The sequence below is a fragment of the Mesoplodon bidens genome, assembly GCF_964165515.1.
Source record: "Mesoplodon bidens genome assembly, chromosome: X".
In the NCBI taxonomy this organism is placed as follows: domain Eukaryota; kingdom Metazoa; phylum Chordata; class Mammalia; order Artiodactyla; family Ziphiidae; genus Mesoplodon; species Mesoplodon bidens.
The window spans coordinates 2,303,732-2,374,139 of record NC_138163.1 but is presented as its reverse complement, the minus strand read 5'-3'; the positions used below and the strand labels follow the sequence as shown (position 1 = coordinate 2,374,139).

The window sequence follows — 70,408 nt, the reverse complement described above, 5'->3', positions numbered from 1 at the left end:
CAAATTTTAGTGACTCTACCATCAGAATTGACCCAGAATCTGCCTACCTCTCACCACCTCCACTGCATCACCATTGTCTCTCACCTGGATTATTTCAATAGTCCCTAAATAGTCTCCCTGCTTCTGTACCTGTCTGTTCACCTCACTCGAACAGTCCAAGTCATTACAAAGGCTTTAAGGCCCTGCATGATCGTTCACCACCCCCGTCGTGGCCTCTCTGGCTTCATCCCCTACGATCTTCCTCTCTCACTTGCCCCACTTCAGCACATGGGCCTCTTGGTTGACACTAGGACATGCAAAAGCCATGGCATCAGGGCGGAGAGCGTTTACATGCAGTGGGCAGGGAAGACCCCACAGAGAAGATGGCATTTGAGCCAAGACCCTTCTCTATTTCATTTTTATCATCACCCAACATCCTGTATCTTTGACTTCTTTGCTGTTCTGTCTAACCTCCATGAGGGTAGGAATTGTTTGTTTTGTCAGCTTCTGTAATCCCAGGTCCTAGAAGAGTACCTGGCACATAGTAGCACTGTGTAAATACCTGATGTCTTGGTGTGCTGTGGCTGCCACAACAGAGTCCCACAGGCTGGGTGGCTTAAAGAAGAGACATTTATTTTCTCACAGATCTGAAGGCCGGAAGTCTGAGATCAAGGTGTCATCAGGGTTGCTTTATTCAGAGGCCTCACTTCTTGGCTTGTCGATGGCCGCCTTCTCCCTGTGTCCTCACATGGTCTCCCTCTGTGTATGTCCATGTCCTAATCATCTCTTCTTATAAGGACACCAGTCAGATTGGAGTAGGATCCACACTAATGACATCACTTTACGTTAATTACCTCTGCAAGGTTCCTGTCTCCAAATATGGACACATTCTGTGTGGATTAGAACTTCAACATATGAGTTTAGGGGGATGCAATTCAGTCCAGAATACTTGCTTGATTTGTTGATCAGTGTACAGAGATGGATTAAGACTCTTCTGGAGTAAGGACCAGTGTTTAGACTCAGGAATGGGGCGAAGGTCAGTGAGGACATAAGAGGATGGGGGTCAACAGGGCTTATAGGAGGGTTCAATCCTGGGCTGGATGACGGTAGGGTAGAGAGTGAGGTGCCAGGATTGAATGAGGCTGGAAGAGGGTACTTCTCTCAGTCAAAGGGAGAGGCCATGTGGAGGAATTTGATGGAGTCAGTGCACTCGAGGGGTGAGGAAAGGAGAGACAGGCCAATGTTGGCAGAAAGGAGGAGGGGAGGAGTCAAACAGTGGTGGGGTGGTTGAGACCCTGGGATGGGACCATCAAGGATGTTGAGAATGTCCTCGAAGGGCAGGGTCAACTATATACTTTGAGGGGCCCAGTGAAAAATGAAAATGCAGGTCTCTTGCTCAAAAAAGTATTAATAATTTCAAGATGGTGACAGCAGAGCCTTGAACCAAGCATAGGGAACCCTTCTAGGCATCGAACTGTGTCCAACTCCATAGGTCCAACAGTCATGAAGCTGGTCCTGCCAGATGGGATCTGGATCGAAGATGGAGACAGGTTAGAAGCTCGGATCAGGTTGGGGTGGAAGGTCTATCCTCTTGCACTGTATTGGGAATTTCTGTTGAAATATGATCTGCCTTTTGCCATCTTTTTGTCTTATTAGCAACTGTACCATATACTGTTTTTCGGAGCTAGGTCTTCCCACGATGTGCTCTACACATGTGAATTTGATGTGCGCTAAGGTGTGTTTGTTGCGATCGTCAATGTAGTGAGTAAAGAGAGGCTGCACGTTGGATGTAATGAAGATGGAGGAGAGGGAGTGAAGGTTCACAGGAAGACCAGAACATCTCTCTAGGATTCAGATTATGAAGATCTGAACTGTGCAAGTAGCCTGGGGGAGATTATAAAGGAATTGTGATTTGATTGGAAAAAGAAAACGCCTCGAAGTGCACCAAACTGCCCAGTGCCTGGCCAAGGTAGAGAAACCAGTGGCCAAGCCCTTCCCATCCTGGTGCAGAGGGGGCTGTTCAGACCACAATCTAAAAGCAGAGGCGGAGGTGGGGGAAGGTTGCAGCCTTCCCCAGCCTGTCCTTGGGAGTGCCTGTAGCCATCTTGAGGGGTGGCAGGAAACCCTCTAAGGGTGCCAAAATCTGGAGGAAGCCAAGGCTCAGGCTCCCCACAGGGAGGATTCAGGGGCCAGAGCTGCTGGTGGTGTTGGGGACAATATCTTGGTGGTAAGTTGAAGGCTGACCCCCACTCCAGCTTCTCAAAGCAGCCCAGCCTCTCCTGCCTCAGCTCTGCAAGCGCCTACTAAGCCTGCTGTGGATGAGGCTCCCTGTTGGATGCTAGGGACACTCGAAGAGGCAAGGTCCCTGGCCTCGAGATAGAAGAGGCAAGTGTGCAACACAAGTGAGCAACCAAATGAACACAACGCAGCTGGATGCAGGCAAAAACCAGCACGCATCACACTCATACTTAAGCACCAGGAACCCTTGACATGACTATCCCATTTGCCCTCTTCCTCACCGTTTGAGGCAGGTACTATTATCATCACTCCTATTTGACAGATGAGGAAACTGAGATGCAGACAGGTTAAGTCACTTGCTGAGTATCAGAGAGCTGAGCTGGGGTACCGCCAAGAGTTGAAGCAGGCAGTGTGCTTCAGAGGCACTGCTATGGTTCCTTCCTGCCCTTGGCATCCACAGAAGCCCGCACGTTTATAGTCTCTGCAGACAGAGAGCTGAGAATAGAACAGTCAACACAGGTGGGGGTGGAGAATCCCACAAGACCTCAAGAGTAGAGATGTCACCTGAGCTATCTGGGAAGAATGAATACAAGTGCACAGAGGCTGACGGTGAGAGGAAAGGCATCCTGGGCAGAGAGGGAACTAGAATTAGACTGGCTTTGCTGGAGCCAGAAGCTTAGCTGGGGATGCCAGAAGGCGGTGGAAGCCATGGACCCTCACCTCACCCTGAAAGCTACATAAAGTCATCTGTGAACGCAGTGGATGTTAAGATCAGGATGGGACATGTTGGTGGACTAGGAGACCCACGAAGTCAGTTCCTGAAGAGCCTCAGATCAATTTCCCTCACCAGTCAGGGCCCAGGATCTCGCCCTCTGATCTGAGGGTGCTTTGAAAAGATACATAGCCCTTTGGGCCCCAAAGGAGCTCCATTCTCAATCCTAAGTGAACTTGATTTGTTCTGTGGAAGCCCACCCCACAGGCCAGGGAGCCGGGCCTGCTGCCTTCTTCATTGAGGAGAGGGTTCAGATGGTCTGTGCTGTGCAAAAAAGGCTCCTGCCGCCTTGGAAGAGCAAGCAAGCCAGGGGAGGACTCTGCGAACAGGAGGCAGGGATGGAGAGGAAAGCACCACTGGGAGTGGGGAAAGGGGAGGAAAATGGGGAGCTGGGCCCTGGCCAAGGCTGCCTTCTGCCAGCCCGGAGCTGAACTGGAAGCCGCTGGGGTGATGGAAGCTTTCCCTCCCTATTTTCACCAAACCGAGGGTGGTGAGCAAGTTGGTATTTCTCTGCCTGGAATGGGGGGCGGAGGTAGTTCGGGTGACGCCTTCCAGGCTCATTCTGCCCCAAAACACCAAATTGTGGGGGGGGGGCGTCAACTCCCCTGCTGGGCTGGGCTCCAGAAGCGCAGAGAACAAAAAGAGCCCCGAAAACCCAGCAGGCCGCACAGGGCCCCTGGTGGGAGGCTTTGGCAGACCCAGACCCTGAGCTCCCCTGGAACCGTCCTGCCCTCTCTTAGCAGTCCACCTCTTCCCGCGGTTCTCCCAGGACTAGTGTCATCCCTCTGCTACCAGCGTCTTGTCCTGTCACGCTGAGCCTCCCACAGCGCGGCCTCCTGAGGGCCCCACCCCCACCCAGCGCTCCCCTTGCAGGCCCAGAAGATTCCATCCTCTCCCATTTCTGCGCGTCAAGTTTCCCAAGCCCATTTCTTCCACTACTTCGCTGCAGCCCCGTGAGGGCGGCAGGATGCTCCCCATTTCCCAGATTTGACCAGAGAGAAGACTGCCGTCCTGGGACAGGGTCGGGGGGAGGTAAGTGACGAAGCCAAGGTCACCCAGTAATTGGCTGAACGCGGCCTCGACCTGGCCCTTCTTCTGCAGGCCCGCTGTCACCCTGACGAGGAAGGCCCGGGCTGCTCCGCCCCTCTTTTCTCGGCTGGTTGTCGGGGGCGGGCCCGCCGGAATGACAGGTGAGCCGGGGTGGGGGACAGTTGGGGGGTTGGGCTACGCGGGGACGCCTGGCGCGCGGGCTTTGGGTGCGGCTGCCCGAGCCCGCTGCGGCGCCGGGCTTCCGAGGGCCCGCGCCCGGGGGCACGGCGGTGCCCGCGCCTTCGGCCGAGGGTCCCGGGATCGCCCCGGGCCCGCCGGCCAGGCCCCGCCCCCCGGCGGCAAGGGCGGGGGCAGGGGCGGCGCTGGCGGAGTGGGGCGCGGGCGCGCGGTGCTCGGTGCGCGCCACCGCCCCTCCGGCCCAGCTCGCCGGCCCGCCCTCCCTACCCCCTCGGCCCGCTCTCGTCGCCCCCCACTCCTTCTCCTCTCCTCGGCCCGGCGGCCCGGCGCGCGGTGCGGCGCGACGATTGCGGCCTGGCGCCCGGGGCGCGGTGGTCGTGGCGCTCGAGGGTGGCGCGCAAGGCGCGGGGCGCGAGGCCAGACCTGGCGCGGCGGGGTGTGGGGGGCGGGCAGCGGCGGAGCCCCCAGAGGAGAGCAGGGCCAGGGGGTACCGAGGTATGGGTAGGGCCTGGGCGTCCGGCTGCGAGGGGCGGGAGCCCCAGGCGCATTTCGGCCCCGGCCGGGCTGAGCCACGGGGCGCCCCGGGGCGGTGGGAGGGCAGCGGGGCGGGGAGGGAGGGCGGGAGGAGACGGCTGGGCCGGGCCGGGGGGCTTGGCCGACGGGGAGCAGGTGGGCGGGGACAGGGGCCCTGCTGGAAGAGGCGCAGCAGCGAGGTGGCGGGCTGCGTGCGCAAACAGGGCTGCCGCCTCCTGGGCCTGGAGAACGGTGAGGCCGCTGGGGTCGGGCGCCCCAGCCCCGAGGGCACGGTGCCGCGTCCAGGGCCACTGAGCTGGGCGCTGGGCCCTGTTGGGGGAGGATCTGGAGGCCCGGTCGGGCCAGGGCGCTGGGGGTTCACCAGCAGACCCAGTTGCTGGGCCAGAAGCAGGAGTTCTTGGGCAGGGCTCTGGTGGCGGGCACTGGTGGCGGGCGACGGTGGGCGAGCACGGGCACTTTCAGGGCTGGCATGAGTGGAAGGGGGACGAGGAGGGCCCAGAGTTTGAGTTGGAGCGTAATTTGGGAGTTCCGTGTCATCGGGTGGGTTGATGAGTCATGAGATTTGGAGATCACAGAAGCCTTTCCTAGTGATCAGTTCTGAGTGAGGGAAGTGAAAAGGGCTGGGATTTGGAGAAACGTTTTTGAGGCCACGTCTTGGGACACTAGATGCTCAGATGGCTGCCAGTCCCCATGCGAGGGACTTTGGGAGTGATGTCCCAGAGTGGTGGGACGGGTCAGCTGCAGCCTGGCGGGGGTTGGGGGGGGCGGTTAAGGAAGGTCTTTGTGGTGGCCAGTCCCTGCCTTCCTTCCTTTCTAGGCCGTCAGGATTCAGCTGTGTTCCTGTGGGGAGTGGGTTAAAAATTCCTCCGGCCTCCACTCAGCCTTACAGTATCCACCAGGGGCAGGAGGGACATATACATGCGTGACTGCAGCAGTATTCCCTGTCGTGGAGCCCTCGCGTGCTTCCTCACTGTTGCCATAGTAACAGCCTATTGATGGTGTATTTATAGGGGAAGAAGCAGGCGCTAAATTTTGGGGAAGGAGGGGGAGGAGGCCTCAGGGCAGCAGCAGTAGTGAGGGTGGCCACAGAATTGTTAATGGAGGAGTTCCTGGCATGTCTGAAGCTTAAAAATGAGCTAATGACTTATGCAGGTGTCAGGATAACACAGTGTGGCCTATGATACGTGTGGGTGTGCATGCACCACAGTCGGGTGTGTTTGGGATAAGACATAGCTATATGGAAGCTGTTACGTAATTTCTCCACAGAAAAAATCTAAATGCAGTTCTCACTGATAAGCAGTGAAACATGTATTTTTCTGTCGTCACTTATTATTATTATTATTAAAGCCTTTGCTCATTCTTTTCAAACCCTGACACAACAGGTCCATTTTTCTTCAATCAAAAACCTTGCTGTTAGGCCTGCCACACCCACACCCTAGACACGTGACTGGCATTGGCCTTAGGGGAACCTCAGAGATCCATAATAGAAGCAGGATTTTGAGATAATATTACATCTTCTCTCCTATAATCAAACACTTGGGGTCAACTTTTCTCACAGTGGCAGGCTCATCTGTTGACAGATTCCCATGCTGATTGTTGTAGGGTGCAAAAGAGAAAGGCTCCCTTAACACAGTGTTTCCATAGATGGATGCTACATTTGCTATTTTTCCTTGAGTTTTAATTTTATTTATGATCAGTATTCTACCTGTTTGCCAAAAGGATTAGAGGGTATATTTTAAATATACATAAGGTTGAAAACATAAGTAGAAAAGTGGATACTATGTCACAGGGGAGAACACGTAAGTGTTTAACAGCTGGGCTTCCAGGGCGCCTGTCCTTCACGGTTAATGTTAATACTGAACTTCCTGGCAACCTAGGCAAAAAGGGTTACACCGTTCCTGTGTCTTACATCCAGTTAGTCATAAAACCAGAGCTTCTGCTTGGGAGGGGAGCAGTGGGGTGGTTGCTCCCAGATGTGGACAGCTTGGCCAGTGCTCCGGAATATGTGCATGAGTTGGATTGTACGTTGCGGGGGAGGGCAGTGTGCTGTGGCCATGGTTTACATACTGGCCGGATAACTCCTGAGCTTTCAGATGATAGTTCCCATCAGAGGCAACAGTCTTGTCTAGCTAGCGGCTCAGTTTTGAGCACGTCCGTTGATGTCTAGGTCCTCTGCTGCCATGTTATTTAATGCAAACAGAAGAGAGATGAGTCTGTTTCAGGAGATCCTTGCCACCCTGTCTGTGGAAGACGAACACAGCAGGTCATCCGGGCTTGGGCCATGACTTCGGAGATGGTTGTTGTAGCCCCTTGTCTCTGAGGTCTTTTCCAGCTCAAAAGTGCAGAGATTTATGGAGGACAGTGAGGAAGGCGGAACCTCAGCCTGTAGGAGTTTTTCTTTTTTGAAAGAAAACCCTCAACCCTTAGGTCTAGACTCTCTGAGTGTGTTCTTGGAAAAGGATGAGAGTGGCAGGGCTGTAAGTGGCTGCGCAGAGGATGATGTGCCCCATGGGGTGCTGCTTTGCCCTTTGACCTGGCCAGTGTGGGTGGGAGTCACATCCCAGGACCAAGAGGGTGCCCTGTAGGTTTCGGGGTGTGATTTCACCATGACTCTGCTTTTCTCCTTTGTCAGGGAAGTGAGACACTGGATCTGAGGGAGCGCCATGGCAGGTGAGTTTTTCCGGGCCCAGGCTGAGGGGGAGAAGAGCCATGCCTAGGGGCTCATGGGAAAGGGGCAAGTCTAACTATCAAGTCCTTTCCAGCTTTCCTCTCCCTGGGGGTTTTCCTGTGGCCCCTATCCAATTCGCTGGCTCACATCTTTACCCTCTCAACTCTTTGGCTCCCTTCTGGAGCGCGTGCTCCCTTGGATATGCGCAGCTCCCCAGGCCACTCTGAGAGAAACTAATATGGCAGGCCATGGGGTCTGGGGAGGGGTGCCTGCCTGGGCACCAAGAGGGGCTGCTTGACATGAGGACTAGGAAGTCCCACCTCAAGGGGAATACCAGGAGCAGATGTCACTTCTTTTATCCTCTAAAGTCTCAGCTCAGGCTTATGGGGGTGCCAATCGGCTCAGCTGGAGCTGGGGTTCCCCTTGAGAATAAGTAGATACGGTTCCCACTCCATGACATTTTTGATGGATGCATCTGTGCCCAGTCTCCAAAAGCCTAGATTCTCCATCTAGACCCTGCTACCCCGCTTCCCAGAGGCATTCTCTGGTTCATGCGCATCCAGTCTCCCGATCTACCGCAGCCTGGGTTTGTACCAGACTGTCTGGGGCAAGACTATCGATGCCAGGCCACCTGACGGCACAGGTGTCCATTCAGGTGGAGGGACACCACCCTGGCAGCGTCTTCTGGGGCTCTTTTGTGTTGCCTACAGCGTCAGCCTCAAAGGGGAATACATTCTTATGATAAGGGCCCTGATTTTCTCTTTTTGAGGCCAGACAGAAGATACTAGGTACTTTTTCACTGAAACACTCAAAATCTGTCATGTCCACGGTTCCCATGCAACATGGACTTCACTCTCAGAAGGGCCCCATTTTCCTCCAGAGTCTTGTCGGGTCCATGGTATTCTAGGCAGATGCACCGTGGCATCACAGAAAGTCAGCCCTTCCATCCCTTTTATGTGTCTGGGGTGGTGTCCCGCCTGCTGTCTCTGTCTTGCTTCCCTCCATAATGGTGCCTCTGTGCCTGGGCTGAGTCTGGTCGGCAGGAGGCTCTGGGCCCCTCCCCATTCCAGACCTCAGTGTGACTCTCTCCTCAGTGTTTCTGGAGGCCAAGAATGCCCATTCGGTCCTGAAACGGTTCCCTCGTGCCAATGAATTCCTGGAGGAGCTGCGCCAGGGGACCATCGAGCGGGAGTGCATGGAGGAGATCTGCAGCTATGAGGAGGTCAAGGAGGTGTTTGAGGACAAGGAGAAAACGGCATGTACCACCCTGGGGCTGGGCGCTGGGAGCACAGATAGCCTCAGGAATAAGCAGAGTGGGCCCTGGGGATCTCAGACGAATTGGAAGCAATGAAGGGAAGCCAGCCAAGTCCAGGCCAGGGCCACTGGGACTACAGAAGAACAGATCACCTGTCCTTAGAGTCCCATCTGCCTGACTCTGGGGGCCTCCTGACTTGTGAGTGTTGTCCTTTGTCCTCGGGGCACTCCACAGCCTCTCTGATGGCTCTCAGAGGCTAGTCAGACAGGGCAGGGCGGGGGCAGCCGCAGACCCCGCTGAACGTAAAACCAGACCCGCTGAAGGGCTCTGAGCTCCATCTGGGATACGAGAGCTTACGTGTAAGTGTCAGCCACCTTCCTCCTACTTTTGCAGATGGAGTTCTGGAAAGGGTACCCGAATGCAGTCTATTCAGTCCGAGACCCTGCGCAGAGCTCAGATGCCATGTACGTGGTGGTGCCCCTTCTGGGGGTGGCGTTGCTGATTGTCATCGCCTTGTTCATCATCTGGAGGTGCCAGCTGCAGAAGGCCACCCGTCATCACCCCTCATATGCTCAGAACCGGTACTTAGCGAGTCGCGCGGGGCACAGCCTGCCCCGGGTCATGGTCTACCGGGGCACCGTGCACAGCCAGGGGGAGGCCTCAGGGCACCGGGAGACAGGGAGCCCCGCGCAGGTGGTGCTCGGGCCTAGTCGCGGGGGTAGAACCACGGTCCGCCTCGAGAGCACCCTCTACCTTCCTGAGCTGTCTCTCTCCAGGCTGTCCAGTGCCACCCCTCCCCCGTCCTATGAGGAGGTGACTGCTCCCCAGGAAAGCAGCAGTGAGGAAGCGAGCGTCTCTTACAGTGACCCGCCCCCAAAGTATGAGGAGATAGTGGCCGCCAACCCTGACTCAGACAAGTAGTAGGACTCGTGTCCTGTCCAGCGTGAAAGCCTCGTTCAGGGGCCTCCTGTTTTCTTTTTAACTTTTTTAAGACTGTGCCACCACGAAACAGCCTTAGCCTCCTTGTTGCCAAATAATTTCCTCTCCGTGGATTTGTAGGAAGTCGGGTGTCAAAGACAGGCGGAGGGGGTAGGGATCGTGCATGCATCAACATCTCTGGGGAGAGCCACAGGCCAGAGAGCCGAGCTCTTCAAGAAGCCCTCACGCCCCTGCCATTCTGTCCTCCTGTCAGGGACTGGCTTCTCTTATGCCAAAGGAATCACCCCATTGAATTGATTGTGGTCAGAAGGTCCATAGGCTCGGGCCCGGGGGCCACGCAGCTGGTCGAAGACCTGTTTGTCTGAAGCCTCGCCACAGAGATGAGGGAGAGAAGCCAGCCCTTCAGCGCCCTTTTCCCTCGCTAGCCCTGTGCTTTCTGTCCTTGCTCCTTTGTCAAGGACAAGGACAGAAGAGAAACAAAAAGAGTAATAACACAACGAACACAATGAAACAAAACGATATCACTGGGGCCACTCATAGGGGTTCGAGGGAAATCAGTCACGCAGATCATGTGACACTCCCCTCCCCCGACACTCACCCCACACTCCCGACCAGGTTCAAAGGAATGTCTGGAGTCACCTGGAAGGAGGATGGGGTGTGTGAAGGATGAGGGGCAGGGCCTGGCCGACAGAGCTGCCTCCTTCAGACTGGTGGCGTTGCCATCTGGAGGGTAGCTCTGATCCTACTGTGCTTGGCCTCCCCTAGACCCTGGCTCTCCAGGCACGTGCACCAGCTGTGCTAAAGCCGCTACCCACTGGCACGAGCCCTAGCATAGCCTTGGGAAAACGGACGCTGCTGACCCTGCCTGTGGAGCCCATGGCCTTTGAACGGGCGGGGTCCAGGCTTGGGCAGAGAGCTGAAGTTTTCTCCTTGTGAGGTTGGCCCGTGGGATGATTAAACCCACAAACTGGGCTTCCTCAGCACTGTGCTCTCTGGCTGTGAACTTTTAGGCTACTGCCCTTTTCGTGAGTGGGTGTGTTGAGATGAACTTGAATTTCAGATGGCTGATTTCTTCTTAATGATGGTGCCCACCTGGGGAGAAGATCCACAAGTGTCCCTTTTTAGAAATTTCTCTGTGGGGGAGATGGGGAAGCTCGTGACCTGGGGTTAACGGCCCATCAATGATTTGCTCTCTCATAGCAGATGCTTGGTCCACTGTTAGTAGCCCCTTTCTGTGGCCCAGGAGCTGCCCACCTCTCCATTTCAGTGAGGCTTCAGGCCACAGCGGGGCAGAGGTGACCCGCCCTTTAACTGTCAGTGACCGCGCAAAAGACACTGTCAATACTGCCTCCCTACCCCTCCATCTTCATCCTCCTGGCCTCAGCACCAAACCATTTTTCCTCTGTGGTGCTTTAAAAAATGTAGCAAATTTTTGTGGGACCCCAAAGAGTGCACAGCCAGGGTCTATTGGCAACCACAGCAGTTTAAAACCCGCTGAGAAGACAAGCTTCTCTCTGTCTAAACAGCTCTCCAAGGCAGTCCTCAGGCCTCGTTCTTTGAATGTGGCCCTGCCTAGAGGCCACAGATGACTTCTGGAGGCTCCTCCAGTCCTGGGCACTCACCCAGGAACATGCTTCAAACGAGGAGGCTTTGTGTTCTTACCCCAGCGAGGCCACCAGCTTGGATAACACAACCCTGTGGCCGGGGTTTTCCATCCTTACCCCTACCTCACAGGCCTCCTGGAGGCTGACTGAGCTAATGCCTGTGTAGTGCTTGAGACACTGGGAAGCCAGTGCAGTTTGCCCTTAGGAAGATTCTTCTAGAAATATGTAGGTTACAAGGGACCAGTTCTAGCGGAGGCCTTTGTAGGACTCTGAAGTCGAGTCTCAACCTGGGGAGTCAGTCTCCTGCAAGTTGGACCGTTCTGCACCCCTGCTCCCTTTCCCGAGAGCTCCCTGAAGCCAGAGGTGCTGACCAGGTGGCATTCCACCTTTCTTTCCTTCCTCTTTTCCTCCCTCTGGGCCTCCAGCACTGCACTCCTGCCCTTTCTCGCAAAGGCATTTTGGGCCTAGAAAGCCCCTGCTTTGTCCATGAGGGATGCTGGGGTCCATCCTATTCAGCCATGTTGGAGGACCCGGGGCAGCCTGAGGCTCCGGGGCCGGTCCCTGCCATCCCAGCCTTTCCTCGGGGGCCGTGACTATGTGTGACCCGGGAGCACGGGAGAGAGCCAGGCATGGGCCCCACTCACCAGAGCCAGAGGGAGGCTGCCTGGGACTGCCTGCACCCTTTGGCCCCCGTCGAGCCCCTCTCTGCTGAGCTGCTTGCTGTTTGCAGCTGGCTGGAGGTGGGAGTGGGTGGGATGCAGGAGCCCGGCCCGTTGGAGGGCGGCCTGCATCCTGCAGGCGCCGAGCTCTCCGGTTCAGGTGCTTTGCAGCGTTCTTCCACGTGGGGTTGCCACCGTGGTCTCTGGGACATTTTTCGCAGTATATCATAGAAAAAAAGATTGTACAGTACACCATGGTCATAACTCCTCGCGGTGCACATTTGGCTTTTACGAATGCCCTGTACATATCTTTTCAAACTCTGTCTTTGTATGGATGTTGATTTGATACAACGCTTCATCTGCAGTAGCCACATTTTCATTGTTTTTGGACTTGTGTGTGTGTGTGTGTGTGTGTGTGTATACACGTGTGAACGTTGCCTTTTTTCACATGCTTATCTGAAACAGTAGCCGGTGTGTGGCTATATTTGTACCAGGAGGGTTCCGGTCTGAAGGGAGGAATGTCACCTCCTAGGGCTAGGCAGCCTGAGGACAGGACCCTGAGTCAGGAAAGCCGAGATTAGCTGTTGGAGCGAGCCCGCCAGAGTTGCCGCCTTCTGCCCTCCTTCACAAAACGTTTTGGATGAAGATGAAGCAGCTCTATCCTGTGGGCCTCCCCACTGTGGGACGCCCCCCTCACACGCCCTTTTGGAGCAGTGCCCCCAGCCTTGGCTCCTGTTCTGTGGGTATCAGCAGCTGAAGGAAATCTGAGCACTCCTGGGCCTTTTTGTTTTTTATTTTTATTTTTGATGGAAAGATGTGTGACTGTTGACTTTGGGAATGGCAGGGCTGGTTATTTAGATAATTTTCACTTGAAAGAAAATAGAAAAGGCTTTGGCAAATTCCTTGGAATGTGACTGTCACATGTCTTCAACCAAAATCTTTTAAAGACTTTTTTCAAACAAGCATCACAATCTTGTCCCTCCCCTGCTACTCCCCATCACTTGGGGGTTTTCAAAACAAAAGCACAACAGGGAGCGGAGTGCGCAGGTGCCCAGTGTGTGCAGCCCTGCACAGCTGTGACGCGCCCTGGCTGACGGACACACAACACTGCGCCGTCTGACCCGGAGGCCAGGGCCCTCCTCTTCTACTTGCGAATCCCACTGCCACTAGTCTGAATTCCGTAGGGTGCTTCGGAAAATAGGAATCTGCCCAATTTGTTGGACTTTGTGTTTTTGGTAGCTTGAAGATGACGGATCCGGGTCAGGAAAGCATCTTTTTGCTAAGGAGTTGGAGCCAGATGTTTCTTCTCTGGCTGGGGGTTGATCTTTTCACAACCAAATGGCATCCTACAAGAAGAACTGAAAACAACACTGCCTCTAGATTGTTCCTTTGTCAAAGAGAGAGAGAGAGAGAGAGAGAGAGAGAGGGCGGGGGGGAGGGAGAGAGGGATTAAGAGAAACTCTCTTACCTACACTCTCTGTTTCTAGGAGTGTGTGTGTGTGTGCTATGTGTCATGTGTGTGCCCTCACGTTCAAGGCTGAGATGGAGAGCTGGGCAGCCAAGCTGCTGTCTAGGCTGCTTTTCAGCTTGACAGGAACGCAGCTCCATCTCAGGATCGCACCGATTCAGAAACAAGCACATCCTCCCCGCTGAACTCTACTCATACTAATCAGTATAATTAGCTAATTTAAAAGTACTTTAATCAGGCTGCCTGCAACTATGGTAAAAGCCCATTAATTGGAAGCCCACTAATTCAAAACTTAGAGAAAATCACAACTTACGATAATTCATGGTATCTGCGCTTGTCACTCCGTAGAAATATTCAAGATATTCTTCCCTTCAGTTAGTTTTCAGGGTCATATGTGTAAGAAGGATCTAGTTTAAGATGAGTACCTTTTTCAAATAAAAGGCTCAAGATATTATGGATCCCTTCACCGTGCCTTCGGCAGTTCTCATTTGTCGGGCTCTTCGTGTACAGGACGATCTCGGGTTCTCTCTCTGTACTGTGGGGATGTTGGGTATGGCAGCTTTTCATTCTCCTCCTTTATTTGCTCTATGAATAAAATAGTTTGTGAACTAAACTGCAATTTAAAGTAATATAACTGTATATCTCGCTAAATAGTCTGTAAAGCAGATGTTTCACTATAAGACCGGCCACTCCCATCATTCGCCCCCAGATATTCGAATGTATCGAGCTTTTCCTTTCACAGGCTGTGGGCGGTGAGTCTCTCTGGAGCAAGAATTTTCCTGACAAAGATATCCTAACGGCGCAGCACACCCCCTCGGGCTCAGTGCCTCAACAGTTGTCCCACTGTCCTGAGCTATGTGACCGTTGCCCAGTGCCCGCCCTTCGCCCGCCCCCAGCCCAAGTATTAACACAGATATTCAAGATTGGGACAAATCCCACAGCTGCTTATGCCTCCGAATCTGTCTCCCCTTACGGATCCCACTTTCCCAGGCCTGAACACACCTGCTCCTTCACTCTGTGGTCGTGAATTTGTGACAGTGGAAACCCTGATATGTGCAACTGAGCTTATAGACAAGATTACTGTGAAATGGATTAATTTTGGTACCACTGTAAACTGTGCTCGTAATTCATGTGTTGACCCATGTCAGCTGGGAAGTCTGTACATTCAGGAATATGTCAGGATTTCACTGGAGCCTGGGGGCAACACACAAATGTACTTCTGATTTCTTTCTCTCTCTCTCTCCTTTTGTAATTGTTGGGTTTAGCTGTTACGTTTGTCTCTTTCTGTACCAGAAGATAATGAATAATAATAAATAATAATAAACAGCAAATGGTATTCATTTGTGTTCTGTCCTCACCCACCTTGGATCCCTGCTGACTCTCACACTTCCATGGGGCATGGATGGTTGTGGGCCACACTTGTTTTTCCAAAAGTCAGGCTGTAGATAAGGAAGCAGCCCAAACCAGTTTAGAAGCAGGAAGCAGAGATGTCCTGGGTCCTAAAGTTTGCCCCATACGTGTAAGATGATCTGCTGACCCGTCCCGCTGGGATGAGGTTAGTAAGGTCTGTCACAAATCACGTTAACAAGTTCCCTGTCACCTGATCTCTGGTTACTAATAGACGTGTCCTTTACTAGAAAAGATGTCCTGCTTGGTTTCAGCGCTGGGGGAGGGGTGGAAGGGAGAAATTTCTCTGTGCCCTACATAGGTGGGACATAGTACTCAGGTTTTGCCCTGGCTCAGCTTCCTGAATTCTGATGATGGCAGGAGTACAAGACCATTCAGAGGGCAATGATGCCTTAGCCTCCCCTTGGAGGAAGTGTGGTCTTAGCCCCGAGCACTCCCAGCTGTTGGTGTGGAGTGAGGTATGGCCATGGGAAGTTGCTGGTGAAAGTTGGGCCCACCCCCAGTAATGAAAGTAATCCACCCTTTAATAGGAAAAGTCATGGCAGTGATGAGACAATGGCAGTGAAATTCAGGGCCTCTTTCAAGGATTGAATGTGGAGGCTCAATGCCAAGAATGACAGCCAGAGGCCTTAGGTTCCATCCTTATCCCAAGCTGGCTTACTGAGTGATGCCAAGCTTCTGGAGATGCTGGAAAGTCAAATGAAGACTCTTCAAGCAGACTCCAGCGCACAGATGGGATCATGTTATGAACATAGGTTTTCAACTTCAGGCTCTTTTTGTTAGAAACTAGCACTCTAGGCAGCCACTTAGGGTCCCAGCCTAGTCCATGCAAGGAAGCTAATACGTGAGGTCCTGGGAAGGTAGGACCCCTCTTTTCACCCTTTCCCCAGACCCCATCCTGTACCATGGCCACACCCTTACAGCAGCTGGCTTGAGATCTGACAGAATGAAGGGACTGAAGGACAGTGGAGAGGAGCCATGAGCTGTGCTTGGAAATGATCAAAGCCAGCATTTATTGAGCACTTAGTGTATGCCAGGCCCTGTAGATGCATTAACTGAGATGATCCTCTCAATAAACCTGTGACATCTGAGGGGAGCAAGGCCCGAAAGGCGTGCCATTCGACTAAGGCCTCCCAGAGAAGAAGTATCGGCCTCATCATGTGAACCCCATTCTGTCCAGATTGTCCCCGCGCAGGCCACTCATATGGCATTGCTGCTCTGCTTTGGAGATCACTTTGCTTTTGTTTTCTTGTTGACTGTTCATCCTCCCAGCACACCCCCCGCCGCTTCCTGCCCAACTGTTAATTCCACAAGGGCAGGGACCATGTATAACTGTTCCTTTGTCACCACTTCCTCCCCAGAACTCAGCACAGTGCCTGGCTCACAGTCAGTGTTCAATTAAATAAAATGTGTTGACTGATTTTATTCTCCAGTCATAAACCAAGGTCCTTGTATTAGTTTGGTCGGGGTGCCATAACAAAGGCCTGCAGACTGGATGGCTTAAATGACAGAAATGTATTGTTTCCCATTTCTAGAGGCCAGAAGTCTGAGATCAAGGTGTCGGCAGGGTTGGTTTCTCCTGAGGCCTCTCTCCTTGGCTTGTAGACAGCCGTCTTCTCCCTGTGTCTTCATGTGGTCTTCCCTGTGTACATGTCTGTATCTTAATCTCCTCTTCTTATAAGGACACCAGTCATATTGGATCAGGGACCACCCTATTGACCTCATTTAACCTTAATTACCTCTTTAAAGACCCTACCTCTCAATATAGTTGCATTCTGAGGTACTGGAGGTCGGTATTTCAACGTATGAACTTGTGGAGGGGGGACACAGTTCAGCCCATAACATTCTATTCATGGCAGGGGAGTCTTTGTTGCCCCTTCTCCCAACCCCGAGCACATCATGCACCCTCTGGAAAAGCTTGGGGGTGGACATCATGACTTCTCTGAGATGCTGACAAAGACAGGGGCACCTTGCCATTCTCAAACCGTGCCCCAGAGCAGATTCTTCCTTGCCACAGATGGATGGGTCTGGGACAGCTGCTGAAGGTCCCCACAGGGCAGGTGGGGTTGGGAGAGGCGAAGTGGGCTTCAGAATGGTTTTCCCAGGGTCTCTCTGTGGAGAGTGATGGGAGAACCCAAAGTCTGAAGAACAGACAAACTATTTGTGCGCTCTCACATTTTTTTTAATAGACAAAACATGTCGTTTTCATGAATCACAAGCCTAGCAACTTCAGTAACAGTGGCTTTCAACAATTTCTCTGACAAGCTCAAACTGTGTGATGGATTCAGTTTTACTGGGCTTTATGTGCTGTAAAAATAGAGGCTACAGACGCTGGGTAACATTCATATCAGGCTGGTTACACTTAATCACAGAAACACAGTGGGTGGGCTGGTTGATGCCAGCACATCCCAGAGTCCTGGGCTGACCAGGCATGGAGGGAGGGGTGCTGGTAGATCACTGTGTCCGCCAACCTGGGTGTGTCCCTGCTTCCACCCAGGCCATGGGGCTCCGGAAGGGTCCTACCTGTTTGGAGCTCTGGGCCTAGCTTGGTCGGGGAGGCATGAGACAAGCCATAGCCACAGAGCATGTGGAAATCTCTGCTAGGTTGGAGTAGGGGGCTGCCAGAGATAGCCTTCCTGAAGAAGCCATATCCAATCTAAAGCTTGAAGGATGAGTAGAAATCAGTCAGGCAAAAAGAATAGAAGACAATTAAACCAGGCAGAGGGAGAAAATGTGAAGAGGCCTGGAGGCCAGCAAGGCCATCATGTTTTTAAGACAACAGAAGAAGCCAGGGTAGCAGAAGGGGAAAGTCTTGTGCAAGATGAGACTGGAAAAGGTAGAGGGAAGTCAGTCCATGTAGGGATCCCCAGGCCACACTCAGGATTGTAGTCTTTAATGATAGTGGGAGCTAGAGGCCATGACCACGCCTATTATACTGACAACGATCTCTCTGCCTGCTGTATGGAGAACGGGCTCAACAGAATCAAAGAGATAAGGTAGGAGGCTATGGCAGTCATCCAGGCAAGAGATGCTGATGGGATTGTCTAGGTTGGTGAGAGAGGAGACAGACAGAAGTAAACCATGGAGAAGATGTTTCCTCAAACACCGAATTACATGTTTAAGAGGTTGTATGAGGGTTCTCCAGACACAGAACCCATCTGAGATATATTGATAGATATTGAGATATAAATATATATCTCTATAGATATCTATCTCTATATAGATATAGAGATAGATATAGAAAGAGATTGATGTATTGTAAGGAATCGCCTCAGGCAACTGCAATTATGGAGCCTGGGAAGTCCCAAAATATGCCCTCTGCTAGCTGGAGTCCCAGGAAAGCCAGTGGTGTGAGTTCCAGTTCAAAGACAGGGGAAGATCAATGTACCAGCTGAGGTAGTCAGAGAGAGGGGCAGAAGAAGCAAATATCCCCTTCTTCTGCCTTTTGGTTCTATTCATAGCCCTTAATGGATTGTATGACGCCCACTTACATTGGGGAAGGCCATGTGCATTACTCAGTTCACCAATTCAGATGTTGATATCACCCGGAGCACCATCACAGACACATCCAGAAATCATGTTTAGCTAAATATCGGGGCACCCTGTAGTCCAGTCAAATTGACACAAAAGATTAACCATCAATCACAGAAGGAACAGAACCATGCATAGTCACTGACTGGGTTGGGAGGGGGTTGGGAGGAGTCCCACATGACTCTCAGCTTTGGGGGCTCAGACAGTGGGTTAGATGTTGGGACCATTCTCCACGAAGGTAGAATAGGTTCACTTCCCCTGGAGGAAGAGTAGGCTGCGGGGAGGATATTGAGTGTGTGGTGTGGAGTGTGTCTGAGGGGGAACTCAAGAGGGAGGATTAGGCTGAAGCAGCAGATAGCAGAGTCATTTGTGTTACCACAAAGATGCTAAATGAAGTCGGTATGGGCCCAATGGGCCACAAGAGACGTCAGACAGGCAGGGGGAACTCACTGGAGTATAAAGTCCTGGAAAGCGGGGGAGGAGAGGGTTTCTAGCAGAAGAGACAAGACAATGATATGAAGTGCATCCAGGAAATCAAGTAAGATGAGTGAGGCGGCTCCATTGGATCGAGATGCTAGGAGGTCATTGGTGACCTTGGCCTGGGGCACTTTCAGTTGAGTAGTAAGCCATATCGAATGAGGAGAGGAATATCTGGGAGGTAAAAGAGTGGAGACAGAGTCTGTGGTGGGGGCAACACTTTCCAGGAGTTGAGAAAGGACATTAGCATGAGTGAGACCAAACCCCATGGGAGGACAGTGGCGTGAGGTAGACCAAACACCATGGGAGGACAGTTGGGGTTTTTTATGTTTGTTAGTTTACCACTCAGGTAATTTTTATTCAACAATTGATGAGTTCCTACCACGAGTCAGGCAGTGCACTAAGTGCAGGGGCAACAGAGAGAGGTGAGCAAAGCCCACAAGGTCTCTGCCCTCATGGAACTGCTATCTTAGTGCTGAGAAAGATGTGGCAATGTTTCTGGGCTGAAGAGAGTCACCCTCGTGAGGGGAGTAGCTGAAGGCCCAGGAGGATGCAGAGATAGGTCACTGATAGAACTGAAGCCGGGGCCCAAGCTCGAGGGCCACCACCTCTGCCAGCAGCGGACAGTTCATCCTTTGAAACGAACAAGCAGGACGGTCTTGAGGACGGTGTGCATATCCCACAGCACCAGCTTCAAGCTCGAACTCTGCTAGGAGCTGAGTGCCTCACATTCCATGGCCCCTTCCCCAAGCCACATTGCCCAGGGCCACACAGCCAGTAAATGAGGAGCCATGGCGGGAGGGGTGGAGGAGAGCAGGCAGACTGCTGGCCCCGTCTTCCAAGAGTGAAGGTCAGGGCAGAGTGGGTCAGGGGCTAGAGGATGTTTGCTGGAACTCTCTTGAGCCATTTCCTCCCTCAGACCTCCTCCTGTTCCCACAGAGACCCTGGGTAGCCTGTCTGAAGACATGGGTTTGCATCTAAGCCCCGCCACTGAACTGGCTAAGTGAACTGGCTCACATCCCGGCCCTCCATGGGCTCCAAATTGTCTATCTGTAAAACGGGGGATACAGGGAAGAGGATCGGCTTCGTGGATGGGAGAGCTTGTCGCTACTTTACCGGGACTGTTTCTCGCTCACCCAGGGTTCTCCTCTCTGTGCCTTCCTCCAGATCAGAGGGGCTGCGGCTGCATGTGCTTTCGAGCAGCTCAGCATCTGCACCTTTACAGCACTTTTTCCACCTCTTCGTTATTGTTGGACATTTTCCTTTGGCCCCCGACCCTCTTGAATTTTACATACACGTCACATTTCAGTCATTGGTTATGGAGACAATTGAAAGCAGATGCAGTGCTCTATGAGGAATCACCTGGCAGGCAAAGCCGAGGACTCTGCAAGGCCAACTTATCCAATCCCACCCCTGGGGAATCAGGAGAGAGGTCCTTCCCCACCCACGACAAGGGTTCCCTGCACCAGACGCACAGTTGACCGACAGGCAAGTGCCTATGCCCTCCGGGTTTCAGAATCTACCGCCAGCTTTGTGTGGAAGGGATTCGTGGACCAACGGAGAGACAGGAAGGAAGAAGGAACAGCGGGGGCAGCAGCTGCTACACCGAGGTGGGGTGGGGTCTGGGGACAGAGGGCAGGTTTCCTGTCATCATGCTTCGCTCTTGGTCCTGCTCTTGCCCCACCTGTGGGGCAGTCCAAAGTTATCCCTCGGGCCATCAGCCAGCAACAATCACCCTAAACTAGGTGGTTGCAGCTCCCCCTGCCTTGTCCAGGCAGCTGCTCTTCACAGGGGGAACCTTTAATAGCGGATCTGAAGGGACCCAGAGCATCTATCTGAGCAGCACGGTTCTGCCGGTAGGCTTGTCAGCCAGATCTGGGGCTGTGTCAATGTCTTTAACTCACTTCTGCTGGAGCTGCTCCCTCCCAGACTGGACCAGAGTTCAGGAGGCGTGACCAGCATTTCCACTCAAAGCACGTAAGACTTTTCTATCAACCTGAGTCCCCTGGGAAGGCAAAGCTCTAGGGAGCACCCACCACACTCCCAGGGAAGCAGAATGTGGCAGGATTAAGGGTAGGACCGCCACAAAACAACCCCCTGCTACTGTCGCCACAGACCCATGGACTTCTGGCCCATCTGTTTCTATCTGCCCTCGAGAGCAGGAGCTCCACGAGGACGGGGACCTCGTCCCTAGCCCCAGTGCCTGGCACCCAGCAGTCTTGACTCAGGGCGGTCATTCTGGATGAGAGAAGCCCACATGTGGAAAGCGAGGAGCTTCCTGTAGCCTCCTGCTGATGGCCCTGTCCCCAAGGAGGGGTGGGTTCTAAGGGCTCCCCAGGTGGCCCTGCCACTTATTTCCCTCTCTCTGCTCATGAGGTGGCCCTCTTCCCCTAGGCCAGCTATAGTCCCTGACGTTTGCTTGCTGCCCTTCCTGTCTTTTTAAGGAATGGAAGGACAGCTGCCAGGCTCTGTGAGTCCCCCTTCCCTTTCCCCTCTGTCTTGGGGAGGGCCCTGGGGCTCCAGGGATGACCTCAGTACCAGCTGCTTCCAGAAGCAGGAAGCAGAATTGTTTACAGGTTCCTAAGTTTCATTAGCAAGTAGAGAGGAAGCTCCCAGATGCTTGGAAGATCTGGGTTTGCAGCCAAAATCAGGGTCACTTACTGGGGCTTGAGACTAGCTGCCTGAGACTGTGCTGTGAACAGAGCTGGGGGGCAGCAGACCATCGCACCCACTAGCTTTGAAAGGCCTCTTCCATAGAACCCCAACATAAGAAAGTGATAAAAACAGCACTGCAGTGGGTGAAGAGAGGCTGGAATAGCCCTAACACACTTCCCTGAAACCATGAAACAATTGGAAACTAGATTCTAGCCCAATCTTCCATGTGAGATGGGAAACAGCCTCAGAGCAGAGGAAGCAATTTGCCTAAGATGCCCCAGTGTCAGAGGTAGGAGACACTCCCAGGTGTACTGACCCCAGGTCTGGGTTCCCTCTACCTCCCTCTTCTGCTTGCAAGGGAAGTGGGAGCAGGTAGCAGACATGGCTATGAGACCTCAAGCCGGTCAGGAGACTGAATAGAGTACGTGGCTGTCTGAACAGCTGGGAGAGGCCAGTGGTTGGAAGGTATTGGTGGAGGCAAGTGGTCGGGCAGGCAGACAGGCAGACAGACACAAGACGAGGACAGACAGGCAGACAGGCAGGCAACAGCCCGAGGTGAATACTTGCTCTGTGGGGAGGAGGGGGCTGGATGCCCTCTAGATTTCAACACAAACTTGCATGCAATTAACTGGGTTTGTTTGGTCCCCAGTGAAGGCTCTAAGCTCACGATCACCTTTAGGGAAAAAGATGATATGTTTTCTTTGGAGACGCTTAGCTTGAAGGGAGGGAGAGCTTTCACCCACATCCCTTTCTGTTAATAAAACAGCTCCTATTTTAATAAAGATTGAAGCCCTCCAGCAGACAGTTCAGAGGAAAGAAATACAGAAGATCAATAAACATATGAAAAAATGCTCAGGTTTATTCATAATTAAAGCAATATAAATTAAAACAACATTGAGATAGAGATCATTTTTCACACAGCACAATGATGCTTTTTAGAAAGTTTCATAAAATATCTTCTGTTGACAAGTCTGTGAAGAAACCAGCACTTTCTTCCCCTTGGTGAGGTCCCCCTTGGTTCAGCCTCTTCAGAGGGGACATTGTCAATATTGGTCAAAATTGTCAGCACACGTACTCTAGAACCCCACAATTCCACCTCTAGGCACCAGCTCTACAAAAACATGTAGACACATGTGCAAAGAGGCATGTCCAGGAATGTTCCCCGCTACGTTGTTTATAAAAGCAAAAGGCTCTAGACACCCCAGATGTCCACGAGCATGTGCATAAACAGGGGTGCAGCCGTGCAGCAAAATACTGTACTGTGTTCAAATGACGTGAAGTAGATTTGTTCTGACAAGGGAGATCCCCAAGGCACATTGTTCACTTCAAAAAGTAAGTTTCAGAACAGCACGTACCTCAGATGTATGATCTCATTTATGTAAAACACTGCAAACATATACACACACACACCTAAGCCAGATGTTCTCTGCACCGCTCCACCCCACTCTCAGAGTCATCTGTCTAACCTCCATGTGGGGAAGATCTTCGGGTTCCCTGGCTCTCTTCTCCGGGAGCCTTCCACTGGGGTTTAGGTCTGTTCAGCCCACCACTCACACCTGGCCATGAACCAACCTCCTGGCCCCCGTAACACTTGCAAGATCACTCTGTACCCACGGTGCTCTAGCTTTTCGGGCCCCTGAGGTTGTCACACCAGACAGTGGGGGATTTGGGGAGTGTTTGTTTGGAGTAAAGGTTTGGGGCGATTCCAGAAGGAAATTATGCCATTGGGGAGAAAAGTTCAGCATGCTAGAGAGACATGGTAAGGGGCAAGTTCAAAGTCACACAGCAAATTTAATCTCCCACAGCCCAGCCATCCTTGGTGCCCAATTCAAGAGAGGCAGACAGGCCAAGGTGGTGAAATACCAGGGTTTCTGGGTGGCATTGGGGGCCCTAGGGATTGGGAAGGAAGTCTCCCCACCCTCTCTGCTTGGCTTTAGGTGGTGGGGTCCTTTGCCACCAGGGGTCAGTTCTTCTGCATACACCTGGACCCAGTGACCCAGGGCCCAGGAAGCCCCAGCTGGCCAAGGCCAGTTAGTAGTCAGAGGGGACTCTGATCTGAGGTCAATAGTGCAAGGTCATGCCCATACCTATCCAGCTGACTTGACTGCTCTCACAATCAGCCACCCTGTAGTGGGGGGACTATAAGTTCCATCCATCGTCCAATGGGGAGACTGAGGCCCAAAGACTTGCTCAAGGTAAGTTCAAATCTTGAACTCATGTGGAGGATGGGCAGGGCATAGGGTTGCCAGCTAAAATACAGGGCACCCAGTTAAATGTGAATGTCGGATAAACCATGGATAAATTTTTAGTGTATGTAAGTCCCAAATACTGCATACCTACACTAAAAAATTATTTGTTGTTTATTTGACATTGAAATTCAGTTGGCATCCTATAGTTTTACCTGTTCAGTCTGGCAGCCCTGGCCTGCCAGAGACCCACGGCTCCTGCTGCCCAGGCTCCCAGAGTCCCACAGAGCACACTTCTCTGCTCCTGAGGTGGCCCTCCAGAAAGCTCAGATTTCACTGCAGCTGCTCTCCTGGAGCTGGAGAGGGCTTCTCCCAGGGTCCTCAGGAATGCAGGCAGGGCCTTTGTCAGCTCAGCTCCGGACAGCTTGTTCCCAGAGCTGGACAGGTGGGGCCCCGGAGGGGGTCAGGCAGCCCACATCGTGCCACCCTCTCTAAGCGAGCCCGGCCCCTCCCCTTCCTCTCCTTTGCCCCTTTCCTTCCTCCCTTCCTCTTCCCCTCCCCCCTTTCCTCCTCTCCCTCCCACCTGGTCCCAGCTGTGCTTGCTTTCTTTTGCAAATAACCTCCTCTTCCCCAGGGGCTCTGGGGCTGTTCCCAAGAGCTGAGGGTTCACCTTTGGAGCTTGTATGAGTCGGGGTTCTCCAGAGAAATGGAACCAATAGGATGTATGTGTATGTATATAAATGTGCATATATATGTGCGTGTGTATAGAAAAATTTATTTTAAGAAATTGGCTCATACCACTGTGGGGCTAGCAAGGCCAAAATTTGCAGGGCAGTTCAGCAGGTTGGAATCTTAGGGAGGGGTTGATGTTGCAGTCTTGAGCAGAATTTCTTCTCTGGGAAACCGCAGTCTTTGCTCTTAATGCCTTCAACTGATTGGAAGAGGCCCACCCACATTATCAAGGATTCATAATGTCCTTTACTTAAAGTCCACCAATTGTAGATATTAACAACAGCTACAAAATGCCTTGATAACAACACCTAGACTAGTGCTTGATGGAATAACTGGGGGCCTTAGGCTAGCCAAGTGGACACATAAGACTGACCCTCACAGAGGTTTAATCAGTAGGGAAGCTGAGGGAGAATTTGAACTTAGACCAGGGCGGGCAGGGCTGGGGACACTTGGGGCTTCGGTGGCTGTAGGCAGGTCCTTCTTCTCCTGCCCGTCCCTACTTTGGTTCTCATGGCTCTTGTCCAGGCTGACCCAGGGCATGGAAAAGCCATGTCCCTTGTCTGGGAACTCTGGATTGGGGAAGGCGGGGGATGCCCTGCAGAGGGTGCTTTCTTAAGGGTGCTGTGGCCTGGATTATTAGCCAGAGCTGGGCTTGCAGAAGCCATGATGGGATCTAACCCTGCTTTGGCCACTGACTGACTCTGGAGTCCTGTGCTAGTCTGCCTCTATCTAGAAATGATGTCGGGTGGAGCCTACTTGCCCCCCAGTGGGGTCAAATCAGATGACCCGAGAGCCAGGGCAGTTCTCACAGGCAAAGGTTCTGAGCCTTGTCACTTCTCCTAAGTTGCTTACAGAGTAGCAGGGGAGAAGGCCTCGAACCCAGCCAGCAAGATACAGCGGGAACAGAAGGTGTTGGGTCCAAGGCTTAAGCCCAGAGAGGGAGTCTGGCTCCACCCCCATGTCCAGGTGTATCTTCCTTGAGCTCCTACCCCTCAAAGAGCTGATTTGCCAAGTGTATCCTCTGTGCCCTGCTCCCTGTGCATTCTTGGCCACAGCTTACAAGTGAACAACTGGTTATGATGGCAGGAGGACCCTCTAACATCAAAGAAGACATAGAAATGTCCATGGCTGAAGAACTGGTTCCTGGAAGCCAAGGGTATAACTAAGAGCACGTGATCCCAGCAGGTGAGGATCCCCTGTAATGTCCCTTTCCTTGGGTGTCTGCACCTGTGCATGTGTGTTGGAAAACGTGTGGGTGTGGCTAGGCAGACACTCATATATGCATGTGTGTGTGTTTGCATGTATGTGTGATACATGTGTGTGTGTGTGCCTTGGTGTGCCTACACGTATATTTGTGGTTTGAGTGACAGGCGAGTCGGGGGGAAAGGGATTGATGATGTGAGCATTTTGTAGCCTGTGATGGAGGAGGTTGTGACCAACATCCCCCCCCCCCAGCATCCAAGCTACCAGTGTGTCTATTGCAAAACATTCAGAAAGCTCAATTTATAAGATCAATCAAATCAACTCTCTCTCCTAACCCTCCAAAGCCTTCTTCTGCCCTTTAGAGTAAAATCCAAACTCCTTACGATGATCTACAAGATCCAAACAAGGTCATCTCCTCAATATACTTCCCGCTGTGGCATGCTGACCCACTCCACTGTGCCTTTATGCCTGTCCTTATAACACCCCAAGAGTGTTTCTTCTTCACAGCCTTTGTGCAATGTCTTCCCTCTGCCTGGCATGCTCTTTCCACAGATTTTCCATGGCTGGACTCCTTTTCAGGTCTCTGCCTCAATATTGTTTCTGACTTTTCTAGAAATAATCCCTTCCTTCTGTCTTGTTATCCTGTTTTTATCGTTTTGGCAGCATGTACGTCTTGATCTGAATCTACACTGGTGGACTATTTTCTGCCCCCCTCCCCCATTCTCTCTACACACAGAGATGGTCAGTTTCTTGATTGCTGCCATCTTGTCTCTTGGCCATTGCTGGCTTTTAAGTAACCTAGCCCAGATATTGACACTCAGTAAATATTTGCTACATTTTGAATAGACGAAGAAACTGAGACCTGGGATGAGCCAGTAGACATCAGTGAATGGGTGTCGAGTGATTCCTAAGAAGTTGGGAGACCCTATCCTTTTTCTGGTGTGTTCTGTGCCCATGAAGCCTTGGTATAGCCTCTATGGGTGTTCCTGGGTCCTCTGTTCTTCACCCTAGAAATGAAGGAGCATGGATCCCAGTCCCTGGGTGTTTCTCAGTGGCAACAGAAGTTGGATCTAAAGGCTGCTGGCTCTGCTGCGGTTTGGAATATGGCTGCAACCTGGTCCAAGAAAGTGTACTGTATGGGGCCCTTTAAACTTGGTGGCTGCGTTGGGTTTGGGAGTACCAGCTCTAGTCTGAAGATAGTGAGTCGAGCAGGGCCAGATGTTGACTTTGGGGGAAGGATGAAGCTCCTGTGTACTAGGCAGGCAAACGAGGACAGCAAGGTCCAGCAAGAGGTCAGGGCCATTATTTATTTGGCTGGCAGTTCAACCTAGAGCCCAGAATGCCTGAAGCACACATTGCTTGGGGAGTACATATATACTTTACTGTACAAAAGTCCAGGGTGTGTGAAATGACACTTTCTTTTATTAATAAATGAATAAATATATCTGTTTATATATGTACATCTATATATGTATATTTTCTCTATATATCTATATTTTATATCTATTTATATATATAATTATCTATTTCTACATAACATATATAAAAATAATTATATATAACTATATATAAATATGTAAATCTAGATATACATGTAAATATATCTGTATTTATATCTTAGGGCTTGGACAAGGGTAAGGCAAGCGAAATTCATATGCTCCCTGGTTATTAGGAAATCCAGTCAATTGAATCTGAGTATATTGTGGCCAATCCTTTAAGCTACATTCAATTTGAGTGAGGGAATGTTCCAGAAAAAATGGTGGCTATACTGTTGCAAAGGATACTGGGAAAAGGCAGCCATTTTGGAGAAGAGGAAGACCTGACTGTTCTAGAGAATCACACGAGCCCCTGAGTTCCGTCCTTCTGTAGCCTATCCTTTCAGCTACGTTCGATTTGGGTGAGGGAAAGTTGTAGAAACATGGTGGCTCTACTGTTGGAAAGGTTACCGGGGAAAGGCAACCGGGTTGGAAAGGAGGGAGAACTGATGTTCTAGAAAGTCACCTGACTTCCATTGTTCTGTAATGAATCTTTTAAGGTACACTCACCATCTGAAGGAATGTTCTAGAGAAAATGGTGGCCCCGTGGTTGCATCAAATACTGTGGAAAGGCAGGCATCTTGGGGAGGAGGGAGACATGACTGTTCTAGGAAACTACTTGAGTCTGGTAGTTCTGTGGCTGATTCTGTTAGCTACATTCACCTTGGATGAGGGCAAGTTGCAGAAACATGGTTGTTATACTGTGGCAAAGGTTACTGGGGAAAGGCAACCCCACCTGAGAGGAGGGAGAACTGACTGTTCTAGGGAGTGTTACAATAAATGGTGATATTATTCCACCCCCAATGAATAAAGAGAAAGAGAGCTCCCAGGTCACAGAGCTCCTGGGAATGAAAATAAGCCAGAAATATTGAACTGGATTCATGTGTCCTAAGGCTGAACTCAAATCTAGATGCTCCAGCAGGTCAGGTTCATGCCCTGACACTGACATGGGAGGTGGAGGTGCTAGGGGTATTTAATTAACCTCTGGATCAATTAAAGTTACCTCTTAGGACCACGGGAGTACACCTTTAAAAACTAGAGTCCTTAAATTGAATTTAGAAATTAAATTTAGACATTTAGAGTTAAGTTTCTCAATTCTACTTATTTACTCATTATTTATTTTTCAGTAAAAAAGTTAATGGAACTCTTACTGCCTCTGAGAGAACCACAACCTGAAAGAGCAAAAAATTCATAATACTGCTCTGTTCATTGGGGGTAAAAAATGTAGTGTGCCTTAAAAAGTGTATGAAGATAAAAATAACAGTTTTGGAAATAATTAACAGAGGGAAGCTGGGGCTTGCTGCAGTTCATAGATTTTCCTAATCTCCATCAAATGTAAATAAAAATCCAATGTTTTACAGTGTATATAATTCTAAGTAGAGGGTTTCTAACATTAAAAGCAAAAGAGTAAAAAGGCAACTCTTTTTGGACGGTTAGACCTGTCACCTGATGGATGGTCATAAGTTATCATTGAGCTTACAGATATTGTTAAATTAATTCTTATGATATTGATGTGTTAGATATGTTATCTCAAACAAACAAACGAACGAGCACACCCCAGTCACTGATCCTTATTTTGCCTTCAACTCTCTCAAAACACTTTTTCTCCTTCTGATCCCAAGATATAGGAAAATCAAGGGGATAGTGTGGAAATTGTTCTAGGAGGAAACTCTCCATCTAATTCCCTGTTATAGTCCTGGAGTCTTGTTGACATGCACTGTCCTTTTAATGCTATTTTTGAGGTATCTTAGGAAGAAGAAGAAGAAGAGGGAGAAGAAGGAGAAGGAGGAGGAGAAGAAAAAGAAGGAGGAGAAGAGGAGGGGGAAGAAGAAAATAAAATACTATGGCTGTGAAGTACTACTGTTCACACACACACACAAAATCACACCAATATCTGTGTGCACTTTTGAGAAAAAGAAATGTTGTCCTATCACAACAAATGGAGCGTGGTGGCAAAGTTCTTATGAGAATCCTTTAGACAGAAGATGTTCCACCTTGCACTTTAACATTTTCTAAGGAACAGAGGAGGGCTGCAGGTCTTTCTCAGGTGACAGGTAAGCCTTAGTTGTCTATTTCCTTCTAAGAATGAGGCAAATAGATGAGGCAGCCCAGAAGGCTGAGTCTGGGTGAGGCCTGTCAGATGGCAGGTTCTGCTTCGGCTGTCCTGCCCGGTATCCTTAAGCACTGAGATTCAGAGGGTCCTACTTTGAGGCACCATCACCTCCGCTTTCCCACTCATTTAGTTCAGGTTTGGGCTTCAGGGTAAGTCCCCGGCTGCCTACGAGATGGGATGAGAGCAGTGGGTGACTGTTCCATGTCCAGACCTTCAGTTAGTGCTCCTGTTTTCTACCTCAGTCCTCCTCCACCCTAGTGGTCCTGCAGACTCCAGGTCTGGGTCCTCTCGGAGGGCTGCCGGGAAGGGAGCTCCCTCTCAGCTGCTCCCCATTTGCTTCCAAGAGCCACGAGCCCAGCAGAGGCCTGCTTTGCTGGGTTTCTTTATCGGCACTTTCTGAATTCTACAATCCTGTTGAGCGCTTTCATTCTTCATTGCCTCTCCTGTTATCTTGTTTCTTATGGGTTTATACTATTTTCCTGTCTTTGCTGTCACGTTAATGGAGTCTTAGGTGGACGCAGTGTCAAAAAGGAGAGGCATGTTAGTGTCATGGTTAAGAGCACAACCTCTGGAGTGAAACGTCCTGGGTTCAATGACTGCTTTGCTACTTACCAGCTGTGTGACTTGGGCAAGTTATTTGCCCTCTGCGTCTCAGTTTTCCTCTCTCAAAATGAAGGGATAGTGATACCCCTTTCGAACGGTCTTGATGACGATTTAATGACTTGGTATTGGCAAGTGCTTAGAGGATGGTCCCTGGCATGTGGTGAGTGTGTGTTAAACAAGCAGCTGGTGAAATAGTTCCTCCTGCCCTGGAATCCTAGAGCTGAGATTTGAACCCAGGCAGGTCGGGCATATTCTGCTCCTCTGGCCCACACTGGCTCTTCAGGGCATGAGACCCCTCTGACCCCAGAGCTCTGGGCCAGAGACCCGCTCCCTCAGTCCCAGGAGTCATTAGCAGATGGATCAAAACGAAGGCTGAGGGAATGACTGGGCTCACCCTGGTTTCCCAGTAGCCAGGGTTCTCTCCTGAGCTCCGGTGCTTCCTGTGTGCCCTTGGGAACTGTGGTCACCTTGCTAGGCCTTAATTCCCTTGGTTCTGAAAGTGAGGGTTTCCTCTCCCCTTCAGTGCTTGCTCAGACTCAGCCAATGTCTGCATGTCACAGCGCTGGCAGAGGACCGCTACCCGGGAAGGGAAGGGCCGCAGGCCGACAGACTCACTGTCCAGAGAAGCTGGACGCTGTCCCCACCTTACCCGCCTGCCTTCATGGCCCTCCTGTGCATCCTGGCAGGCCCGGCCTGGGACCACCAGAAGCTCTGAGTCTCTGTCTTTTCTTCCTTCCCAGCATCTCGGAGGCAGATATGGTCGCTGAGATTGGCCTGGAAGAACTAAATGGACTGGAGGTGGAGGTCATGAGAAGACAGGCGAGTGTCCAGGACCCACTTGGAGGGTGGAGGCAGAATCATGGTGTCTTGGGGTGGCTGGGGCCACCCACCTTGAGGATGCGCAGCCTCTCCAATCATCTTACCCTCTAGCACTGGAGGTGAAGTCGGGCTCGCCTCCCCTTCCTCGCAGCCGTCTTGGCTCGTGTCCTATTTTGACGCCCGGCCTCAACCTTGTCTCTCTCCCTGAGATGCGGGAAGGGAGAAGGGGAGGAGAAAAGGAGGAGGAAGAGGGAACGTCAGAGGATAGGAGAAGTCTATGCAGAGAGAACAGGCCAAGAGGTCTGAGCGAGGGCTCGCCTTCATTCACACAAAGTCCAGGTCTCCTCAGGAAGAGTCCCCAGCAGGCATGGGTGTGGCCATGCAGGGGCATCTTCCCTGGTGGCCCTCTCTGGGCCCAGCGTGTCACCCCATCCTGGGGCCCTCCCTCTGGTGCTGCGGTCCCCACACCTTTCCCGGCTCTCCCCGGCACAGCTGGGACGGGCTGGCTTCTTCCGGACAACGGGAAGGACACCAAGGTCGGGGCAAGGCGGCCGGGCCTGAAAACACAGGCAGCCCAGCCCCCGGGTCCCTCTGGGCCCACCCCAAGCCCCTGGTCTCAGCTGCTCTGCTTTCTTCTTGCCCAGAGACACTTTGGCCTCCCAAAGGGCAGCAGAGGCCCTTCCTGTGCTAACGTCCTACTTTTCCCCCTACTGGTGTGCCGTGGGCCTCCCCAGAAGAGACCTGCCCACCAGCCGGCTCCGGTCTCTCTGCAGCTGCACATGATCACCGGGCATCTGCACGCTGTGGAGGACCAGGGTGCCACCTGGCGCCACAGGGAAGCCGTGTTCTTCACCATGCTGTTGTCTACCTGCATTTCCAACCTCTGGCTGTGGATGCGCCAGTGATGCCGACCCGCCGTGGAGCTGGAGCCCTTCCCTCCTCCCCTTCTTCTCTTCTCTCCCTCGGCCACCCCTGCCCATCCTCCTTCCAACTCTCAGCAGCCATCAGCAGCATGAGGGCCATTTCCCAACTCTGCCTGAGGGAAGCCCTAGCTGCTGGAAGGTGGAGGAAGTGTGGAATTCCAAAGGCCTGAATGGGCTGGCATGCAGCCCCTTTGGAGGGCGAGGAGGGTGGCTTCCTGTCCCCACAGTAACACCAGTGATAGGTAGTTCCTGCTTGCCTGTCAGGGCTCCATGGTGACCATCTTAGAGCTAGACCTTGCCTCTGGGCCCTCAGCGTCCCTTCTGTTCCATCCTCGGCATGGGCTTGGCTGTGTCTTCCCTGTTTTCTTCAATGTTGTGTGCAGGGCTTTGCGCAGAGAACGTTCTCAATAAAAGTTCAGTGATAGCAGCAAACACTGGTGGCTGAGCTTCTTGCATCCGGGACTCATGTGGGGACAGCCCCTCCAGACAATGACCTTGGTTCCCTCTTCCCAGCCCCCTCCTCCCTCCCCATCGCCAGACCAGTCGGGGGCCTCCTTAGGGGCAGGGTTTGGCAAGGTCCTTCCTGTGTGGCTTCCACCAGCGACAGCTTATGGGGAAGCGGTTCTGCAGCAGTAGCTTGTCCTGGTTGGGTGTTACAGGAACTCAGGCAGAGGAATCTCCTGGACAGGAACAGAGACTTTTCCATTTGTTCGGGAGGAAATTGAGTCCCAGAGAGGGGAAACATGGCCCCAGGGTCATCTAGCAAGACCGAGACAGGGTTGGGTCTAGGGTCTCCTGAACCCATCTAGGGTCTAGGGCTCAGCCTGCCTCCTACAGACTGGTCGGGGACCAGCCCCGACTCGGCTCTGGAGGCTGGATGGGAGGCCACACAGAGGGCCCTTGAACCCTTCTCCCCTGTGTCCACAGCCCTTTAACATTCACCTCATACAGGGCAGATTGCTGAGTAGGGCAGTGGGACTTGGCCTAAGAGGGCAGGAGTGTCACTGCTTGGGGCCTGGCCTCAGGGCAAATGTACTGGGCTGCAGGAGGCCTTCAGAAGAGCTGCGGCTCTTTCCCTGGGACCAAAGGATAAACACACATTTCTCAGGGGCAAGGACCTAGATCATTACATTGTCATTGGCTTTAGTGGCTAAACGGACCTTACCCAAGCCCCCAAGTGTCTGTCAAGGCTTCTCCACCTATATAGGTGAGAGAGAGTGTTAGTTACTAGATATAAAATAAACATGACCCTGTGTGTGTGTGTGTGTGTGTGTGTGTGTGAGAGAGAGAGAGAGAGAGAGAGAGAACACAAGTGAGGAGGGATGGTGAGAGGGAGAGAGACTTGAGCCCTTGAGCCTGCTCTGCCCCTGGCCCACCCCTCTCTGGCCCTCAGTGGGCTCCACACCATGAGGGAGGTCCTGAGCCTCCGGGGCCTGTGGTACTTCTGACAGCAGGGTGTGGGTCTCCTGTCAGCCCTGTGCCGTCCCGTGAACATGGCTGCTGGAGCTCGGGCTCTGCTGAGAGTAGAAGCAAGAACATTTGGTGAAGAAACAGTTGGAAGATTCCCTCTCTGGTCCCAGAGAAGAGAGGGTACTGGGGTGCCAGAGGAAGACACCTGCAGAGTGGGGAGAAGGCAGTGCCCAGATACAAGTGCTTCTAGTCAGGAGAGCCAAGAGGCCCAGGGAGGACCCCGCCAAGTGGGCCCTGGAGCCCCAGGAATCCCCTGAGGACCTGGAGGAAGGCCGGGCTGCCTCTTTGCAGGCCACCCGTCCAGCCCCCGGCCCTCAGGTGCCTCTCCTGAAGCTGCTCCTTTCTTCTGCTCCAACCCGGCCATGTGGGAGTGCTCAGAGGAAGGGAAGACTTCTGCGGGGCTGGGCAGGGTCTACCCTCTGGGCCGTGGGAGTGAGTGTGTGAGCGAACACAGACATGTGTGCAGAAAAGTCTGCTTGAAAATATGTTGTGAAACAAAGGTTCACCCTTGGGAGCACTTTAGCTGAGGTGCAGACAAACAGTGTGGAGGCTCCTGGAGAAACGCCTCCCGGGCTAAGTGAGCAAAGGGGGAGCCCTGGTCTGGGCCCTGGCTGCCCCTCCACCCCTGTGCTGTGACTGCTCGCTGCTCCTAGCCCTGTCTGCCCTCTCCATCCCCAGAGGCCTCCAGAGGGCGGAGCCAGAGCTGTTCCTTGCTGGCCCCTCCGCAGGGCTCCCTGGCTGGATGGCCTCTGCCCAGGGTCCCCAGCAGCAATTCTGGTCTAATTGACTCCTGAAGAGAGGGCTGGGTCTTCCCCCCTTTCCCTTCCCCAACCCTGACCCCTCTTGGAGGCCAAGTCCAGGGAACCCTGGAGGGGAAGGAATTGATTCCCCCCAACCCTGCCCCACCTCAGGTACCTCTTTTCTCTCCCAGGTTTCCCCTGTGGTTTGCCCTCTGGCCAGGGAGGTAGGCTGGGACTGTGAACAAGGCTGGAGACAGGTGCATGGGGGTGGTGAGCAGGTGACTCTGGGTCCCCAGACACAAAGTCCTGAGCAATATGTGCTCTACGTAAGGGAGGCCTCCTCGGGGAGCTTGGGAGGGGCTGGCTCTTGCGTCTGGGCAGACAAGCAGCTTCCACAGCCAGGCAGCCTGGCATCCAACCCTCACCTGCTGGCAGCCTGGGGTGTGCAGGGCCCACAGTGAGAAGGTCAGGCGTCCAGCCAGCGGGCAGTACAACTTCTCCAGTGGGCAAGTGCCACTCTGGGACTTGCCTCTCCACTTTGCCTCAGCTGTGGGCATGAGCTCCTCTGGGCCACTGCTGGCCTCGGGCATTGTGGGCAGCTCTTTGACTGAGAGCTGAGAAGCTGTGAGCTACTTCGGGGTTCGGGGACCCCACTGGCCTGGGGACAGGAGCACTGGGAGGTCTCTGCTGGCCGCAGGTGCTGATGAGTCCCCAAGGGCTCGTCTCTGATTGGAAGCTTCTCGGACGGACCAACAGATGCTGACTGTGGCCAAGACACCTTGCCTCTGAAGCCGTCTGACTGGTGAGGAAGGGCCGGTGGCCTCCACAGGGTCAGGGTTAGAGCCCGCGAACGTGTGTAGGTCCTAGAGCTGGGCTTGACATGGGCCTTCGTGTGCCTGGTCTGCCAGGGAGCTGAGCGAAAGTGGCTGTGTGGGGAGACTTTGTCCTTTGTCAAAGTACACGAATGCAGTCTTGGGGCCTTTAGGAGCACGGAGGCACTGAGTGTGATGCTAGGCTTGCCTCAAGGCAGCTGAGCCTTTGCTCCAAGCCTTTTCCAGCCACCCCTCCCTGCCACCCTCCTAGGGGACAACGGAGGGGCCAAGAGCCTGCCTGGCCAGGAGGGGTGGGGTGGGAGAGAGGGAGGAGTCTGTGGGCCTCACCACCTGCATCTGCCCCCACTGCCTGCCTGGTCCAGGACATTTCTGGGCATCCGAGCCTCAGAGCATGGGGACCGTGCCACTTGGAGCTTCTTGGCTCCCTGCATATGAGGAGTAACAGATGTAGGAGTGGGGTTATATATATGGCACTTCTCCCATAAACCCTGCTGGGATTGTAGCCTTTGCTTTCAGCCCTTCGAGCTGCAGCCTGGCCTCCTCAGGACAGCCTCAAAGGAGAGCACCTGCTGCACACCTCTCAGGCTTTGGGGGCCAGCACCTTTGCCATTTTTTTTTTTTTGATTTTTTGAATTTTATTTTATTTATTTTTTGCCATTTTGACAAATGCATCTGCAGTGAAGCCGTTAGAGCCTCTGGCTGAGGGAAGATTCCGGAACCAGCCAGCAGGCCTGGGGCAGGGATAGGCTTCCCATTTTGGCTGTCCAGCTGAGCTTGCCATGCATCTCAGCTTGAGCCCAGACCAGCAAGTAGCAGCTCCATCCATGTCAGACTGTGGCCAAGAGGAGGCAGCTAGTGTTGGGGCAGCCAACTCTGTATATCTCCTGCCAGGGTGTGGGCCCTGCAGTTGGCGGAGCATGGGCAGAGCCCTTAGTACCACTTGTCAAATGGAGGCTTCCAGGGTGAGGGCTGCCTTCTCCAGAGGGAGGGTCACTGGGTGCTTGGACTGGGCACATGTGCTTGGAGTTGAGTCCTAACTGTGACTGACAAGGTGTGTACCTGGTGGGTGCTTGGGTGCCATGGTGGCCTCAGAACTGCCAGGACTAGCCCTGTCCACCCCCCCACCAGGCTCCAACATGAGATGCTCCCACTGGAGATGAAGCTGCAAATATGTGTCTGCTCAGATCCGGATGGGGTTTGAATGCCAAAATACAGAGTCTGAAATTTATTACATAGATGAGCTTTCAATCCGTTCAACGAGTACCTGACACTACCCTTAGTCCTGGGACACAGCAGGGAACAAGGCACTCCTGGTCCCTGCTCACATAGATGTAATCATCTAGTGGGGGGACAGAAAATAAGCAAATAAATCATCGTGAAGACACGATAAGTCTATGATACAAATGAAGAATGAAAAAGTGAACATGAAACAAGGTGTGGATTTCGGAATGTGCAGAGCAAGTTTAGGGAATTCATTCATTCATCCACATTCACACATCTAAAATATGTATGTGCTTGCCATGGGGCTAGGCTCTGGGGATTAATGAGAAAACGAAACATACAAGTCCCTGTCCTGATGAAGTTTATTTCTAGGGTGAGGGCGTCTGTCCACGGGTTTTAGAAGCAGGAGTGACAGATCCAGGTGTGGACTGACTGAACTCACCTTGGTGGTGTGGAAGGTAGAGGAGAGGACGGGCTGGGGCCAGGCCTAGGGCAGCAGCAGTCAGGATAGACAGAGAAGAAAGTACCGGAGGGAGATTTCAGCAGTAAAACCAACAGGATTTGAGAATGCAGAGCGGGTGTCAAGGATTACTCCTACCTAGGTTTCTGGATTGAGCACAGGTGGGGAAAGATGTGCCTTTCTCAAGATGAGGCACTCGGGAGATAGGAGCTGGGGCTGGAGTCAGAGGGCCATGTCAGTTTGGGACACGTTGAGTGTAGGAGTGGCTTCTCAGTGAGGACAGCAGGGGCTGGGGGGATGGGCTGCTGTCTCTAGGGTGCTGTCTGTCCTAGGAGGAGCCTCCCCTGGGGTGTGGGCTGACTGTGGCTGATGTCAGATACACTGCCCCAGTCCTATCTTTATCTGTAAAGAAATAAAGCCTCTGGTGGCAAAAGCAGCCCAACCTTGGAAAGTTTCTGATGTAATGGTGTCCACACTAGAGGCTCCTGCCCCTTGTCAAAGGAATGACGAAGCACACTGTTCTGCCAGACCTCTTGGGCAAAGTCCTGTTTTCCGCATGTCCCACTGGAGATTTCATTCATTTAAAAAATAGTGGTCAAGCATCTTTTTCATGGAGGTGCTAACCTCGAGCCTGACCTCAAGGTGGCTGATGATAGCCAGAGGCAAACTGGCATCAAGGAGCCACGCCTGCCCAGTGAGTGCCAGGCCCTCACTCCACCTGCAGAGCCCCTTCCAACTGTCCCTCCAGGCCTGGGGCACAAGGGGTCACTGCAGCTTCGGCTCCACACTCAAAGTCAGCCCTGAGAGCCGCTGTGCCTGGTGCAGTGCTGACCTAGTTCTCCTCTTGGTACTCATGCCCACGTCCCTGGCTCTCTTCACCTTCCAGGCTGGCCCTATGGTTGAATGTGCTTTTGGAGCCAGATTGCTTAGGTGTGAATCTGTAAAATGGGGATAGTAATAGCATCAGCCTTGCCAGATTTTTGTGGGAATTAAATGAGTTAACTTAGGTCAAGTGTTAGCAGCAGTGGTAGCTGCTCAATGAATGAGAAGTTGCCCCCTACATCCCCACCCCCCCATTCTAGCGTCCTCTTGGCTCTCCTTGTCTATGTCTGCCTGCCTGCCCACCTCCATGCCACCCATGACGTGCACAACTCTCCCCTTGGCATGGTTCTCTGTCTGCTGCCCAGGACTTTTTCTACTGCAATGGCCAGAATTGCTACTAGCACATGATTTGCAATGTGTGGCAGTATGAAAGAAAGGGAGGAGTTAAGGATGACTCTAAGGTTTTTTTTTTTTTTTTAATTTCATTGGATTATCGTTGATGTACAATGTTGTATTAGTTTCGGGTGTACAGCAAAGTGATTCAGGTATACATATACATACGTCGATTCTTTTTCAGATTCTTCTCCCATGCAGGTTATCACTGAGTATTGAGTAGGGTTTCCTGTGCTATATAGTAGGTCCTTGTTGGCTTCTGACTTGACTAACTGGGAGAACAGCATTACCTTTGTTGAGTTGCTGACGAGTACTGGAGGATAAGGTTTTGAGGGGAAGATCAAGTACTCGGTTTTTGACATATTCAGCCTGAGATTCGACATCCAAGTGGTAACGTCAGGGAGACAAACTGCAGTTCAGGAGAGAGGCTGGGAAGTTGTCATCAGTGTACAGGTGTGTTTAAAGCCAGAAGACTGGATGACGAAGCGACAAAGAGAGAAAAGATAAGGAATCTACTCAATCACTGAGTTCAGGACACTCCAAAGTTTAGAATCAGGAAAGAGGAGGAGGTTTCTTCAGAGGACACTAATAAGAAGTGGCCACTGAGGCAGGAGCAGAACCAGGAGCATGGAACCCATTATTTCAAGAAGGAGAGGGTGCCCAACTTGTGTCAAACGCTGCTGAGAAACAGAATAGATGTGGACAGAGAATTGACTCTGAGGATGAATTGTGTTCCTGGTTTTCTCTTTTATTTTGGGAGCAACACTGACGTCAGAGACTCTGCCAGACTCATCTTTCTCAGCTCAGCACCTTGTGGAGACCTGGTGCACACCAGGTGCCTTGACCATATGCATGGAATAGATGAATGACTAAAAGAGCACTGGGCAGCGGTGAGATTTGAATGAGCCACAGACTGGAAGGTAGTAGCTCTGGCTTCGAGCCTTGGTTGTATTTCCAGCTTCCTCCTTCTCTTCCTGGCCTTAACATCTCTGAAGGGATCATCATCAGAATGCTTTTAACCAGGGTCCAAGAGACTCCCTGGACCAGGCTGGGGTTTCTATAAAAGTCTTGGGCTGGCTGTTCAACTAGTGGACGACGAGAAGGGAGGCCCAGAAGTGCGCTACGATTGATATTGGGCTTTTTACAGAATTATGGTGCCTTACCCTTGGTTTGTAAGCTTCCCTCCTATCTGGGTCCCCTGCCCATCTCTCTTTTCTTTGCCAACTACACATCTGCAGTATTCCTCACGCAGCCTAGCCCTGCCCTCACACTTGCTTTGTTTCTCCAGTGCATTCCTGCAGCAGCTATTGCAAACTTTCTGGCCTCCTGCAAGATCCGCATCTACCACTGCCTGATGCCTCTGAAGATGAAAGCCCCTCCCATTTTGCTGAGAATGCTGGGGATTGGCATGAGTGAGCTTCTTGACCTGTCTCTCACTGTTCCCCTACCCCCATCTAACATGTCTGCCTATCACTTCCTTCCCCTCCTGGCCTGTTCATCAGGGACCCCTCCCCTCTGCATTCTTCATAAGTCACCTCTCACCTCCTCTGGTACCTGGACCCACGCATTCTATCCATCTTTCATGAGCTCCAGCCCTAACCGGGGTTGGTCACAAGCAGAGATATTTTCACCATCCCTCCTCAAAAACCTTCCACTTGCTTTACCATCTCCTTTGTGTAAAAGGAGTCTGAAACCCTACAAACAGTCTTCTCTACCATCACTCCTCGAGGCTGCTCTTGATGAGGTCACCAGCGAGGCCCCTAGTGTGCGACGCAGGGCCGCTCCAGCTCTCATCTCAGGGGGAAGAAGAGTCAGGCTCTGCCGGCAGCCCTGCTCTCCTGATGTGGCCCTGCAGGCTCCTCCCTCCCTGAGACTCCATCTCCTGGGGCCTGTCCTCCGCAGTCTCCTCAGGACTCTCCCCTCAGCCTTGCTCTCATGCTATGGTGGGGTGAGGGGTGACGTTCATCCCCTCTCAGAGCTTGAACTGCCAGCAAGCCAGGTGGTGTCCATGTCTCCCCTCCAGTCCAGACCCCAGTGAGCGCTGGGCTGGTCAGAGTCTGCTGCAGCAGGCCTGGAGAGTGACTCTGAAAGCTCGAGACCAGGCCGGGGCCTTGGGGACAGAGGGCAGTGAATGGAAAGATTTTTGACACTTTGTCGGGGGGACAATCAACTGAGAACGGGGGCTGCTTGGAGGGGATGAGTGAAGGTTTTTGGCCTGGGTGACTGCGAAGAGGACAGGTCCCTTTCTGAGTTGGGAAATTGGAGGAGAAGCTGATTTGTAGGTAAAAAATGTCAAGGTCAGTTTTAGGTAGGTTGGGTTTGAGGCACCTCAAAGAAGAAGGTGTCCAGCAGGCAGCTGGAGATATGGGTGGGCAGCTTGGAAGAGACGCCTGGGTGGGGACATAATGGTAAGCCAAGTCTGGGACTGGATGAAGTTTCCGGAGCAAACGCGCAGATGGGAAGCACTGGCCTAGCTGCCTGCGGGCTGGGGATAGCTGCCTACCCTTGTTCCCTGGTGAGAGGTCTGAGGGGGCATTTCTCGTGAAGGGGCATGTGGGTGGCAGAGCATGCAGGGCAGCCAGACAGAGGGAAGAGCCTGTTCCTGGCAGAGAAGGAGCAGGGATCATGGGAGAGGAATCTGTCTTGGTGCCAGAAACTTATAAAGGGCATAAATGTTGTCATGTGCCCCCAGAGCTGTCCCTCTTGTGGGTTCAGTGCCACTGCTATTGGGGATGGTCAGTAAGGAGAGGAGGGGTCCAAGTGGTGGCAGGCAGGGCCAACGCTGGCTCTCTATCAGCAAGAGGCTGTCCCAAGTCCTCGGCCTGGTGTTTGCAGCCTCCCTGGGGGGCCTTGGACTCCTCTGCCCTATTGCTGTAAGCATAGCTCACTCTGTACTCCGGGTCCACCCTCCCACACCAGGGACCCCTCCATCCCTGCAGTGAACTTGACCTTCACTGCCCCTCTTCTACCCCTGCCGTTCATCCCCTGAAAAGTGCTCTAACGTGTTCCACTCTGGGCCTGAGTTCCAGCCCCTCTTCATCTTCAGGCTTCCAGGAGGCCAGCACCGAAACCTGATCAGTGCAAGAGGCCCCAGCTTTGTTTGCATTGCCTGGAACTTTCCGTCTCCATGGTCAGCTACCTCTAGGGTTCAAGCAGGGACTCAGGGATCCAGGTTCCTCTCCCTCAGGTTCCCTCATTAGCATCCTGGTGCCACAGTCCCACAGAGAGAAACAGGCGAGTGGCTCTGAGGCTGCTTGTTATTACCACTCACTGCAGAGCCTGAGGTGCCTGCCATCGCCATGGTGATGGCTTCAGAAGCTGGAGCAAGCTTGGGGAGGGGGTTGGGACGATGAGCTCCAGCAGTAGGTAATCCGCGGGGCGTGCTCATCATTTCTGACCAAATCTGGTGGGGCATGCCTCAGCAGGGAAGCGCCATCATATCCTCCCTGACCCCATGCAAAACACATGGTGGATCACCATCTCCTGTCTCTCTTCTGGATTTTTCCCCTCAGGATGCTTTTTCTCAGTCCATTTTGTGGATGACTCCTCCTCTACTCAATTCTTAAATGTTGGGGTTCTCCAGGATTCTTCCTGCGTGGCCTCACCCACTTGTTCTCCCTCACTCCACACACCCAATCCCCTCCCCCTTGTCTCGGGCTTCATTGGCACCGTCTTCTCCAGACTTCTCCACTCTTGCTCCCCCTCTAATCCAGTCTCCACCTAGCAGTCAGAAGGATCTTTCTCGAATATAATGCTGTCCTTGTCATGCTCCTGCTCAGCCCTGACAAGGCTCCCCATAGCCCAAAGGAGAGAGTCCTGATTTGGACCACTGCCTATAGAGCCCACGGGAGCCCTCCCTTCTCTCCTCCTCACTCCTTGCCCCATCCACCGGGCTACCGTTTGTTCCTCAGCTTGGAGGTGCCGGAGAGAATGTGATCAGAGCAGAAAAGAAGGATCCCCAGAGTCACTGCCCCTGGTGAAAAAGTCAGTGAGAGGTAGGACTCCCACCTGAGGAGAACCAGAGAGCTGGGGGTGGGGGCAGGTGGCAGCTTCTTTGGGCCAAGGAGATACATCTCCTCCCACAGGGCAGGAATTTGGGGGCAGTGGCTAGTTTGGAGGTGCCCAGCAGCTTAAGCCTGTGCCAGACAACAGAAGATGGCTTAAACAGTTTCTTGTTTTGTTTTGTTTTAGCTTTGTTAGTTCATATGTCAAAAAGTTCACTGAGGTAAAAGGAAAAGAAACACATCATGCAGTTCAGCACTGTTTGCCTTTGAAATTACCTATGGGGGTGGGAAGAGCACCATCATCTCCTGGGTGCTTGGAGCCTGCCACGTTGGCGATGCAGATGCCCTTGCCCTGCACTGCCACAGCGATACCCAGGGGAGCTGGGGTTTGCCAAGTGGGCCCCGGCTCTGTTCTCAGTGCTCACCTGAGGCCCTCCTGCCTTATATGGGTGCCAGGGTGTTCTGTGACCTTCCTCTTGGGCCTCTCCCTGGCAGGTGAGGGTCCTGGTTGTACATGGAAGATGACAGAAAAAGCCAATGGAGTGAAGAGCTCCCCAGCCAATAACCACAACCATCGTGCACCTCCTGCCATCAAGGTCAATGGCGAAGATGACCACAGGGCCAGCAACAGGTGAGTCTGCTGAGGCTGGATCATTACAGAGGTGGTCTTGAGGCTGCGACTTTCTCCCAACTGTGCCTCATTGTCACAGAGTAAATAATCTTTGGCTCAAGGACAGCCTCTAAAAGGACGACGGGATTTCTAGGCATCTCCCGGGAGGGGAGAGTGCTAATAGGAGACAAAAAACAAACAAACAAACAAACCCTTGGTCACCCCTGCTCCTTCCTCTGCAGGCCACAGTCTGCGGCCAACGATGACATCTCCTCAGAACTACAGAGGCTGGCAGAGATGGATGCCCCCCTGCAGAGGAGGGGTGCCTTCCGCAGGTGGGTTTCACCACTGCCCTGCTGCAACCCCTCCGTCCCATGGGGCCTGTCAGATCATGGGGCCCTCTCCATCCCAAGGGGCCTCTCTATCAAGACCTCTGGGAAGCACTGTCAATGCTGTCCTAGCTCAACTTTTTCTCGGGAGGAGGCTCCTGTGAGCAGGCTCGGAGTGGCAGTGCAGGTTCCTCTTCAGACTTGCCTGTGGCAGTGTTGGGAGGAGAGATGCTTCCCAGTGGAAGGGTATAGGTAGAGGGCTCCCAGGTCTCCAGCCCAGAGTTGTAGGCCCCATGGGGAAATCCGGAAGCTTGAGCCAACCTTCCTCCTGACCTGTCCTGCCTTAGCATCATCTCCATCTTGCCCCAGAGACCCCCTGTTTGTTCTTCACAATCGACAGAGATGGCACCTCCTACAGGAAGTCTTCCCAGACTAGCCCCTTACCCCTCAGGCTGCTGTGCTGGGAGTCACACCCGAGCCCCTTCCCCCTGTCCTCGGCGCAGGTCCTCTCTCCACAGTGCAGTTCTCTTCTCACCTCTCTAGGATTGCCTGCCTGGTGGGGGTCATCAGAGAGTGGGCCAACAAGAATTTCCGCAAGGAGGAGCCCAGACCTGACTCGCTCCTTGAGCGTTTCTGTGGGCCTGAGCTCCAGACCGTGACGACACAGCAAGGAGATGGCAAAGGCGACAAGGACAGCGAGGGCAAGGGCACCAAGTATAGCTGTCCGGCCTGTGGGACTGGAAGGGCTACCAAGCATGCAGTCGGAGGGTGTGGCGGGGTTTCTCATACCACAGCCAGGGGCTGACCAGGGCCTATGTCCTCTCTAACAGCCAGTGGCCCACCTGCCACAGGAGCCCCTGCTGGCTTTTCTCACCTTAGCTGCCTCTTGCCGGCTGTCCTCTTGCTGCTCATCTGAACGTGGGCAGGGAGAGGGCTCAGCCAATGGTGCGCCAGCCCAGCCTGGGTTCTAGCGGTCAGTAAATACAGAGGAGGGTGCATATAGGGAATGCTGTGGAGGGGATGCCAGTACCGGTGCCCATGTGAGCACAGGGGTGGGTGTTTGAAGAGGCCATGCTGGGGGCTGCCTGGCGGGAGAAGGCCCAGGAACAACTGAGCAAGACAGAACAAGCGGGGAGGCCAGAGAAGGCGGAGCTGGAGGGTCTGTTCTTTGAGGAATGAGTAGGCGACTGTGGATGTCTGGCCAGTAGGGGAAAAGAGCTCTTGCCAAGGCAGGACACAGCATCTGGGAAAGTGATTTGGGAGCTGGAGGCCGGGGACTAAACAGGGAGTGGGGGCGGGGGCGGGGACAGGAAGCACGTGATGCTCGCTTGCTTGGAGTTCCCCTCTCTTCCCTGGAGGGATGTGGGAACCGGCCCTGAGCCCTCATTACCATGCTGTGGACGTCCCTCCCCAGGGCCTGAAGCCCGCCTCAGTGAAAGCACTACCCCTCATGGGCCCCCTGGGCAAGAGACCTCCAGAGGACAGAAGAGCCAGTGGGCCCATGTGGGGTCTCTTCGCCCACCAGGCTCTACTCAGATGCACAGTGCCAGGTTGTGGCTTCCTGAAAAATGAGGCCCTAAGACAACCCGTCCCTCACCCCACATATACCCTTAGGTGTTGCTTTTTCAGGGTCCCCTGTCTACTGGAAGCTGGGCTGGGGCCACACTGGGGAGCTAGTTCCCAAGCCTGGCCTCTGTCTCCTCAGGAAGAAATGTGAACTATTTGTCTTGGATCCAGCTGGGGACTGGTACTACCGCTGGCTATTTGTCATTGCCATGCCTGTCCTCTACAATTGGTGCCTACTGGTGGCCAGGTGAGCAGGGGGTGGTCTGGGAGGGTGTGGCCAAAGCAACCCAGTCCCAGCTGTGGACACAGAGCTCACCTCAACCCAGCCCTCTTTCTGGATTCCCTGCTTGCCAGTGCCCCCCCCCCCTCTTCCCTATTAACCCCCAGCTCCTTCAACCCCACCCCGATTTAACATGCTGCCAAAAGCTTCATGTCTATCCTTTTCCTGGTGTCTGTAATCTCTTCCTACTTCCTCATCCACACCGATACTGTCCTAGGTGAGGCCGGCCCCCTCTCTCCCTGGGGCAAGTACAACAGCCCTGCAGCCATTCCTTACAGACACTCTTGCCCCTCTAATGCATCTTCCACATTTGAAACTAGCATGGTTGATAGAAACTGGGATTTCATGATGTCAGGCCTTCCTCACAAACCTTTCAATGGTCCCTCATTGTCCACAGGATGAAGTTCAAGAGCTCAGCGTGGCCCTCAAGGCCCTCTGGACCTGGCCCTTCTCTCTAGTTCCACCTTCTGGACATACCCCAGCCCCAGCACTCACTACTCTTGGATCAGAACATGATGTTTCCTCAAGAGAAAATTCCCTTTCCCCATTTTCAACCTATGGAGATTCTTCTTGCAGTCTCAGTTCCGAAGTCATCCTCCACATGTAGCTTTTCCTGACAGTGTTGCCCCCCCCCATCCCCTACCTCAGTCATTCATTCAGCAAGGATTTGACTGAGCACCTACTGGGTGCTAGGCTTAGTGCTCAGGGCTGGGGACAATGTGGTGAAAAAGACACACGTGGTGTCTGCGCTCCTGGAGCTCTCAGGCTAGTGGGGGACACTGACAGTGAACATGAACAAACCAATGCCTGAGATGAGTCCAAGGACCAGAGGCAGGGAGCTACCAGAGAAAAGGCACTCAGGGTGGACCTCTCTGAGGAGGTGGTACCTTGGCTGAGACCTCAGTGACAAGAGGAAGTCGGCTATTTAGATGCTTGAGTTTGGTGGAGGGAACATTCTGGGAGGAGGGAACAACAAGGTGCCAAGCCCCTGTTTCAGGATGGCTTAGTGTGGCTGGAGGGCTTCAGGTGAAGCACCAGACAGGCTTTGTGTGCCAGGGGAGGGGGCTGGGTTTTATTCTAAGTGTAACCAAGTAGTCAGAGAATATGTGAGTATGTGTCTTCTGGGCAGCGGACTGACTGTGATTCATCAGTGCCTCTGGTGGCCATCCCAAGCCCTGCTCACAGTGGGCAATCAGTTTGGGGACTTCAGGGGGCCTTGGCTAGCTTTTGGTGAAGCCCAGCCCTGTCTTCCTGCAGAGCCTGCTTCAGTGACCTACAGAAAGATTACTACGTAGTGTGGCTGGTGCTGGACTACTTCTCAGATGTGGTCTACATCGCAGACCTCTTCATCCGATTGCGCACAGGTAAGTGGATAACTGGGATGTGCAGGAAGGCCATGGCCCATAAGACCAAAGACTTGGATCCAAATTCTCAGGAAGCTATCTTGGCATGGTGTTAGCCTCAAATGTTTGTCTGGGACACAGGTTGGTGGTGATTTGGGGGTGATCTCTTAGGGTACTTACGGCCAGCCATGCTCTGAGTTTCCTATACCCCTCCTTGGGAAAGAGAGCTGAGTGATCACTTTGTTCCTTGCTGAACATTAGTCTACCAGGAGGGACAGGCCTGAAGGCAGAAGTGATACGTTGGCTGTGTCTCCACCAGGTTTCCTGGAGCAGGGGCTGCTGGTCAAAGATACCAAGAAGTTGCGGGACAACTACATCCACACCCTGCAGTTCAAGCTGGATGTGGCTTCCATCATCCCTACAGACCTGATCTATTTTGCTGTGGGCCTCCACAGCCCTGAGCTGCGCTTCAACCGCCTGCTACACTTTGCCCGCATGTTTGAGTTCTTTGACCGCACTGAGACACGCACCAGCTACCCCAACAATCTTCCGCATCAGCAACCTGGTCCTCTACATCTTGGTCATCATCCACTGGAATGCCTGCATCTACTACGCCATCTCCAAGTCCATTGGTTTTGGGGTCGACACCTGGGTTTACCCCAACATCACTGACCCTGAGTATGGCTACCTGTCTAGGGAATACATCTATTGCCTTTACTGGTCTACACTGACCCTCACCACCATTGGGGAGACACCACCCCCTGTAAAAGAGGAGGAGTATCTATTTGTCATCTTTGATTTCCTGATCGGTGTCCTCATCTTTGCCACCATCGTGGGAAATGTGGGCTCCATGATCTCCAACATGAACGCCACCCGGGCTGAGTTCCAGGCCAAGACCGATGCTGTCAAACACTATATGCAGTTCCGAAAGGTCAGCAAGGAGATGGAAGCCAAGGTCATTAGGTGGCTTGACTACCTCTGGACCAATAAGAAGAGTGTGGATGAGCGGGAAGTTCTCAAGAAACTGCCATCTAAGCTGAGGGCTGAGATAGCCATCAGTGTCCACCTGTCCACACTCAAGAAAGTGCACATCTTTCAGGATTGTGAGGCTGGCCTGCTGGTGGAGCTGGTATTAAAGCTCCGTCCTCAGGTCTTCAGTCCTGGGGATTACATTTGCCGCAAGGGGGATATTGGGAAGGAGATGTACATGATCAAGGAAGGAAAATTGGCAGTGGTGGCTGATGATGGTGTCACTCAGTATGCCCTACTCTTGGCTGGGAGTTGCTTTGGAGAGATCAGTATCCTTAACATTAAAGGCAGCAAAATGGGCAATCGACGCACAGCCAGTATCCGAAGCCTTGGCTACTCTGATCTCTTCTGCTTGTCCAAGGATGATCTTATGGAAGCTGTGACGGAGTACCCTGATGCCAAGAGGGTCTTGGAGGAGAGAGGCCGGGAGATCCTGATGAAGGAGGGATTGTTGGATGAGAATGAGGAGGCAGCCAGCATCGAGGTGGATGTGCAGGAGAAGCTAGAACAGCTGGAAACCAACATGGAGACCTTGTACACTCGCTTTGCCTGCCTGCTGGCTGAGTACACAGGGGCCCAGCAGAAGCTCAAGCAGCGCATCATGGTTTTGGAAACCAAGATGAAGCAGAATAATGAGGACGACTACCTGTCAGATGGAATGAATAGCCCCAAGCCAGCTGCTGCTGAGAAGCCATAATGGCTTGGGCCCAACTGCCTCTCCAGTCTTGGCCTTGACCCCGGAGGCTAGAAGAGTTGTGTAGGTCCCCACATATATATGCATTATCCCCATGTCCCCTTGATTTCTCCCAGAAGCCTCTCTGTCAGCAGGTTTTTGACTCAATCATCCAGAAGCCCTTCTCCAAGTCCAACTAACAGCCCATCTTGTGCAGAGTGCAGACCACGTTTGGCTCGGCTTCCAGAAGCTTCAGCCTGTCCAAGTTTCAGGAAGGAAGAGGAGAGCAGCATCTCTCTGGGCTCCTTTGTACCTAGTCACCACCCACTTTGTTCTTTTCTTTTTAAAAAAATTTCTTTTTAAATTTTTATTGGAATATAGTTGATTTACAATGTTGTGTTAGTTTCAGGTATCAGTTATACATATACATATACATATATCCCCTCTTTTTTAGATTCTTTTCCCATATAGGCCATTACAGAGTACTGAGTAGAGTTCCTTGTGCTGTACAGCAGGTTATTGTTGGTTATCTATTTTATATACAGTTCACTTGGTTCTTTTCTAATATGTGTTCTGAATATCTCCATTTCCCTGCATGAGTATGTAGTTCAAGCACTGGCGGCAGACACTTAGCACTGGTCTCAGTGTCTGTCTTTCAAGGCAGACAAAAATATGAAGGGGGGAGGTAGGAGGTGCTCACTCCAAGTCCTGCTCTGTTGATCTGTCTGCCTGTCTGCCAACCAGGACTGCGACCCCTGAGGTCTTCTCTAGACCAGGGGGATGATGATGCTCCTGGTCTCGAGTCCATTCCAGAGCAGGGAGTGAGGAACTAGCAGTGGGCCATCAGGCAGTGCTGGAGAAGGTGGTGGGCAGGAGCTCTGGTCATCACCTCTCTATGCAGAGCATTTTTGAAGAGGCCCTGTGGCTAGTGGTGGGTGAATGACTCTTCAAGTTAACATCTGCAGTAGAGACACTTACAAGTTAATAAATTCCTTTGAACTATATGTGGTTATTGCTCCACGCTGCTAACATTCTCTCCCTTCCTACCTCAACCCCTCTCTTTTCCCCATATTTCTCTTTTCCCCTTACCCGGGACTCACTCCGCCTGGAATCCCCTCTGCTGTCTTCTGTTGCCTGCCTAAGCCCTACTGGTCCTTCTGGACTCAGCTCAGGTAACAACTTGTTGGAGAAGGCTCCCTTGACTGAACCGGCTCCCACACTAGGCAGTCAATCACCCCCTCTCTAGGCTGCTCGCGTGTCTCTGTCCTGGCTCTTTACCACACTGGGTGGTCCATTTTGATGGATCCAGTTTCCAGACTGTGGGCTCTTTGAGGGCAGGGCCAAGGCAGTCTCCTTCACTGCTCTGTCTGTAGCCTTGGAGACATGCCTGGCACAGAGGAGGAATTTGGAGAATGTTTATTCACTGGGACAATAAGTGAACACACCAAAACACCTATGTTTCCATTTGCCAGAAGCCATGTCTTTACAGAAACACCGGCTATGTCTGAGGATTTGGTGAGGATCTCCTGAAGGCTCAGATACTTGAGTGGGTACCACCAGATGATCAGGAACCCCAAGGACAAGTGCTAATTAGTGGGCAGGAAGATCTAGGTGCAGACTCAGATGCCTTTGTGCATACCAGTTCTCTCTCTCTCTATCTCTCTACTAATTGTGGTTCAGTACACATAAAATTTACTCTCTTAAAATTTTTAGGGCTTCCCTGGTGGCGCAGTGGTTGAGAGTCTGCCTGCCGATGCAGGGGACGCGGGTTTGTGCCCCGGTCCAGGAGGATCCCACATGCCGCAGAGCAGCTGGGCCCGTGAGCCATGGCCGCTGGGCCTGCGCGTCCAGAGCCTGTGCTCCGCAACGGGAGAGGCCACAGCAGTGAGAGGCCCGCGTACCGCAAAAAAAAAAAAAAAAAAAAATTAAATGAACGGTTTGGTAGTGCTAAGTACATTTACACTGTTGTGCAGCCAATCTGCAGAACTCTTCAAACTGTGAAACTGAAATTCTGTCCCCATTAATTAACAACTCCTCAGTCTCCCTCCCTCCAGCCCTGGCAATCACCATCCTACCTTTTGTCTCTATGAATTTGACTGTTCTAGATATGTTATATAAGTGGAATCATACAGTATTGGTCCTTTTGTGACTGGCTGATTGCACTTAGCATAATGTCCTCAAAGTTCATCGTGTTGTAAAAGGTGTCAGAATTTTCTTCATTTTAAAGACTGAATAATATTCCATTGTATGGATAGACCACATTTTGTTCATCCACTCATCTGACAATGGACACTTGGGTTGTTTCCATCATTTGGCTACTATGAATAATGCTGCTATGCACATGAGTGTACAGATGTCTGTTCAAGTTCCTGCTGTCACTTTTTTTGAGTATATACCTAGAAGTGGAATTGCTGCAGCATATAGCAATTCTATATTTGACTTTTTGAGGAAACGCCATACTGTTTTCCACAGTGACTACACCATTTTACATTCCCACTAACAGTGTGCAAGGGGTCCATTTCTTCACACCCTCACCAACACTTGTTGCTTTCTGCTTTTTTTTTTTGACAGTAGTCATCTTAATGGGTGTGAGGTGGTGTATCTTTGCAGTTTTGAGGTTCATTTCCATGATGATTATTGATGTTGAGCATCTCTTTGTATGCTTGTTGGCCGTTTGTTTGTCTTCTTTAGAGGAATGCCTATTTAGTTCTTTGCTCAATTTTCAGTTGGATTATTTGTTTTTTGTAGTTGTTGAGTTGTAGGAGTTATTTATATATTCTGGAAATTAACCCAAAGCAGACATATTATTTGTAAATTTTCCCCATTCCATAGGTAGCATTTTCAGTCTGCTGATCGTGTCCTTTGATGCACAGAACACTCTAATTTTGTTGTAGTCCAGTTTATTTCTTTCTTTCTTTTGTTGCCCGAATTTTGGTGTCACCATTCATTTTTATTGGGATTCATTCTTCTAGCCAGACTTCTTTTTAAATTTAATGTAATTTCTTGGCCTCTTCCCTAGCTTGTAGTAATAAATCTTAGTCAGGGGAAGACTTACTTGGAGAGATCTGGAACATTACCCGTGCCTAGGCCCTGGTCCCTGAGAGTGGCAGAGGTAGGGAGGCAGCATTCGTGATAGGCCAGTGTTCTGTGTATGCTCTCGCTTTTGGTATGGGACTGGAAGAAAAGGCTTTAAGCCCCTTCACTTCCAGAAAGGCTAAGCCACTAGGAGGTAGAAGCCTTGGAGAGCAGCCAGCTGCTTGCCCAGACTCTCACGGCTAAGGCTGCGCTAAGGACGACAGTTTCCACCATGTGCTAGAACCGCAAGTAGATGTTAGTTCTGTAGCCCTAGGATGGCACTGGGCCCAGAGGCAGGGGGATGACTGCATTGAAGAATGTTGCCTTGGTTTCAGCAAGAAATCTGCAGCATTTCTCCCTGGAGCCTGGTTCACCTCAGTCTAGCACCAACGGGTACATGACTTCTAGTCCACGTCAATCAGGTGAACATTGTGTCTTGGATATGGTTTTCCCAAGGCCAAAGCAGGTGACACATCTGGGTCACATGGGGAGCCCACTGGTTTGAGACGCAGACTTCAGGGTTCTCAGCTCCCACTCTCTCCTTGGCTTCCCTTTCCCCAGACATCCTCGAGTTCAGTCACCGCTAAGTTTTTGTGGTGCCTCAAATGCCTGTGTTCTCTTAGGCTTCTAGGATTTTCCTCATGCTGTTCCCTCTGCATGGATCACTCTTTTCTGCCTTTTCTTCCTCTAAGACTCAGTTCCTCCTTCTCTCAGCCCCACCACAGCCTTCTATGTGAGACTCCCTTGCACACTGGACTGCCAGTGTCTGTTTGGCAATTGGTCTCTTCTCATCTAGACACAGTTTGTTCATTGAGAAGAGGATGAAGGAGTAACAGCAGGACTATCCGTGCAGCTTGGGGCGTGTGAGTGTGTGAATGCGTGTGTGCGTGCACCAATGTTAACCCCTGTGTGGATGCAGCGTGGACGCCTGAGTGAGCACGTGGGTGTCAGCCTAGGCGGACAGTGCTTATCTCTGCGCCCTCCGTCAGCCTGTCCAGCCACCTCCTCAGTTGACTCTCTCCCTCTTGTCGCTGGCCGCCAACCCCGCTTCTCTCCCATAACTGGCTGGAATATAAAAAGTACATTTTCCATTATGGGTCATATTTATTCAGCACAGTCTGATGTTCCCTGCTCTTAATTTTAAAATGATTAAATTGGAATATTTTTTCTTTTCCTCTGAAAATACCCACCGAAGGTAAGTTGCCCTATTTGTATATGGTCATCAAGTTGCATTTCTCTGCATTGGTGAACTTCTATAGGAAACAAGAGCCCTTTCTACCGCCCACCACTTTCCCTCCCCTTTCGGTCCGACCCTCGGTGGCCCCTGCCTGGCTTGCAGACTGCCGGCCCCACCTTGGCCCAGCCTGAGTCCCAGACTCAGCACCATCTATCTGTCCCTCAGTCTGGAGCGTAAAGCTAGTCTGACATCTTGCCCCTTTCTCCAGGGAGAGGCCAAGGCAGAGGGTCCCCCTCTTCCAGAAACGGGAGCTGGGAAGCCCCCAGTGCACACAGACAGGGAACCCGGCCACCAGAGGGCGCTTGGACCTAAGGAAAGGGTGGTGGGCTCTGCTCTGTGAACCCCCCATCCCCAAGCAGAGGGCTGAGAAGGGCCATGGAGGCAGCTCGGTGGCTACTTACAGAGCCTCAGTGAGCTGTGGGACCACGTCTCTCTCCCGAATGCCCTGCTGTGATCCCTTCAAATGCCCTCAGATATTCCTGCGTGTCAAAGCCAAATGGCTCAGTTCAAGTCTGTGTATGCTAGATGCCCAGACTTGGCTGGGTATGGAGGAAATGTCAGGGTTGAACTGCAAGGGGACCTGGTGGTTATTATTTTAATCTGTATTCAGAAAAAATGCTACTAACCCACAAAACACTTGATGTTATGGATATTATTCCTTAGCATGGAGCTAAAGAAAAATGAGAGCCGATTTAAGGTTGATTTAAAGAAAAGAATTATGTAAATAACTATTCCAATGGCCCATGAAGGTAGAGCACGGATGATGGTGAAATATCCAAATGCCTACCTGACACCACCATGGCGTTTCAAAATGAACACCGTCATAAAACACCTCTTAATTACTTTTCTCCCAAACCGGCTCCCTCGCATCCTCCCCATGTCATCCATGGCACATATACCTTTCCAGTTGCTCAGGCCAAACTCTTGGAGTTATCCTGGACTCCCCTCTTTGCTTCATCCACCATATCCAACCATCCAGGAAACACTCTCTACTTAACTTTCAGAGTAAAATCAGGATCCATGCACTTCTCCCGCCCCCACTGGCCTCACCCTGGTCCAGGCTGCCACCAGCTCTCTCCTGGAGGGCTGCAGTCATCTCCAGACTGGTGTCCTTGTTCCCACCTTGCCTCCCTGAAACCCTCTCCACCCAGCCATGGAGGTTTTTAAAAAATGAAAATCCTATCACATCACTCCTCTGCTTAAAACCTCCCAGTGGTTTTCTATTATTCGTATAATAAAATCCAAACTCAAGACATGGTCTCCAGCTCCCGTGTGTTGTGGCCTTGCTGACTCCTCTCTCCCCCCGCTTCTCTCTACCCCAGGCCCTCCAGTCTCCTTTTAATTCCTTGCACACTCATGCCCAGCTTCTTCCTGTTTTGGTGCCTTGCCCCTTGCTTTTCCTCTGCCTTGATCCCTCTTCCTTTGGACCTTGCTGTGGTTGGCTCCTTGTCTTCGGGGCTCTGAAGGGGCCCTTGCTGAGATCCACATTGAAAACAGCTCCCATTTGCTCTGTCACGTTCCGTTTGATCACCCTGTTTGATTTTCTTTAGGGCATTCATCACTCTCTCATCTTTTTGTATATTTGTTTCCCTGTTTACTGTCTGTTTCAAACCCCATTTGACTGTCCACACCCCCGAGGCAGACATTATTGCTGGTCCCCTTCCTGTCGCCAGTACCTCTAGCGGCCATTAGTCATCACAGTGCTCTTTACATGCTGAATGCCTGTAACTCTCGGCAGGGCTGGATCCCTCCCCCCCCCCCGCCCCCCGCCAACCCTCATATGCTCTGGGCATGCTGCGGCCACATAGGACTCATAACCCACTTGCAGCTGCCCCAGAGGGAATTCAGCTTACACACACTTCCTCCCTCAAATTTCTGCCTGCAACATCCTTCTCATCCTTCAAAGTCAGTCCTAATGCCACCTCCCCCCAAAGCTTTCTTTGATCCCTTACAAGCAGGTGTAATGTCCCTGTCCCCAGTGCTCATCTGTATTTGTGTCTTTTCTTCTCCTTGCTCCTTGCGGAGAGGTCTGTGTGGAATTCATAATGCCCTCCCCATAGCTGAGGCTACTTGGGACCGGGGGTGTGGGTGGGGGCTTGGCCCCATAGGGACCTGCTGAAGGCAGAGCTCCACAGCTGAACAGGGAGTGCTTGTAGGCAGGCATGGGGTGGCATCTGGTCCCAGTGGGAGAAAGGGCTTGCCATACTGGCTGTGGGTTCAGCTGCAGGTCACCTCCCCCCGGCAGAGACAGAGCTGCCAAGGACTAAGTGATTTAGCTTCTTTCCAAGGCAGACGTTTCCCTAGAAGGACAAGCCAGTCCTGATTTAGGGCCTGACACCAAGCCTGCTACAGCTAGTCCCAATCAGAAAGGTGATGAAGATGCATTTCGAGCTAAAAGGTTTGCTAAGCACAGGTCCAAAGGGGCTCAGTGCTGTGGCTGGGACTAGGGTCATGTGGAGGTCCTGATATGGGCACTGGCCTGGGAGCCCAGGAACTTGCTGGGGACTTGGAAATTTCTACCTTTGGAGACCTGCAGTACAGCACAGTGAGGAAGTTGAGGAAGAAGGCACTGTCTTTATTTCCAATCAGATCATCCTTTCTTGGCTCCTCCAGGCTTGGTGAGGCTCTGCTCTTTTCCAGAACCTTCCATCTAGTCGTACTCACATTACTCAAACTGGGCAGTGCTCTAAGGGGGGTCTGAGCAAGCTGCAGTTTTGTCCTCCATGGACAGATTTGTCCTGGAGAAACTGATAGTTGCCTAAGGTCTTGAAGGATGCAGATGAGCTGTCTGGACAAGCAGGGTGGCATGCCAGGTCGAGGTTCAAGGTGCCAATAGGGGAAGGATGCTGAAGAGTAAGGCCAAGGGTCCCAGTCTGTGGCTGGAGTGGAGCATGAACCCCGTGCTCTCTTGGGCTCCGCAGACCCTAGAATTAACTTTGCCTCCCTGGTGGAACTTGGACAAGTTTCTTCCCCTTTTGGGCTTGGTTTCCCACTTATTGTAAGGAACGATTTTCTCAGGGCCCCTTGCAGCCCTTCTGGGGTTGGGAGGAGAATTGATTTGTCTTATTTCCACTTACACCCTTGCATCACTCAAGTTTGTCCAATCGCTAACATCCAGTCAGAACTTCAGAGTTGCCAGTTTCTATGGATCAATGTATTTAATTAGATGGGTTTTCTTTTTTCTCTTTTATTTAATTGAGTAAGCAAATTAAATTGGGCAACTTGTCGTTAGGTCATTTAAATGCCAACTCAGTTTCGTAACCTGGGCTTGTGCCACATCCAAGTCCTTCCAACTTCTTCCCGGAGTGGAAGAATCAGAAGCCAGCTGGAGGAGTGGGTATCCCTGGGATCTGTAGTACTCTTGAGGGGCTGAGTCCCTAGGGCATAGCCTGACTCTTTGTTGGTTTAAGAGGGCAAGCTGGGTTAGAGGGGCTTTGGGACTAGTGTTGGATGGGAGCAGTGGTGACACGATAATAATCAGAAGTTCTTAGCGTTGCCCATGAACAAAGCCCTACCTTGAATTTGCAGCCTCTGTTTTCCTATCTGTATGACGGGTAAGGTCTCTGGAGACCCTTCTGTTCTGGCTTTTTGGGGCACTCTAGTTCTGGGGAGGTGGGAACTGCCCCAGCCCCACCAGGGTACAGCTGGTCCGTCCAGTGCTGAAGGGGACAGCCTTTGGGGCCCAGGTCTTGGAGGCCCAGTGAAGTGGGGTGGGCAGGCGGCCGGGGTCGGGTGAACAGCAGCCTCTGCTTGGGCCAGCATTTTAGAGGTGCCCGCTGGCCAGGCTGCTTCGGGCTCAAGACCGCTCGCCCAGCTGCTGTTCCGCCTCCGGCCACAAAGCGGAGTGGGGGCGCTCTCGCGCCGCCGGTGGAGCGGGCCGCGGCGCTTTCCAAGCCCTTGCCAGCCCTCCACATCGCGGGAACGCTGTTGCTCCACCTGGACTCCAGGGAGCGGGGGCTCCCCAAGGCCTCCGGGCGAGAAGAGGTTTGGGCGAGGAGAGAAGTGCAGCCGTGGGTACAGGGCATGACAGGAGGAAGCTCTTCGGCGCCTGCCCTAGGTCTCCCCATCCCCATTCCCCCAGCGGAGCCTCGCCCCTCGCCCCCTCCTCTCACTGCCCAGGTCCCTGAGCACATCTGCAAGCAGCACAGTGCCACGCTGCAGAGCCATTGTTGGCCCTCCCCCTTCTTGCGCGGGGAAAGGCAGGAGGGGTGTAGCTGTGCGACATTCCCCTCTGGGACCCGCTCTGAGAAGGGTGGGGCTGGGGCCCCTAGGCCACCTTTCTGGCTCCTGAGGCCGAAAAAGTGAGCAGGCAAGTCTGTAGACAGACTGCCCAGACCTGTTGAATTCAGGGAGGCAGTGACAAGATGTGACAGGCGCACAGAGACAATGGCTGGAGGGCTCGAGTAGGGGCTGGGGACAGGCATTCGGGGTATCGGGCTTGGTAAATAACATTATCAAAGTGACAACCCGAGCAGGCAAATTGGGAATGCAGACAGGGCTCCGTGACCACGCTGGCTGTCTGCCTGTGAGTCACCTCTGCCGATCGATTCATCGCGGAGCACTTGGATATGCAATGTGCTTAGAAAGAGAGGCCGAGTTGGAGCCCTGTCTCCAGACAATGGAACTATTTGGGGTGCACCACAGTGGCCTGGGAACATTGCCTCCTCATGCTGGACCCTGAAGCCATGGCCCTTGTCCTTTCCCCACCTTGGCCCCTCTTTGGCAAGGGCTGGGACCAGTTCCCCAGTTTTCCAGTTGAAACTGACCTTTCCTAAAGCTACCCTGATTTGAGGGGCTCCAGAGATCCCCCAGCCCTGCTGAATTGAGTCACCTCTTGTGGCTCCATCTCCTTGTCCCTGTTCAGTGCTTGGTGCAGAGCAGATGCCAATAAGTATTTGTTGTAAGAATGAGGAAACCAGTGTATTTCCCTATTTTTAAACGTGCTTGGCTTTGTCTGTGTTTCCTACTAAACCTAGGAAATAAAAGGACAGCCCTTTAGGAAACAAGCGTGTGTCCAGTGTACACATACCACAGCAGTGGTTTCAGGAAATAAACCAGTTCTGTGCAGATGTGGGCCGGGGGCGGGGGGTGGCAAACAGAGTCTGGAAAAGAGGAAATATTCCTGAAAAGAGTCCCGGGAGCCTATAGCTCATTTCACAGGCATCGTCCTGCTCCTCCTTTTCAGTTCTGACCCTGTGGAACAGAAAACAGTTTTCCTTGGCCCAGAGACAAGGCAGGTGAGGCCACGACCATGGCATCCAAACGTGCTGAGAGCTAATTGTGCCCGCTACAGGACAGCTTCGACACTCTTCTCAGGAGATCCCCGTGGTGTGGGCAGGTCAGCGCGCTGGTTGCCGAAGGCATGCGACCTGGAAGCTACTCCTGAGTTCATCCCCCAGTGACGGCGGCCCCCAAACCCAGGTTTCTGGTGGGTTGTTTACCCAAATGCAGAGATAACATCACAGCCAGATGGAGTAAGCACTGATTGGAGACATTTGAAGATTATGAGTTGGATCTGGCTGGAACTTGGTTTTTTTCCTATTTTCTTTCTTTTCTGAAAAAACTTTTTGTTTTATATTTTCAAATGTTGCCGTGTATTGAATCATTTCTGAATGGCATGAAAATCCCATCCACTAGTTCGTATTTGCCTGTCATTTTAAGAGCATAGTTTTCATAGCCAGTGACCATAACTAGTTCTGTGTCATGCCCCCCCCCTTACATTTGGGGAGACCTAGTCCTTTGGACTAGCGGCCCTGCAAAGCCACAACTTGGAGAGGAGTGAGGGCTGTATAGGGAGCGGCCAGCTGTGAGGTGTTGCCTCACACACCTGGGTTCTGCCTGGGTTCCGCTGTGGGTCTCACTGGGGCGTAGAGGGACTTGCAGGGGAGGTAAGGCTGTGGCCAGTCCTCAGCAGAGAAAGAAAGAAGGGAGGAAGGAGGCAGGGAGGGAGGGGAAAGGGAGGGAGGGAGGGAGGAAGGAAGGAGAGAGGGAGAGAGGGGGAGGGGCAGGGAGACTTCGGGGCCCCTATCCTGGTGACTTACAGCAGGCAGCACCCAATACCCAGTGCTTAGTGTACAGCTCTGCAGGGTGGCAGGGCTCACTCCGAGGGGTGGAGCAAGTGTCACTCATGCAGTGGAGAGAGTCTTGGCAGCATGCCGGTGTGCTGGCTTTACTCTTGGCGAAATGCCGCATTGTCTCCTGGGAGCCTGGCCAGCCGGCCACGGTCATGTCCTCTTTGAAACGCGTCTTCACAGGCTTGGCCCGTCATCCCTCACACCAAGGTCTCAGGTGCCACCTGAAGTGGTCCACCCCTGCCTTTTACCCCCTTTGGCTTCCTCTCCCTGGATCTTTCTTTCTTAGCTCTCCTCTCTCCCTCCTTCCTTCTTCTGCCAGTTCCCTCTCTTTTTCCCAATCACTTGCCCTCTTTCTCCTGCCCCTCCTCCCTCCTCTCGTCTTTCTCCCTCAGTAGCTCTCTTGCTGTCTTTGCACTTTCTGGCCCTTTGTCTGCCTTTCCTCTGCTCCTTCTTTCTCCTTCCCTTCCTCTTTCCCCCTTTGCCTCCCTTGCCCTCCCCTTCCTTGCCTCCCCCAAGGCTGCTCTCCCCCACCTTACTCTTGTCTTCTTGGCTGTTCTTCCTCTTCATCCTGAAGTGGGGCGGGACCCTGTGATTCTTGCCCCCCCAGGTCCTCTGCCTGCCTTTTGTCTGTGGAAAAACTTTAGCCAAAGAATAAGTTTAATCAGAGAAGTGAGAAAATGCAGGAACAAAGGAAATAGTCAAAGGAGACAACATAATAGTACAGTCATTAAGCAAAGTCAAGGACTTTAGTTCCTTCTCAAGGGCTATAGGTAATATTCTGAGCCACAGCCTGGGAGCTGTCTTATAGAGACTGAAACCCTCACCAGGTGGAAGAAGTTAACTACATGATGACCAGACTGTAGCCATGACATGAGCTGCCACAATTCCTAGAACTAGCATCAAGAAATGGAAACAAACCTACCCTGGAACTGAAGATTAACTGTACCTAAAACAATCAAGATGATGCCGGTCAGACCATCGGTGGCCAATTTCAAGATGACTGCAGAGCTGACTGTGCTGTATCTGCATGTAGCCCCCTCCCTCTGCCTATAAAAGCTCTTGTCCACTGATTGTCAGAGGGGGTGTCGGCCTTTGGACAGGCGTCCACCCTTACCTTCATTCCCACTCCCGTTTGCCAACATCCAAAATAAAGCTAACTTTCCTTTCCACCAACCTTGCCTCTTTAATGGCTTTTGAGCGGCGAGCAGCTGGACCCCAGTTTTGGCTACAGTTTTTGGCGCCCAATGTGGGGCTTGAACCCATGACCCTGAGATTGAGTCTCATGCTCTACCAACTGAGCTAGAAAAATATACTGATTATCAATGCTTTCTATGAAAAGATTTGCAATTAAAAGGGGAAAATGATGGAAGAAATGTTCACATATTGAAATACGGGGAAATCATTCTGGCTTATACATGATTTAATTTGAACTTCAGGCTAACCAAAACAGCCTGTTTGTGGCCTATTAAACGTACATTATACATCTGCTTTAACCATTAAGAAACAATACGTTCAGAGATACATTTTGACTATTATCCTCATTGTAATATGTCTACTAATTTTCAAATGTTTGTTCAGATACTATGACAAAGTAATCAGAGGAAATATTTTCATAATACAAAATATTGATTCTAAGCTTGGTGTACTCTGAGCTCTTGTCCAGCAGAAGCAGCTTGATGGGTGAAAAGGAAAGCCGGAGGGGGAAAACCTCCAAAGCGCTCAAGGGAGGTGATTGCCTTTTGCTCATTGTTTTCCTTTCATCCCCACTACAAGCTGAGCAGTTGGGCACTTTGCCCAAGGCATTGTGTGTTTTATCATTGTTTCGTGATGGCAGAGGCTCATAATGTTTGGTTAATCACTTGCTGTTCCTGTTGTCTGCATCCTCTGTCCCCCAATCTCTACTGGTTCCTTGACATTCAGTACTCAGCTTAAATGTCACCATGTTTGGCCACCTGTTCTGAAGTGGCTGTTCAGCCACTCTGTTACATCATCCCATCTTAATTTTCTGGCCAGCACTACTTGCTTATATTGTCCTCCTTTATTTCTTCCTTTGTTCAGTCTCTCTCTCTCCTAACTAGACTGCCAGCTCTGTGAGTGTGAGACAACATCCGTCTTGATCCCTTTTGTATTCTCGAGTCCTGGCACTGTGCTTGGCACCCAGCAGGGGCTCAATGAGTATTTGCTGTGAAGCCCACGGAGGCAGTGACTAACCTTGTCTGGGAGAACTAGGGAAGGTATTGAAGGATGATTAGGAGTTTTCCAGGCAGAGAAGCAGGACAGGACTTTTCTAGTAAGGGGAACATGCATTAGAATTTAGCATTACCAGCTCCAGCCTTGAACTTCCCTGACCAAAGGTGCTGGACTTGAACACCAAGACCTTGGAGGAGGGCTGCCTTCTTAAGCACCCTGAGACCCAGAGGTACCAATGAGGGAACTGCAGGGGCCTCCAAACAAATATAGAGCTGCCAGCAGCCCGTCTAAAGAAAGGAAATGTCCTAATGCCTCTCACCAGCTTGTCCTACAGCCTAGAAGTGTCCCACTCTACCAGAGCCAGCCCCTTTGAGGTCATCTCCATGCAGGGTGAGGATGGAGGTCCCTAAGCATGCAGCCTGGTGCATGGACCTGAACCTGCACACACACACTATAGGCCTGGGGCTCTGGGACGCAGCAACCTTTGTTGGAGGAGCTATCCTGTGTCTGAGGGATGGGCTCTGAGCTTTGGCCACCCCCCTGCATCGCATGCCTTTCAGTCTTGCAGTTGTTGTTTTAATTTGACATCAGGAGAGATGACCAAATTTTTGGCAAGCCCTGGGGAAGAGGGTGAGAACTGTGATATTGCATCCTCAAAGTCCCAAGTCACTGAAATGGAAATTGACTGCCATATCAGGAAGGAATAAGGAAGAGAAAATTGCCTTGTGAGCAATTTGGCTTGGTCATAAATATCCGCAATAATCCTTCACGACAGCACGGCTCTCTGTCGGGTGCTGAGGTCTTTCCTGTACATCAGCCCGCCAGATCTTCTCAATGGCTTGCAAGGTAAACAGGGCCAGGACTAGCTACCCAAGGAGGCATGGGCTGAACTGGGGCTGGAAGCCAGGCCTCAAGCCCCAAGCCCAGGGCACTGCCATCTATGCCAATTTTGCATAGGCCCAGGCCCAGGCCGGAGAGGTCCTTGCGCTGCAGTGGGGCACCTGGCCTCGAGGGCCAGTAGACTGGAGACAGGGTTGTGGTGAGGAGAGGTGAGGGGAGTGGACTGCGTTCTAAGGAGCCCTGAATGGCTGGCTCCTCTTTCTTTCTTCTCTTACTTCCCCCCCACCCCTTTTTGTTTGTATTGTTGTAAAATTCACATAACATGAAATTCACAATTTTAACCATTTTAAAGTGTACAACTCATTAACATTTAGTACATTCACGATGTTATACAACCACGACCCCTGTCTAGTTCTAGAGAATTCTGATCACCCCAAAAGTAAACTTCATATTTATGAAGCATCCACCTCTAATTCTCCTCTCCCTTCTTTTCCCTTAAAAAAAACCTTATTGGGGCTTCCCTGGTGGCACAGTGGTTGAGAGCCTGCCTGCCGATGCAGGGGACACGGGTTCGTGCCCTGGTCTGGGAAGATCCCACATGCCGCGAAGCGGCTAGGCCCGGCTAGGCCCGTGAGCCATGGCCGCTGAGCCTGCGCGTCCGGAGCCTGTGCTCCGCAATGGGAGAGGCCACACAGTGAGAGGTCCGCAAAAAAAAAAAAAAAAAAAAAAAACCTTATTATTAAGACTTATTTGTGGAATTGAGGTACATAGTTGAATTAAATCCACATCTCATTTCAGGGCTGGCTACTAGAATCACCTACGGGGTATGCAAGGCCCCGTTCTCCTTTTATGTTTTTTCTCCTTTATTCCAGATCCTCACCTCCTTTCCCCCTTCCATGGGCACCCACTCTAATGCATTTGAGATAAGTCTCTGAATATGTATGTGTTCTTATAAAATATACTGTTTTTTTTGTGTATGTGTTCTTAATTTGCGTAAATATTATTGTGCTATAAATCTTGTTCTGTTTCTTACTTGAAAAAAATCAGTACTATAATTTTGAGATCAGTCCATGTTGCACATACATCTGGTTACTTCAAACTGCTGCTTAGAGTTCTATTTGGACTATCCATTCTCCTGGGGATGGAAAAATGGTCTGTCCCCAGTTCCATGCCGTGCCCCAGTGGCCTTCCTTGGACATGTCCCGACAGTACCTGCATTGGGATAGGCCCCCAGATATGGGCTCAGTGGATCACAGAGTACACATGTACTTAATGCTACTAAGCCCTGTCAGTTTGCTCTCTATAAGGGTAGGTTAAAAAAGAACAAAGTAATGCCATCTACAGCAACATGGATGGACCTAGAGATTCTCATAGTGAGTGAAATAAGTCAGACAGAGAAGGACAAATATCATATGATATCACTTATATGTGGAATCTAAAAAAAGGCTACAGATGAACTTATTGACAAAACCGAAATAGAGTTATAGATGTAGAAAATAAATTTATGGTTACCAGGGTGGGGAGTCAGAGGGGGAGGGATAAATTGGGAGATTGGGACTGACACATACATACTACTATATATAAAATAGATAACTAACAAGGACCTACTACATAGCACAGGGAACTCTACTCAATACTCTGTAATGACCTATATGGAAAAAGAATCTAAGAAAGAGTGGATATATGTATACATATAACTGATTCACTTTGCTCTACAATGGAAACCAACACAACATTGTAAATCTTTTATACCCCAACTAAAAAAAAAAAGGTAGGTCAATTTATAGTCCCACCAGGAAGGCATGGGGGCTGCAGTTTCACCTAGTCCTTTCTGACACCTGGTATTTTCCAACTTTCTAATACTTGCCAAACTGATAGGGGCCAAGAGAATCTTATAGTCTTTTCCAATTTGCATATGCTTCATTGCTAGTGAGTTTGGGCATCTTTTCCCAGGTTTATTGGCTACTATGTAAATTGCCTGTTTAAGTGCTTTCACTGTTTTTTTTTTTTAATTTAGATTCCTGTCTTCTTTTTGAATGATCCCCTCTTGTTGGTTTGGTTTTAGACATCACGAATATATTCACCTCTCAGTCATTTATCTTTTTTTGTCAATGATATCATTTTATGAATAGAAATCCTTAATTTTGTTTATTCGAACCTATCAATTCGTATGGCTCGAAGGGTTTATTTTCAGTCTGATCCTTGTCCTCTCCAAGGCCTAAGGGTATTCTACATTTTCTTTCAATACCTTTTTGGTTTTACCTTTTATATTTAGTTTTTTTTTTCATTAATTTTTATTTTTGGCTGCGTTTGGTCTTTGTTGTTACTCGTGGGTTTTCTCCGGTTGTGGCGAGCGGGGGCTACTCTTCGTCACAGTGCACGGGCTTCTCCTTGCCGTGGCTTCTCTTCTTGCCGAGCACAGGCTCTAGGCACACAGGCTCAGTAGTTGTGGCTCATGGGCTCTAGAGCGCAGGCTCAGTAGCTATGGCACACGGGCCTAGTTGCTCTGCGGCATGTGGGATCTTCCTGGACCAGGGCTCGAACCTGTGTCCCCTGCATTGGCAGGCGGATTCTTAACCACTGCGCCACCAGGGAAGTCCCTATATTTAGGTTATTTAATCCATCAGAAGTCGCTTTTTATTTGCAGTGTGAGGTGGGAATGTAGCCAGTTTTCTTTTCAGCACTATTTACTTAAAAACCCTTCTTTTGCTTATTGATTTGTGGTTCCAGCTTTAACTCTCCATTATTTTCCTTGGGGTCTTTTTGTTTTTTCCTACACCAGTACATATTGCTTTTTAAGAAATTGCTATAACTTTGTATTGTATCTTAATATCTGGTAGGACAAGTCTTTCTCTTTCCTCTTCTTCTACACAAATTGACTTACCTCTTTCAAGGCCTTTAATCTTTCAATTTCTTCTTCTTTTCTTAATTCCCATAAAAACAAGCTCATTGCATTGGCAGAATGGGAAGACCTCCTTCCTCTTGGGTCCTGAGTAGGGCTACTCCTTCATAGGAGCTAATGCTTCAACCATGACAAATTTCTTTCTAGCTTTTGTTTTATTTCAGGACCCAAAAGAAGCCCCTGAGGAAGGCAACCCCATTTTATGGATGAGGACACTGAGGCTCAGAGAGAGGTAGGGATTTCCAGACATGCACAGTGAGTTAGCCAGAAGGGTGAGACTTGAACCCATGCTTTCTGAGCCTCTGTCCTTGGCTATTATCACCACACCATGCTAACATACAGCGTTCAAAGACCATAGACAACTCATGCTCCAAAGCCCAAATACTTGCCACCCAGTCTCCACTCAAATGAGCAAGGTAAAGAGACAGTATGGCCAGAATTGCTTTGAAGAGGCAAAAACTGAAGACCAATAGGCATTTCAAGGGAGGTCATCAAGCAGAGTTGGGAGGCTATGGTCAAAGCAGAGGATGGTTTGTGAGACAGTGGAAGTAGTTCTGGAGCCAGATGTGGGGACATTGCAAGGATGGCCATGGCAACTCAGTGCTAGTGACATTACAGTTTAATGGATCTTAACAAATCAAGTTCTCCTACACTTCAGCAGGCAAGCAGGGAGCATGGGTCAAAGGAGGGAGAAAAGGACATGGTGGATCCTGTGACTGCAGTGAGAAAGCCAGCAGTAGGTTCTGCAGGCAGAGATGGTGCACATAGCAGGGGTTCCTTGAAGAGGGGCTGGGAATCTAAATAGGGACTCAGCCTGATCAGCAGATCAGACATTGCCCCAGTGGAGTCTCACAGGACCCAGCTACCCATCAGCGCTCCAGCTCCATCTGAGTAAGCACTTTTTCAAGGTCAGGGCTACTGCCTCAGAATGGGTGCCCTCCTTGCCCCTGGAGGTGTGCAAGGAGTGGTTGTATGGCCACAGGAAGGTGGAGGATGAACACGTGTGCTTGGGGTGGAGATCGTCTACACCACTGGCCCACTGGTTCACAAGCAGACTTGAGACTCACCTTGGGGTTGGGTTAAAAACACAGATGCCAGTTCCTACTCTGCTGATTCCACCCTTAGTCTGGGGAACCAGTAGTTTAGAGCAGTGCTTCTCAAACTATCTGGGATGGAAAGACTAGTTTTTCAATCTCTATTTTGTCACAATCTATATTTTACAAAAGACAAAATCACACCTTTCTCTGTTGCAGCCATGTCAAGTTGCCAAAACAGTACTTAAACACCTACTCTTATTGCTGTACTTACTTATCAGCCAGTACAGCTTTGCCTGGCATGACTTCAGATGACCCATTCTTCTAGAGATCACTGCCAACTTGGAGGTTCTAGGCCACTGTGCCTCTGCTTCTGGTCAGCAAAGGCTGTCCTGCCTCTACTCCAACTTGTGAGGCTCCCCTGGGGCCAGGGTCTTTGGGCTTGGTTCACCAGCTGAGAACCCAGTTGGCTCTATGTTTGTCTTGGCTGCTCAATTTCCCACTCTCCGTGAAGGTAGCAGATGTCATAATTCCTTCCCAGAGCTCAAAGAGCAATGGAGCAAGATGCTTGTCTAGTCTTTCTTTTAGAGGGCCCAGGCCTTCCCATTCTGCACTGTGAGTGCTAAGCAAAGCATACATTGATTTTGCGAAAACCTGGCCTGGGCCAAAGGGGTCCACTGTGGTCTCCAAAGTGGAGTTCCCAAACCAGAGGCCCAACTTCTTTGGCTGCACTCCAGAGGCTGTTGTCCAGAAGGTGGAAGAGCTTTAGGGTGGGTTTGACTGCAGAATAACAGCTGCACAAAAGCTCCTAGGGCAGGCCAAGGAAAGACTATGTTGAGGGAAATGAGCTATCTGATGTCAAAGGAATGGAATGTGCCACAGTGATCACTGAGGCTCTGTACCACTTGAATGTTCAAAAAGGGATGTTGGCTAAGATGCCTGGTGTGACTGATCTATGTTCACTTTCTCTCATGGCCACAAAGACAAATTCATTGCCTCAACACTTAACATCTTCTAGCTGCTAGTCCCTGTGCTGAGCCCTGGCAAGGTAGGTGAGAATCACACGTGGCCCCACCTCTGGAGATGCATGCAGCTCACATTCCTGTGGGGAGATAGAAAGTAAACCTCCCTAATGGGACACAATCACCAAAGAAATGACCAGGCTGGGTTGTCAGCTCCAAGTGGGCAGGGACTGTCATCTGGCTTGTTTACTACTGTGTGCTCAATGCCTGGAGATTGCTCAGTATTTGTTAAATGAAAGCCCTTTAATGTTCCTAATGTGGGCACTGTGGTTGACAGACAGTTTTATCTGTCAACTTGGGCAGGCTATAGTCCCCAATTATTCAATCAAACACTAATCTAGGTGTAGCTGTGAAAGTATTTTGTAGATATGGTTCACATCTACAGTTGGTTGACTTGAAGTAAAGGAGATTACCCTTGATAATGTAGGCGGGCCTCAGCCCATCAGTTGAAAGACCTTAAGAAAAAAACTGAGCTATCCATGAGAAAGAAGTTCCACCTATGGATGGCAGCATCAGCTCCTGCTTGAGAGTTTCTAGCCTGCCCTTCCTGATGGCCTGTCATATGCATTTCAGACTTGCCTAGCCAGCCCCACAGTTGAGTTACAAAATGACTGCAATAAATTGAGTAAGCAAATTCCTTGCAATAATCTACCTCTATCTCTATCTCTCTATCATCTATCTATCTATCTATCTATCTATCTATCTATCTATCTATCTATCTATCTACTTATCAATCAATCATCTATCTAAAGGATTCTACCAGAGAAACAGAATCAGTATATCTATATCTCTATCCTTTGGGACCACATCTCAACTCCACTCCAACCCCCAGGTTTCTTAGTCATTGAGCATTATTCAAGCTGGCTGTGAGTTCTGCTGTCTTCCCCAGCAGTCTGTGAGTGTGCTGAGGGGAGGAACACAGTTGCCTTCCTGTGTGTAATGATGGTGCCTCATCATGGACTTGCCCTGAGTGGTCCTCCTGAATGATCTTTGGATGAATGGATGTGCAGATGCTGGGAAGCTGAGGGCAAGGTGTACTGGTGACTTCTCCCTAGGCCAGCTCATCCACCTGTGGCTTCAGTGATGACCTCTATGCCTGTGACTGCTAATCCTCCAGCTCCAGCTAAGACCTCTCCTCTGATCACCAGACCCATAGCTCTAATCACCTACTGGGCCTTGTAAGGCAACAAAGTGAAAGGGAATCAGCTATATGTATACATGTATCCCCATATCCACTCCCTCTTGTGTCTCCTCCCACGCTCCTTATCCCACCACTCTAGGTGGTCACAAAGCACCGAGCTGATCTCCCTGTGTGATGCAGCTGCTTCCCACTAGCAATCTATTTTACATTTAGTAGTGTATATATGTCAATGCCACTCTCTCATTTCATCCCAGCTTACCCTTCCCCCGCCCCGTGTGATCAAGTCCATTCTCTACGTCTGCATCTTAATTCCTGTCCTGCCCCTAGGTTCTTCAGAACCACTTTTTTTTAGATTCCATGTATATGTGTTAGCATACAGTATTTGTTTTTCTCTTCTGACTTACTTCACTCTGTATGACAGTTTCTAGGTTCATCCACCTCACTACAAATAACTCAGTTTCGTTCCTTTTTATGGCTGGGTAATATTCCATTGTATATATGTGCCACATCTTCTTTATCCATTCATCTGTTGATGGACACTTAGGTTGCTTCCATGTCCTGGCTATTGTAAATAGAGTTGCAATGAACATTGTGGTACATGACTCTTTTTGAATTATGGTTTTCTCAGGGTATATGCCCAGTAGTGGGATTGCTGGGTCATATGGTAGTTCTATTTGTAGTTTTTTAAGGAACCTCCATACTGTTCTCTATAGTGGCTGTATCAATTTACCTTCCCACCAACAGTGCAAGAGGGTTCCCTTTTCTCCACATCCTCTCCAGCATTTACTGTTTGTAGATGTTTTGATGATGGCCATTCTGACCGGTGTGAGATGATATCTCACTGTAGTTTTGATTTGCATTTCTCTAATGATTAATGATGTTGAGCATTCTTTCATGTGTTTGTTGGCAATCTGTATCTCTTCTTTGGAGAAATGTCTATTTAGGTCTTCTGCCCATTTTTGGATTGGGTTGTTTGTATTTTTGATATTGAGCTGCATGAGTTGCTTGTATGTTTTGGAGATGAATCCTTTGTCAGTTGCTTCATTTGCAAGTATTTTCTCCCATTCTGAGGGTTGTCTTTTCATCTTGTTTATGGTTTCCTTTGCTGTGCAAAAGCTTTGAAGTTTCATTAGGTCCCATTTGTTTATTTTTGTTTTTATTTCCATTTCTCTAGGAGGTGGGTCCAAAAGGATCTTGCTGTGATTTATGTCATAGAGTGTTCTGTCTATGTTTTCTTCTAAGAGTTTGATGGTGCCTAGCCTTACATTTAGGTCTTCAATCCATTTTGAGTTTATTTTTGTGTATGATGTTAGGGAGTGTTCTAATTTCATTCTTGTACATTCTTGTACATGTAGCTGTCCAGTTTTCCCAGCACCATTTATTGAAGAGACTGTCTTTTCTCCATTGTATATTCTTGCCTCCTTTATCAAAGATAAGGTGACCATATGTGTGTAGGTTTATCTCTGGGCTTTCTGTTCTGTTCCAATGTTCTATATTTCTGTTTTTGTGCCAGGACTATACTGTTTTTATTACTGTAGCTTTGTAGTATAGTCTGAAGTCTGGGAGCCTGAATTCCTCCAGCTCTGTTTTTCTTTCTCCAGATTGCTTTGGCTATTCGGGGTCTTTTGTGTTTCCATACAAATTGTGGAAATTTTTGTTATAGTTCTCTGAAAAATGCCATTGGTAGTTTGATAAGGATTGCATTGAATCTGTAGATTGCTTTGGGGAGTATAGTCATTTTTACAATGTTGATTCTTCCAATCCCAGATCATGGTACATCTCTCCATCTGTTTATATCATCTTTAATTTCTTTCATCAGTGTCTTACAGTTTTCTGCATACAGGTCTTTTGTCTCCTTAGGTAGTTTTTTTCCTTGGTATTTTATTATTTTTGTTGCAATGGTAAATGGGCGTGTTTCCTTAATTTCTCTTTCATATTTTTCATCATTAGTGTATAGGCATGCAAGAGATTTCTTTGCATTAATTTTGTATCCTGCTACTTTACCAAATTCATTGATTACTCTAGTAGTTTTCTGGTGGCATCTTTAGGAGTCTCTATGTATGGTATCATGTTGTCTGCAAACAGTGACAGTTTTACTTCTTCTTTTCTGATTTGGATTCCTTTTATTTCTTTTGTTCTCTGATTGTCGTAGCTAAAACTTCCAAAACTATGTTGAATAATAGCAGTGAGAGTGGACAACCTTGTTTTGTTACTGATCTTAGAGGAAATGTTTTCAGTTTTTCACCATTGAGAATGATGTTGGCTGTGGGTTTGTCATATATGGCCTTTATTATGTTGAGGTAGGTTCCCTCTATGCCTACTTTCTGGAGAGTCTTTATCATAAATTGGTGTTGAAGTTTGTCGAAAGCTTTTTCTGCATCTATTGAGATGATCATATGGTTTTTATCCTTCAGTTTGTTAATACGGTGTATCACATTGATTGATTTGCATATATTGAAGAATCCTTGAATTCCTGGGATAAGCCCCACTTGATAATAATGTATGGTCATTTTAATGTGCTGTTGGATTCTGTTTTCTAGTATCCCAATATATTTTTAATTGTGGCAACTGTAATTCTTAAAGATCTCCTTTTTCCATCCTTACTGTTACCATCCTGGTCCCAGCCACCACCATCTCTTGCCTGGATGACTGCATAAGCCTCCTAAATGGTCTCCCTGCCTCTGTTCTTGCCCACTTTCTCAAAGTCTACTCCTAATACAGCAGCCCAGAGGAACCCTACGCAGCCTGTAACTCCAGTTACAGGAGAAAGAACCTTCTAGTTCTTTCCATGTCATGAAGAATAAAGTCTAAACTCTTGTCCCTGGCCTCCAGGCTGTGCCTAATCTGGCTTCTGGTCACCTCTCTGCCCTCATCTTCTGCATTTCTCCCCATTCTCCACTATGTTCTGGCTACACTGACTCCTTGGCTCTTTCTCAAACACAGATGATCATCTTACCTCAAAGCCTCTATTGGTCTCCTTGGCTGAAACCTAGTTAATTCCTCCTATTTATGCCTCAATTCATATACTATCTCTCCAAGGAAGACTTCCCCGACCTCCTACACTAGATTAAATTCTCCATTATGTGTTCTCATTTCACCCCAGATTCCACTTTCATAGCTCTTAGCCCAAATGTCATAACTTTATTGGTATGCTCATCTGATTAATATCTTTCTCTTTCACTAAAACTAAAAGCTTCATAAGGGCAGAGACTTTATTTTGTTCAAATCTGCTTCCAGTAGCTAAAAGAGTATCTAACACATAGTAGATGCTCAAAAGTTATTAAAAGGCTGAATAATTGAGGCAACTTTTGATTTGGTGTTGGGGCATGAGCAGGGTTTTTGGGTTTTTTTTAACAAGTTAATTTACATGAGATTGTCATTTGGGTGGTGTAGAAAGAGGAAGAGGGATTCTAGGTGAGTAAACAACATGCCCAAAGGCATGAAACCATGGAAATTGAGGGTGGGTTGAGATAAAGGTGGGGGTCTTGGAATGGCTGAAGAAGGTATATGCAGGGCAAGCTGGGAGGTGAAATTGGAAATTATAGCAGGGGCATGACATGTCAGACCTTGTGCTCCAGGCTAAAGAGCTTCAT

At 50.8% G+C, this 70,408-nt stretch overlaps 3 protein-coding genes across 3 annotated transcripts; all 3 read left to right on the top strand.

The window, feature by feature from the left end:
* Positions 1-8,598: 8,598 nt before the first annotated feature.
* PRRG3 (proline rich and Gla domain 3) lies at positions 8,599-9,594 on the top strand (the record flags this gene model as incomplete). Its single annotated transcript, XM_081221847.1, has 2 exons — positions 8,599-8,673; positions 9,067-9,594. Exons 1-2 carry the CDS (start codon positions 8,614-8,616, stop codon positions 9,592-9,594), a joined length of 588 nt encoding a protein of 195 aa, XP_081077973.1. The 5' UTR covers positions 8,599-8,613.
* A 15,816-nt stretch (positions 9,595-25,410) lies between these two features.
* On the top strand, positions 25,411-31,509 carry FATE1 (fetal and adult testis expressed 1; the record flags this gene model as incomplete). Its single annotated transcript, XM_081222187.1, has 5 exons — positions 25,411-25,487; positions 26,271-26,275; positions 26,546-26,663; positions 30,526-30,604; positions 31,378-31,509. 5 exons carry the CDS (start codon positions 25,411-25,413, stop codon positions 31,507-31,509), a joined length of 411 nt encoding a protein of 136 aa, XP_081078313.1.
* Positions 31,510-41,991: 10,482 nt separating this feature from the next.
* CNGA2 (cyclic nucleotide gated channel subunit alpha 2) lies at positions 41,992-47,324 on the top strand (the record flags this gene model as incomplete). The annotated part of the gene is given in 7 exon segments (XM_081222010.1): positions 41,992-42,101; positions 42,323-42,415; positions 42,953-43,123; positions 44,115-44,222; positions 45,513-45,619; positions 45,918-46,141; positions 46,143-47,324. Coding segments are annotated over 7 exon segments (1,995 nt in total).
* Positions 47,325-70,408: the final 23,084 nt, after the last annotated feature.